Here is a 72,089-nt window from a genome sequence, read left to right as displayed (position 1 = left end):
GCCCAATGGGCTGTTCCTCTCCCTGTACCGTTCGATGTTCTATCCTGACTGACTGTAGATTGAACCAGACTGAACATTGTGGGCCCAATAGCCTGTTCCTCTCCCTGTACCGTTCGATGTTCAATGTTCTATCCTGACTGGCTACAGAGTGAACCAGACTGAACATTGTGGGCCCAATGGCCTGTTCCTCTCCCTGTACCGTTCGATGTTCTATCCTGACTGACTGACTGTAGATTGAACCAGACTGAACATTGTGGGCCCAATGGCCTGTTCCTCTCCCTGTACCGTTCGATGTTCGCTGTTCTATCCTGACTGACTGTAGATTGAAACAGACTGAACATTGTGGTCCCAATGGCCTGTTCCTCTACCTGTACCGTTCGATGTTCGATGTTCTATCCTGACTGACTGTAGATTGAAGCAGACTGAACATTGTGGGCCCAATGGCCTGTTCCTGTCCCTGTAACGTTCGATGTTCGATGTTCTATCCTGACTGACTGTAGATTGAACCAGACTGAACATTGTGGGCCCAATGGCCTGTTCCTCTCCCTGTACCGTTCGATGTTCGATGTTCTATCCTGACTGACTGTAGATTGAACCAGACTGAAAATTGTGGGCCCAATGGCCTGTTCCTCTCCCTGTACCGTTCGATGTTCGATGTTCTATCCTGACTGACTGTAGATTGAACCAGACTGAACATTGTGGGCCCAATGGCCTGTTCCTCTCCCTGTACCGTTCGATGTTCGATGTTCTATCCTGACTGACTACAGAGTGAACCAGACTGAACATTGTGGGCCCAATGGCCTGTTCCTCTCCCTGTACCGTTCGATGTTCGATGTTCTATCCTGACTTACTGTAGATTGAACCAGACTGAACATTGTGGTCCCAATGGACTTTTCCTCTCCCTGTACCGATCGATGTTCAATGTTCTATCCTGACTTGCTACAGTGTGAAGCAGACTGAACATTGTGGGCCCAATGGCCTGTTCCTCTCCCTGTACCGTTCGATGTTCGATGTTCTATCCTGACTGGCTACAGATTGAACGAGACTGAACATTGTGGGCCCAATGGGCTGTTCCTCTCCCTGTACCGTTCGATGTTCTATCCTGACTGACAGTAGATTGAACCAGACTGAACATTGTGGTCCCAATGGCCTGTTCTTCTCCCTGTACCATTCGATGTTTAATGTTCTATCCTGACTGACTACAGAGTGAACCAGACTGAGCATTGTGGGCCCAATGGCCTGTTCCTCTCCCTGTACCGTTCGATTTTCGATGTTCTATCCTGACTGACTGTAGATTGAACCAGACTGAACATTGTGGGCCCAATGGCCTGTTTCTCTCCCTATACCGTTCGATGTTCGATGTTCTATCCTGACTGACTGTAGATTGAACCAGACTGAACATTGTGGGCCCAATGGCCAGTTCCTCTCCCTGTACCGTTCGATGTTCGATGTTCTATCCTGACTGACTACAGAGTGAACCAGACAGAACATTGTGGGCCCAATGGCCTGTTCCTCTCCCTGTACCGTTCGATGTTCTATCCTGACTGACTGTAGATTGAACCAGACTGAACATTGTGGGCCCAATGGCCTGTTCCTCTCCCTGTACCGTTCGATGTTCGATGTTCTATCCTGACTGACTACAGAGTGAACCAGACTGAACATTCTGGGCTCAATGGCCTGTTCCTCTCCCTGTACCGTTCGATGTTCGATGTTCTATCCTGACTGACTGTAGATTGAACCAGACTGAACATTGTGGGCCCAATGGCCTGTTCCTCTCCCTATACCGTTCGATGTTCGATGTTCTATCCTGACTGACTGTAGATTGAACCAGACTGAACATTGTGGGCCCAATGGCCTGTTCCTCTCCCTGTACCGTTTGATGTTCGATGTTCTATCCTGACTGACTACAGAGTGAACAAGACTGAACATTGTGGGCCCAATGGCCTGTTCCTCTCCCTGTACCGTTCGATGTTCGATGTTCTATCCTGACTGACTGTAGATTGAACCAGACTGAACATTGTGGGCCCAATGGCCTGTTCCTCTCCCTGTACCGTTCGATGTTCAATGTTCTATCCTGACTGGCTACAGAGTGAACCAGACTGAACATTGTGGGCCCAATAGCCTGTTCCTCTCCCTGTACCGTTCAATATTCTATCCTGACTGACTGTAGATTGAACCAGACTGAACATTGTGGGCCCAATGGCCTGTTCCTCTCCCTGTACCGTTCGACGTTCGATGTTCTATCGTGACTGACTGTAGATTGAACCAGACTGAACATTGTGGGCCCAATGGCCTGTTCCTCTACCTGTACCGTTCGACGTTCGATGTTCTATCGTGACTGACTGTAGATTGAACCAGACTGAAAATTGTGGGCCCAATGGCCTGTTCCTCTCCCTGTACCGTTCGATGTTCGATGTTCTATCCTGACTGACTGTAGATTGAACCAGACTGAACATTGTGGGCCCAATGGCCTGTTCCTCTCCCTGTACCGTTCGATGTTCGATGTTCTATCCTGACTGACTACAGAGTGAACCAGACTGAACATTGTGGTCCCAATGGCCTGTTCCTCTCCCTGTACCGTCCGATGTTCAATGTTCTATCCTGACTGGCTACAGAGTGAACCAGACTGAACATTGTGGGCCCAATGGCCTGTTCCTCTCCCTGTACCGTTCGATGTTCTATCCTGACTGACTGACTGTAGATTGAACCAGACTGAACATTGTGGGCCCAATGGCCTGTTCCTCTCACTGTACCGTTCGATGTTCGCTGTTCTATCCTGACTGACTGTAGATTGAAACAGACTGAACATTGTGGGCCCAATGGCCTGTTCCTCTACCTGTACCGATCGATGTTCGATGTTCTATCCTGACTGACTGTAGATTGAAGCAGACTGAACATTGTGGGCCCAATGGCCTGTTCCTCTCCCTGTACCGTTCGATGTTCGATGTTCTATCCTGACTGACTACAGAGTGAACCAGACTGAACATTGTGGGCCCAATGGCCTGTTCCTCTCCCTGTACCGTTCGATGTTCTATCCTGACTGACTGTAGATTGAACCAGACTGAACATTGTGGGCCCAATGGCCTGTTCCTCTCCCTGTACCGTTCGATGATCGATGTTCTATCCTGACTGACTACAGAGTGAACCAGACTGAACATTCTGGGCTCAATGGCCTGTTCCTCTCCCTGTACCGTTCGATGTTCGATGTTCTATCCTGACTGACTGTAGATTGAACCAGACTGAACATTGTGGGCCCAATGTCCTGTTCCTCTCCCTGTACCGTTCGATGTTCGATGTTCTATCCTGACTGACTACAGAGTGAACCAGACTGAACATTGTGGGCCCAATGGCCTGTTCCTCTCCCTGTACCGTTCGATGTTCGATGTTCTATCCTGACTGACTGTAGATTGAACCAGACTGAACATTGTGGGCCCAATGGCCTGTTCCTCTCCCTGTACCGTTCGATGTTCAATGTTCTATCCTGACTGGCTACAGAGTGAACCAGACTGAACATTGTGGGCCCAATAGCCTGTTCCTCTCCCTGTACCGTTCAATATTCTATCCTGACTGACTGTAGATTGAACCAGACTGAACATTGTGGGCCCAATGGCCTGTTCCTCTCCCTGTACCGTTCGATGTTCGATGTTCTATCCTGACTGACTGTAGATTGAACCAGACTGAACATTGTGGGCCCAATGGCCTGTTCCTCTCCCTGTACCGTTCGAGGTTCTATCCTGACTGACTGTAGATTGAACCAGACTGAACATTGTGGGCCCAATGGCCTGTTCCTCTCCCTGTACCATTCGATGTTCGATGTTCTATCCTGACTGACTACAGAGTGAACCATACTGAATATTGTGGGCCCAATGGCCTGTTCCTCTCCCTGTACCGTTCGATGTTTGATGTTCTATCCTGACTGACTGTAGATTGAACCAGACTGAACATTGTGCGCCCAATGGCCTGTTCCTCTCCCTGTACCGTTCGATGTTCGATGTTCTATCCTGACTGACTGTAGATTGAACCAGACTGAACATTGTGGGCCCAATGGGCTGTTCCTCTCCCTGTACCGTTCGATGTTCTATCCTGACTGACTGTAGATTGAACCAGACTGAACATTGTGGGCCCAATAGCCTGTTCCTCTCCCTGTACCGTTCGATGTTCAATGTTCTATCCTGACTGGCTACAGAGTGAACCAGACTGAACATTGTGGGCCCAATGGCCTGTTCCTCTCCCTGTACCGTTCGATGTTCTATCCTGACTGACTGACTGTAGATTGAACCAGAATGAACATTGTGGGCCCAATGGCCTGTTCCTCTCCCTGTACCGTTCGATGTTCGCTGTTCTATCCTGACTGACTGTAGATTGAAACAGACTGAACATTGTGGTCCCAATGGCCTGTTCCTCTACCTGTACTGTTCGATGTTCGATGTTCTATCCTGACTGACTGTAGATTGAAGCAGACTGAACATTGTGGGCCCAATGGCCTGTTCCTGTCCCTGTAACGTTCGATGTTCGATGTTCTATCCTGACTGACTACAGAGTGAACCAGACTGAACATTGTGGGCCCAATGGCCTGTTCCTCTCCCTGTACCGTTCGATGTTCGCTGTTCTATCCTGACTGACTGTAGATTGAACCAGACTGAACATTGTGGGCCCAATAGCCTGTTCCTCTCCCTGTACCGTTCGATGTTCTATCCTGACTGACTGACTGTAGATTGAACCAGACTGAACATTGTGGGCCCAATGGCCTGTTCCTCTCCCTGTACCGTTCGATGTTCTATCCTGACTGACTGACTGTAGATTGAACCAGACTGAACATTGTGGGCCCAATGGCCTGTTCCTCTCCCTGTACCGTTCGATGTTTGATGTTCTATCCTGACTGACTGTAGATTGAACCAGACTGAACATTGTGCGCCCAATGGCCTGTTCCTCTCCCTGTACCGTTCGATGTTCGATGTTCTATCCTGACTGGCTACAGAGTGAACCAGACTGAACATTGTGGGCCCAATGGGCTGTTCCTCTCCCTGTACCGTTCGATGTTCTATCCTGACTGACTGTAGATTGAACCAGACTGAACATTGTGGGCCCAATAGCCTGTTCCTCTCCCTGTACCGTTCGATGTTCAATGTTCTATCCTGACTGGCTACAGAGTGAACCAGACTGAACATTGTGGGCCCAATGGCCTGTTCCTCTCCCTGTACCGTTCGATGTTCTATCCTGACTGACTGACTGTAGATTGAACCAGACTGAACATTGTGGGCCCAATGGCCTGTTCCTCTCCCTGTACCGTTCGATGTTCGCTGTTCTATCCTGACTGACTGTAGATTGAAACAGACTGAACATTGTGGTCCCAATGGCCTGTTCCTCTACCTGTACCGTTCGATGTTCGATGTTCTATCCTGACTGACTGTAGATTGAAGCAGACTGAACATTGTGGGCCCAATGGCCTGTTCCTGTCCCTGTAACGTTCGATGTTCGATGTTCTATCCTGACTGACTGTAGATTGAACCAGACTGAACATTGTGGGCCCAATGGCCTGTTCCTCTCCCTGTACCGTTCGATGTTCGATGTTCTATCCTGACTGACTGTAGATTGAACCAGACTGAAAATTGTGGGCCCAATGGCCTGTTCCTCTCCCTGTACCGTTCGATGTTCGATGTTCTATCCTGACTGACTGTAGATTGAACCAGACTGAACATTGTGGGCCCAATAGCCTGTTCCTCTCCCTGTACCGTTCGATGTTCTATCCTGACTGACTGACTGTAGATTGAACCAGACTGAACATTGTGCGCCCAATGGCCTGTTCCTCTCCCTGTACCGTTCGATGTTCGATGTTCTATCCTGACTGGCTACAGAGTGAACCAGACTGAACATTGTGGGCCCAATGGGCTGTTCCTCTCCCTGTACCGTTCGATGTTCTATCCTGACTGACTGTAGATTGAACCAGACTGAACATTGTGGGCCCAATAGCCTGTTCCTCTCCCTGTACCGTTCGATGTTCTATCCTGACTGACTGACTGTAGATTGAACCAGACTGAACATTGTGGGCCCAATAGCCTGTTCCTCTCCCTGTACCGTTCGATGTTCTATCCTGACTGACTGACTGTAGATTGAACCAGACTGAACATTGTGGGCCCAATGGCCTGTTCCTCTCCCTGTACCGTTCGATGTTCGCTGTTCTATCCTGACTGACTGTAGATTGAACCAGACTGAAAATTGTGGGCCCAATGGCCTGTTCCTCTCCCTGTACCGTTCGATGTTCGATGTTCTATCCTGACTGACTGTAGATTGAACCAGACTGAACATTGTGGGCCCAATGGCCTGTTCCTCTCCCTGTACAGTTCGATGTTCGATGTTCTATCCTGACTGACTACAGAGTGAACCAGACTGAACATTGTGGGCCCAATGGCCTGTTCCTCTCCCTGTACCGTTCGATGTTCGATGTTCTATCCTGACTGACTGTAGATTGAACCAGACTGAACATTGTGGGCCCAATGGCCTGTTCCTCTCCCTGTACCGTTCGATGTTCAATGTTCTATCCTGACTGGCTACAGAGTGAACCAGACTGAACATTGTGGGCCCAATAGCCTGTTCCTCTCCCTGTACCGTTCAATATTCTATCCTGACTGACTGTAGATTGAACCAGACTGAACATTGTGGGCCCAATGGCCTGTTCCTCTCCCTGTACCGTTCGACGTTCGATGTTCTATCGTGACTGACTGTAGATTGAACCAGACTGAACATTGTGGGCCCAATGGCCTGTTCCTCTCCCTGTACCGTTCGATGTTCGATGTTCTATCCTGACTGACTGTAGATTGAACCAGACTGAACATTGTGGGCCCAATGGCCTGTTCCTCTCCCTGTACCATTCGATGTTCGATGTTCTATCCTGACTGACTACAGAGTGAACCAGACTGAATATTGTGGGCCCAATGGCCTGTTCCTCTCCCTGTACCGTTCGATGTTTGATGTTCTATCCTGACTGACTGTAGATTGAACAGACTGAACATTGTGCGCCCAATGGCCTGTTCCTCTCCCTGTACCGTTCGATGTTCGATGTTCTATCCTGACTGGCTACAGAGTGAACCAGACTGAACATTGTGGGCCCAATGGGCTGTTCCTCTCCCTGTACCGTTCGATGTTCTATCCTGACTGACTGTAGATTGAACCAGACTGAACATTGTGGGCCCAATAGCCTGTTCCTCTCCCTGTACCGTTCGAAGTTCTATCCTGACTGACTGACTGTAGATTGAACCAGACTGAACATTGTGGGCCCAATGGCCTGTTCCTCTCCCTGTACCGTTCGATGTTCGCTGTTCTATCCTGACTGACTGTAGATTGAAACAGACTGAACATTGTGGTCCCAATGGCCTGTTCCTCTACCTGTACCGTTCGATGTTCGATGTTCTATCCTGACTGACTGTAGATTGAAGCAGACTGAACATTGTGGGCCCAATGGCCTGTTCCTGTCCCTGTAACGTTCGATGTTCGATGTTCTATCCTGACTGACTGTAGATTGAACCAGACTGAACATTGTGGGCCCAATGGCCTGTTCCTCTCCCTGTACCGTTCGATGTTCGATGTTCTATCCTGACTGACTGTAGATTGAACCAGACTGAAAATTGTGGGCCCAATGGCCTGTTCCTCTCCCTGTACCGTTCGATGTTCGATGTTCTATCCTGTCTGACTACAGAGTGAACCAGACTGAACATTGTGGGCCCAATGGCCTGTTCCTCTCCCTGTACCGTTCGATGTTCGATGTTCTATCCTGACTGACTACAGAGTGAACCAGACTGAACATTGTGGGCCCAATGGCCTGTTCCTCTCCCTGTACCGTTCGATGTTCGATGTTCTATCCTGACTTACTGTAGATTGAACCAGACTGAACATTGTGGTCCCAATGGCCTGTTCCTCTCCCTGTACCGATCGATGTTCAATGTTCTATCCTGACTTGCTACAGTGTGAAGCAGACTGAACATTGTGGGCCCAATGGCCTGTTCCTCTCCCTGTACCGTTCGATGTTCGATGTTCTATCCTGACTGGCTACAGAGTGAACGAGACTGAACATTGTGGGCCCAATGGGCTGTTCCTCTCCCTGTACCGTTCGATGTTCTATCCTGACTGACAGTAGATTGAACCAGACTGAACATTGTGGGCCCAATGGCCTGTTCCTCTCCCTGTACCATTCGATGTTTAATGTTCTATCCTGACTGACTACAGAGTGAACCAGACTGAGCATTGTGGGCCCAATGGCCTGTTCCTCTCCCTGTACCGTTCGATTTTCGATGTTCTATCCTGACTGACTGTAGATTGAACCAGACTGAACATTGTGGGCCCAATGGCCTGTTTCTCTCCCTATACCGTTCGATGTTCGATGTTCTATCCAGACTGACTGTAGATTGAACCAGACTGAACATTGTGGGCCCAATGGCCAGTTCCTCTCCCTGTACCGTTCGATGTTCGATGTTCTATCCTGACTGACTACAGAGTGAACCAGACTGAACATTGTGGGCCCAATGGCCTGTTCCTCTCCCTGTACCGTTCGATGTTCTATCCTGACTGACTGTAGATTGAACCAGACTGAACATTGTGGGCCCAATGGCCTGTTCCTCTCCCTGTACCGTTCGATGTTCGATGTTCTATCCTGACTGACTACAGAGTGAACCAGACTGAACATTCTGGGCTCAATGGCCTGTTCCTCTCCCTGTACCGTTCGATGTTCGATGTTCTATCCTGACTGACTGTAGATTGAACCAGACTGAACATTGTGGGCCCAATGGCCTGTTCCTCTCCCTGTACCGTTTGATGTTCGATGTTCTATCCTGACTGACTACAGAGTGAACAAGACTGAACATTGTGGGCCCAATGGCCTGTTCCTCTCCCTGTACCGTTCGATGTTCGATGTTCTATCCTGACTGACTGTAGATTGAACCAGACTGAACATTGTGGGCCCAATGGCCTGTTCCTCTCCCTGTACCGTTCGATGTTCAATGTTCTATCCTGACTGGCTACAGAGTGAACCAGACTGAACATTGTGGGCCCAATAGCCTGTTCCTCTCCCTGTACCGTTCAATATTCTATCCTGACTGACTGTAGATTGAACCAGACTGAACATTGTGGGCCCAATGGCCTGTTCCTCTCCCTGTACCGTTCGACGTTCGATGTTCTATCGTGACTGACTGTAGATTGAACCAGACTGAACATTGTGGGCCCAATGGCCTGTTCCTCTACCTGTACCGTTCGACGTTCGATGTTCTATCGTGACTGACTGTAGATTGAACCAGACTGAACATTGTGGGCCCAATGGCCTGTTCCTCTCCCTGTACCGTTCGGTGTTCGATGTTCTATCCTGACTGACTGTAGATTGAACCAGACTGAACATTGTGGGCCCAATGGCCTGTTCCTCTCCCTGTACCGTTCGAGGTTCTATCCTGACTGACTGTAGATTGAACCAGACTGAACATTGTGGGCCCAATGGCCTGTTCCTCTCCCTGTACCATTCGATGTTCGATGTTCTATCCTGACTGACTACAGAGTGAACCAGACTGAATATTGTGGGCCCAATGGCCTGTTCCTCTCCCTGTACCGTTCGATGTTTGATGTTCTATCCTGACTGACTGTAGATTGAACCAGACTGAACATTGTGCGCCCAATGGCCTGTTCCTCTCCCTGTACCGTTCGATGTTCGATGTTCTATCCTTACTGGCTACAGAGTGAACCAGACTGAACATTGTGGGCCCAATGGGCTGTTCCTCTCCCTGTACCGTTCGATGTTCTATCCTGACTGACTGTAGATTGAACCAGACTGAACATTGTGGGCCCAATAGCCTGTTCCTCTCCCTGTACCGTTCGATGTTCTATCCTGACTGACTGACTGTAGATTGAACCAGACTGAACATTGTGGGCCCAATGGCCTGTTCCTCTACCTGTACCGTTCGATGTTCGCTATTCTATCCTGACTGACTGTAGATTGAAACAGACTGAACATTGTGGTCCCAATGGCCTGTTCCTCTACCTGTACCGTTCGATGTTCGATGTTCTATCCTGACTGACTGTAGATTGAAGCAGACTGAACATTGTGGGCCCAATGGCCTGTTCCTGTCCCTGTAACGTTCGATGTTCGATGTTCTATCCTGACTGACTGTAGATTGAACCAGACTGAACATTGTGGGCCCAATGGCCTGTTCCTCTCCCTGTACCGTTCGATGTTCGATGTTCTATCCTGACTGACTGTAGATTGAACCAGACTGAAAATTGTGGGCCCAATGGCCTGTTCCTCTCCCTGTACCGTTCGATGTTCGATGTTCTATCCTGACTGACTGTAGATTGAACCAGACTGAACATTGTGGGCCCAATGGCCTGTTCCTCTCCCTATACCGTTCGATGTTCGATGTTCTATCCTGACTGACTACAGAGTGAACCAGACTGAACATTGTGGGCCCAATGGCCTGTTCCTCTCCCTGTACCGTTCGATGTTCGATGTTCTATCCTGACTTACTGTAGATTGAACCAGACTGAACATTGTGGTCCCAATGGCCTGTTCCTCTCCCTGTACCGATCGATGTTCAATGTTCTATCCTGACTTGCTACAGTGTGAAGCAGACTGAACATTGTGGGCCCAATGGCCTGTTCCTCTCCCTGTACCGTTCGATGTTCGATGTTCTATCCTGACTGGCTACAGAGTGAACGAGACTGAACATTGTGGGCCCAATGGGCTGTTCCTCTCCCTGTACCGTTCGATGTTCTATCCTGACTGACAGTAGATTGAACCAGACTGAACATTGTGGGCCCAATGGCCTGTTCCTCTCCCTGTACCATTCGATGTTTAATGTTCTATCCTGACTGACTACAGAGTGAACCAGACTGAGCATTGTGGGCCCAATGGCCTGTTCCTCTCCCTGTACCGTTCGATTTTCGATGTTCTATCCTGACTGACTGTAGATTGAACCAGACTGAACATTGTGGGCCCAATGGCCTGTTTCTCTCCCTATACCGTTCGATGTTCGATGTTCTATCCAGACTGACTGTAGATTGAACCAGACTGAACATTGTGGGCCCAATGGCCAGTTCCTCTCCCTGTACCGTTCGATGTTCGATGTTCTATCCTGACTGACTACAGAGTGAACCAGACTGAACATTGTGGGCCCAATGGCCTGTTCCTCTCCCTGTACCGTTCGATGTTCTATCCTGACTGACTGTAGATTGAACCAGACTGAACATTGTGGGCCCAATGGCCTGTTCCTCTCCCTGTACCGTTCGATGTTCGATGTTCTATCCTGACTGACTACAGAGTGATCCAGACTGAACATTCTGGGCTCAATGGCCTGTTCCTCTCCCTGTACCGTTCGATGTTCGATGTTCTATCCTGACTGACTGTAGATTGAACCAGACTGAACATTGTGGGCCCAATGGCCTGTTCCTCTCCCTATACCGTTCGATGTTCGATGTTCTATCCTGACTGACTGTAGATTGAACCAGACTGAACATTGTGGGCCCAATAGCCTGTTCCTCTCCCTGTACCGTTTGATGTTCGATGTTCTATCCTGACTGACTACAGAGTGAACAAGACTGAACATTGTGGGCCCAATGGCCTGTTCCTCTCCCTGTACCGTTCGATGTTCGATGTTCTATCCTGACTGACTGTAGATTGAACCAGTCTGAACATTGTGGGCCCAATGGCCTGTTCCTCTCCCTGTACCGTTCGATGTTCAATGTTCTATCCTGACTGGCTACAGAGTGAACCAGACTGAACATTGTGGGCCCAATAGCCTGTTCCTCTCCCTGTACCGTTCAATATTCTATCCTGACTGACTGTAGATTGAACCAGACTGAACATTGTGGGCCCAATGGCCTGTTCCTCTCCCTGTACCGTTCGACGTTCGATGTTCTATCGTGACTGACTGTAGATTGAACCAGACTGAACATTGTGGGCCCAATGGCCTTTTCCTCTACCTGTACCGTTCGACGTTCGATGTTCTATCGTGACTGACTGTAGATTGAACCAGACTGAACATTGTGGGCCCAATGGCCTGTTCCTCTCCCTGTACCGTTCGGTGTTCGATGTTCTATCCTGACTGACTGTAGATTGAACCAGACTGAACATTGTGGGCCCAATGGCCTGTTCCTCTCCCTGTACCGTACGATGTTCGATGTTCTATCCTGACTGACTGTAGTTTGAACCAGACTGAACATTGTGGGCCCAATGGCCTGTTCCTCTCCCTGTACCGTTCGATGTTCGATGTTCTATCCTGACTGACTACAGAGTGAACCAGTCTGAACAGTGTGGGCCCAATGGCCTGTTCCTCTCCGTGTACCGTTCGATGTTCGATGTTCTATCCTGACTGACTACAGAGTGAACCAGACTGTACATTGTGGGCCCAATGGCCTGTTCCTCTCCCTGTACAGTTCGATGTTCGATCCTGACTGACTGTAGATTGAACCAGACTGAACATTGTGGGCCCAATGGCCTGTTCCTCTCCCTGTACCATTCGATGTTCGATGTTCTATCGTGACTGACTGTAGATTGAACCAGACTGAACATTGTGGGCCCAATGGCCTGTTCCTCTCCCTGTACCGTTCGATGTTCGATGTTCTATCCTGACTGACTACAGAGTGAACCAGTCTGAACAGTGTGAGCCCAATGGCCTGTTCCTCTCCCTGTACCGTTCGATGTTCGATGTTCTATCCTGACTGACTGTAGATTGAACCAGACTGAAAATTGTGGGCCCAATGGCCTGTTCCTCTCCCTGTACCGTTCGATGTTCGATGTTCTATCCTGACTGACTGTAGATTGAACCAGACTGAACATTGTGGGCCCAATGGCCTGTTCCTCTCCCTGTACCGTTCGATGTTCGATGTTCTATCCTGACTGACTACAGAGTGAACCAGACTGAACATTGTGGGCACAATGGCCTGTTCCTCTCCCTGTACCGTTCGATGTTCGATGTTCTATCCTGACTTACTGTAGATTGAACCAGACTGAACATTGTGGTCCCAATGGCCTGTTCCTCTCCCTGTACCGATCGATGTTCAATGTTCTATCCTGACTTGCTACAGTGTGAAGCAGACTGAACATTGTGGGCCCAATGGCCTGTTCCTCTCCCTGTACCGTTCGATGTTCGATGTTCTATCCTGACTGGCTACAGAGTGAACGAGACTGAACATTGTGGGCCCAATGGGCTGTTCCTCTCCCTGTACCGTTCGATGTTCTATCCTGACTGATAGTAGATTGAACCAGACTGAACATTGTGGGCCCAATGGCCTGTTCCTCTCCCTGTACCATTCGATGTTTAATGTTCTATCCTGACTGACTACAGAGTGAACCAGACTGAGCATTGTGGGCCCAATGGCCTGTTCCTCTCCCTGTACCGTTCGATTTTCGATGTTCTATCCTGACTGACTGTAGATTGAACCAGACTGAACATTGTGGGCCCAATGGCCTGTTTCTCTCCCTATACCGTTCGATGTTCGATGTTCTATCCTGACTGACTGTAGATTGAACCAGACTGAACATTGTGGGCCCAATGGCCAGTTCCTCTCCCTGTACCGTTCGATGTTCGATGTTCTATCCTGACTGACTACAGAGTGAACCAGACTGAACATTGTGGGCCCAATGGCCTGTTCCTCTCCCTGTACCGTTCGATGTTCTATCCTGACTGACTGTAGATTGAACCAGACTGAACATTGTGGGCCCAATGGCCTGTTCCTCTCCCTGTACCGTTCGATGTTCGATGTTCTATCCTGACTGACTACAGAGTGAACCAGACTGAACATTCTGGGCTCAATGGCCTGTTCCTCTCCCTGTACCGTTCGATGTTCGATGTTCTATCCTCACTGACTGTAGATTGAACCAGACTGAACATTGTGGGCCAAATGGCCTGTTCCTCTCCCTATACCGTTCGATGTTCGATGTTCTATCCTGACTGACTGTAGATTGAACCAGACTGAACATTGTGGGCCCAATGGCCTGTTCCTCTCCCTGTACCGTTTGATGTTCGATGTTCTATCCTGACTGACTACAGAGTGAACAAGACTGAACATTGTGGGCCCAATGGCCTGTTCCTCTCCCTGTACCGTTCGATGTTCGATGTTCTATCCTGACTGACTGTAGATTGAACCAGACTGAACATTGTTGGCCCAATGGCCTGTTCCTCTCCCTGTACCGTTCGATGTTCAATGTTCTATCCTGACTGGCTACAGAGTGAACCAGACTGAACATTGTGGGCCCAATAGCCTGTTCCTCTCCCTGTACCGTTCAATATTCTATCCTGACTGACTGTAGATTGAACCAGACTGAACATTGTGGGCCCAATGGCCTGTTCCTCTCCCTGTACCGTTCGACGTTCGATGTTCTATCGTGACTGACTGTAGATTGAACCAGACTGAACATTGTGGGCCCAATGGCCTGTTCCTCTACCTGTACCGTTCGACGTTCGATGTTCTATCGTGACTGACTGTAGATTGAACCAGACTGAACATTGTGGGCCCAATGGCCTGTTCCTCTCCCTGTACCGTTCGGTGTTCGATGTTCTATCCTGACTGACTGTAGATTGAACCAGACTGAACATTGTGGGCCCAATGGCCTGTTCCTCTCCCTGTACCGTACGATGTTCGATGTTCTATCCTGACTGACTGTAGTTTGAACCAGACTGAACATTGTGGGCCCAATGGCCTGTTCCTCTCCCTGTACCGTTCGATGTTCGATGTTCTATCCTGACTGACTACAGAGTGAACCAGTCTGAACAGTGTGGGCCCAATGGCCTGTTCCTCTCCGTGTACCGTTCGATGTTCGATGTTCTATCCTGACTGACTACAGAGTGAACCAGACTGTACATTGTGGGCCCAATGGCCTGTTCCTCTCCCTGTACAGTTCGATGTTCGATCCTGACTGACTGTAGATTGAACCAGACTGAACATTGTGGGCCCAATGGCCTGTTCCTCTCCCTGTACCATTCGATGTTCGATGTTCTATCGTGACTGACTGTAGATTGAACCAGACTGAACATTGTGGGCCCAATGGCCTGTTCCTCTCCCTGTACCGTTCGATGTTCGATGTTCTATCCTGACTGACTACAGAGTGAACCAGTCTGAACAGTGTGAGCCCAATGGCCTGTTCCTCTCCGTGTACCGTTCGATGTTCGATGTTCTATCTTGACTGACTACAGAGTGAACCAGATTGAACATTGTGGGCCCAATGGCCTGTTCCTCTCCCTGTACCGTTCGAGGTTCTATCCTGACTGACTGTAGATTGAACCAGACTGAATATTGTGGGCCCAATGGCCTGTTCCTCTCCCTGTACCATTCGATGTTCGATGTTCTATCCTGACTGACTGTAGATTGAACCAGACTGAACATTGTGGGCCCAATGGCCTGTTCCTCTACCTGTACCGTTCGATGTTCTATCCTGACTGACTGACTGTAGATTGAACCAGACTGAACATTGTGGGCCCAATGGCCTGTTCCTCTCCCTGTACCGTTCGATGTTCGCTGTTCTATCCTGACTGACTGTAGATTGAACCAGACTGAACATTGTGGGCCCAATGGCCTGTTCCTCTCCCTGTACCGTTCGATGTTCAATGTTCTATCCTGACTGGCTACAGAGTGAACCAGACTGAACATTGTGGGCCCAATGGCCTGTTCCTCTCCCTGTACCGTTCGATGTTCTATCCTGACTGACTGACTGTAGATTGAACCAGACTGAACATTGTGGGCCCAATGGCCTGTTCCTCTCCCTGTACCGTTCGATGTTCGCTGTTCTATCCTGACTGACTGTAGATTGAAACAGACTGAACATTGTGGGCCCAATGGCCTGTTCCTCTACCTGAACCGTTCGATGTTCGATGTTCTATCCTGACTGACTGTAGATTGAAGCAGACTGAACATTGTGGGCCCAATGGCCTGTTCCTCTCCCTGTACCGTTCGATGTTCGATGTTCTATCCTGACTGACTGTAGATTGAACCAGACTGAACATTGTGGGCCCAATGGCCTGTTCCTCTCCCTGTACCGTTCGATGTTCGATGTTCTATCCTGACTGACTGTAGATTGAACCAGACTGAAAATTGTGGGCCCAATGGCCTGTTCCTCTCCCTGTACAGTTCGATGTTCGATGTTCTATCCTGACTGACTGTAGATTGAACCAGACTGAACATTGTGGGCCCAATGGCCTGTTTCTCTCCCTATACCGTTCGATGTTCGATGTTCTATCCTGACTGACTGTAGATTGAACCAGACTGAACATTGTGGGCCCAATGGCCTGTTCCTCTCCCTGTACCGTTCGATGTTCGATGTTCTATCCTGACTGACTACAGAGTGAACCAGACTGAACATTGTGGGCCCAATGGCCTGTTCCTCTCCCTGTACCGTTCGATGTTCTATCCTGACTGACTGTAGATTGAACCAGACTGAACATTGTGGGCCCAATGGCCTGTTCCTCTCCCTGTACCGTTCGATGTTCGATGTTCTATCCTGACTGACTACAGAGTGAAACAGACTGAAGATTCTGGGCTCAATGGCCTGTTCCTCTCCCTGTACCGTTCGATGTTCGATGTTCTATCCTGACTGACTGTAGATTGAACCAGACTGAACATTGTGGGCCCAATGGCCTGTTCCTCTCCCTATACCGTTCGATGTTCGATGTTCTATCCTGACTGACTGTAGATTGAACCAGACTGAACATTGTGGGCCCAATGGCCTGTTCCTCTCCCTGTACCGTTTGATGTTCGATGTTCTATCCTGACTGACTACAGAGTGAACAAGACTGAACATTGTGGGCCCAATGGCCTGTTCCTCTCCCTGTACCGTTCGATGTTCGATGTTCTATCCTGACTGACTGTAGATTGAACCAGACTGAACATTGTGGGCCCAATGGCCTGTTCCTCTCCCTGTACCGTTCGATGTTCAATGTTCTATCCTGACTGGCTACAGAGTGAACCAGACTGAACATTGTGGGCCCAATAGCCTGTTCCTCTCCCTGTACCGTTCAATATTCTATCGTGACTGACTGTAGATTGAACCAGACTGAACATTGTGGGCCCAATGGCCTGTTCCTCTCCCTGTACCGTTCGACGTTCGATGTTCTATCGTGACTGACTGTAGATTGAACCAGACTGAACATTGTGGGCCCAATGGCCTGTTCCTCTCCCTGTACCGTTCAACGTTCGATGTTCTATCGTGACTGACTGTAGATTGAACCAGACTGAACATTGTGGGCCCAATGGCCTGTTCCTCTCCCTGTACCGTTCGATGTTCGATGTTCTATCCTGACTGACTACAGAGTGAACCCGTCTGAACAGTGTGGGCCCAATGGCCTGTTCCTCTCCGTGTACCGTTCGATGTTCGATGTTCTATCCTGACTGACTACAGAGTGAACCAGACTGTACATTGTGGGCCCAATGGCCTGTTCCTCTCCCTGTACAGTTCGATGTTCGATCCTGACTGACTGTATATTGAACCAGACTGAACATTGTGGGCCCAATGGCCTGTTCCTCTCCCTGTACCATTCGATGTTCGATGTTCTATCGTGACTGACTGTAGATTGAACCAGACTGAACATTGTGGGCCCAATGGCCTGTTCCTCTCCCTGTACCGTTCGATGTTCGATGTTCTATCCTGACTGACTACAGAGTGAACCAGTCTGAACAGTGTGGGCCCAATGGCCTGTTCCTCTCCGTGTACCGTTCGATGTTCGATGTTCTATCTTGACTGACTACAGAGTGAACCAGATTGAACATTGTGGGCCCAATGGCCTGTTCCTCTCCCTGTACCGTTCGAGGTTCTATCCTGACTGACTGTAGATTGAACCAGACTGAATATTGTGGGCCCAATGGCCTGTTCCTCTCCCTGTACCATTCGATGTTCGATGTTCTATCCTGACTGACTGTAGATTGAACCAGACTGAACATTGTGGGCCCAATGGCCTGTTCCTCTCCCTGTACCATTCGATGTTCGATGTTCTATCCTGACTGACTACAGAGTGAACCAGACTGAATATTGTGGGCCCAATAGCCTGTTCCTCTCCCTGTACCGTTCGATGTTCAATGTTCTATCCTGACTGGCTACAGAGTGAACCAGTCTGAACATTGTGGGCCCAATGGCCTGTTCCACTCCCTGTACCGTTCGATGTTCTATCCTGACTGACTGACTGTAGATTGAACCAGACTGAACATTGTGGGCCCAATGGCCTGTTCCTCTACCTGTACCGTTCGATGTTCTATCCTGACTGACTGACTGTAGATTGAACCAGACTGAACATTGTGGGCCCAATGGCCTGTTCCTCTCCCTGTACCGTTCGATGTTCGCTGTTCTATCCTGACTGACTGTAGATTGAACCAGACTGAACATTGTGGGCCCAATGGCCTGTTCCTCTCCCTGTACCGTTCGATGTTCAATGTTCTATCCTGACTGGCTACAGAGTGAACCAGACTGAACATTGTGGGCCCAATGGCCTGTTCCTCTCCCTGTACCGTTCGATGTTCTATCCTGACTGACTGACTGTAGATTGAACCAGACTGAACATTGTGGGCCCAATGGCCTGTTCCTCTCCCTGTACCGTTCGATGTTCGATGTTCTATCCTGACTGACTGTAGATTGAACCAGACTGAACATTGTGGGCCCAATGGCCTGTTCCTCTCCCTGTACCGTTCGATGTTCGATGTTCTATCCTGACTGACTGTAGATTGAACCAGACTGAAAATTGTGGGCCCAATGGCCTGTTCCTCTCCCTGTACCATTCGATGTTCGATGTTCTATCCTGACTGACTGTAGATTGAACCAGACTGAACATTGTGGGCCCAATGGCCTGTTCCTCTACCTGTACCGTTCGATGTTCTATCCTGACTGACTGACTGTAGATTGAACCAGACTGAACATTGTGGGCCCAATGGCCTGTTCCTCTCCCTGTACCGTTCGATGTTCGCTGTTCTATCCTGACTGACTGTAGATTGAACCACACTGAACATTGTGGGCCCAATGGCCTGTTCCTCTCCCTGTACCGTTCGATGTTCAATGTTCTATCCTGACTGGCTACAGAGTGAACCAGACTGAACATTGTGGGCCCAATGGCCTGTTCCTCTCCCTGTACCGTTCGATGTTCTATCCTGACTGACTGACTGTAGATTGAACCAGACTGAACATTGTGGGCCCAATGGCCTGTTCCTCTCCCTGTACCGTTCGATGTTCGCTGTTCTATCCTGACTGACTGTAGATTGAAACAGACTGAACATTGTGGGCCCAATGGCCTGTTCCTCTACCTGTACCGTTCGATGTTCGATGTTCTATCCTGACTGACTGTAGATTGAAGCAGACTGAACATTGTGGGCCCAATGGCCTGTTCCTCTCCCTGTACCGTTCGATGTTCGATGTTCTATCCTGACTGACTGTAGATTGAACCAGACTGAACATTGTGGGCCCAATGGCATGTTCCTCTCCCTGTACCGTTCGATGTTCGATGTTCTATCCTGACTGACTGTAGATTGAACCAGACTGAAAATTGTTGGCCCAATGGCCTGTTCCTCTCCCTGTACCGTTCGATGTTCGATGTTCTATCCTGACTGACTGTAGATTGAACCAGACTGAACATTGTGGGCCCAATGGCCTGTTTCTCTCCCTATACCGTTCGATGTTCGATGTTCTATCCTGACTGACTGTAGATTGAACCAGACTGAACATTGTGGGCCCAATGGCCTGTTCCTCTCCCTGTACCGTTCGATGTTCGATGTTCTATCCTGACTGACTACAGAGTGAACCAGACTGAACATTGTGGGCCCAATGGCCTGTTCCTCTCCCTGTACCGTTCGATGTTCTATCCTGACTGACTGTAGATTGAACCAGACTGAACATTGTGGGCCCAATGGCCTGTTCCTCTCCCTGTACCGTTCGATGTTCGATGTTCTATCCTGACTGACTACAGAGTGAAACAGACTGAACATTCTGGGCTCAATGGCCTGTTCCTCTCCCTGTACCGTTCGATGTTCGATGTTCTATCCTGACTGACTGTAGATTGAACCAGACTGAACATTGTGGGCCCAATGGCCTGTTCCTCTCCCTATACCGTTCGATGTTCGATGTTCTATCCTGACTGACTGTAGATTGAACCAGACTGAACATTGTGGGCCCAATGGCCTGTTCCTCTCCCTGTACCGTTTGATGTTCGATGTTCTATCCTGACTGACTACAGAGTTAACAAGACTGAACATTGTGGGCCCAATGGCCTGTTCCTCTCCCTGTTCCGTTCGATGTTCGATGTTCTATCCTGACTGACTGTAGATTGAACCAGACTGAACATTGTGGGCCCAATGGCCTGTTCCTCTCCCTGTACCGTTCGATGTTCAATGTTCTATCCTGACTGGCTACAGAGTGAACCAGACTGTACATTGTGGGCCCAATGGCCTGTTCCTCTCCCTGTACCGTTCGATGTTCGATGTTCTATCCTGACTGACTGTAGATTGAACCAGACTGAAAATTGTGGGCCCAATGGCCTGTTCCTCTCCCTGTACCGTTCGATGTTCGATGTTCTATCCTGACTGACTACAGAGTGAACCAGTCTGAACAGTGTGGGCCCAATGGCCTGTTCCTCTCCGTGTACCGTTCGATGTTCGATGTTCTATCTTGACTGACTACAGAGTGAACCAGATTGAACATTGTGGGCCCAATGGCCTGTTCCTCTCCCTGTACCGTTCGAGGTTCTATCCTGACTGACTGTAGATTGAACCAGACTGAATATTGTGGGCCCAATGGCCTGTTCCTCTCCCTGTACCATTCGATGTTCGATGTTCTATCCTGACTGACTGTAGATTGAACCAGACTGAACATTGTGGGCCCAATGGCCTGTTCCTCTACCTGTACCGTTCGATGTTCTATCCTGACTGACTGACTGTAGATTGAACCAGACTGAACATTGTGGGCCCAATGGCCTGTTCCTCTCCCTGTACCGTTTGATGTTCGCTGTACTATCCTGACTGACTGTAGATTGAACCAGACTGAACATTGTGGGCCCAATGGCCTGTTCCTCTCCCTGTACCGTTCGATGTTCAATGTTCTATCCTGACTGGCTACAGAGTGAACCAGTCTGAACATTGTGGGCCCAATGGCCTGTTCCACTCCCTGTACCGTTCGATGTTCTATCCTGACTGACTGACTGTAGATTGAACCAGACTGAACATTGTGGGCCCAATGGCCTGTTCCTCTACCTGTACCGTTCGATGTTCTATCCTGACTGACTGACTGTAGATTGAACCAGACTGAACATTGTGGGCCCAATGGCCTGTTCCTCTCCCTGTACCGTTCGATGTTCGCTGTTCTATCCTGACTGACTGTAGATTGAACCAGACTGAACATTGTGGGCCCAATGGCCTGTTCCTCTCCCTGTACCGTTCGATGTTCAATGTTCTATCCTGACTGGCTACAGAGTGAACCAGACTGAACATTGTGGGCCCAATGGCCTGTTCCTCTCCCTGTGCCGTTCGATGTTCTATCCTGACTGACTGACTGTAGATTGAACCAGACTGAACATTGTGGGCCCAATGGCCTGTTCCTCTCCCTGTACCGTTCGATGTTCGATGTTCTATCCTGACTGACTGTAGATTGAACCAGACTGAACATTGTAGGCCCAATGGCCTGTTCCTCTCCCTGTACCGTTCGATGTTCGATGTTCTATCCTGACTGACTGTAGATTGAACCAGACTGAAAATTGTGGGCCCAATGGCCTGTTCCTCTCCCTGTACCGTTCGATGTTCGATGTTCTATCCTGACTGACTACAGAGTGAACCAGTCTGAACAGTGTGGGCCCAATTGCCTGTTCCTCTCCGTGTACCGTTCGATGTTCGATGTTCTATCTTGACTGACTACAGAGTGAACCAGATTGAACATTGTGGGCCCAATGGCCTGTTCCTCTCCCTGTACCGTTCGAGGTTCTATCCTGACTGACTGTAGATTGAACCAGACTGAATATTGTGGGCCCAATGGCCTGTTCCTCTCCCTGTACCATTCGATGTTCGATGTTCTGTCCTGACTGACTGTAGATTGAACCAGACTGAACATTGTGGGCCCAATGGCCTGTTCCTCTACCTGTACCGTTCGATGTTCTATCCTGACTGACTGACTGTTGATTGAACCAGACTGAACATTGTGGGCCCAATGGCCTGTTCCTCTCCCTGTACCGTTCGATGTTCGCTGTTCTATCCTGACTGACTGTAGATTGAACCAGACTGAACATTGTGGGCCCAATGGCCTGTTCCTCTCCCTGTACCGTTCGATGTTCAATGTTCTATCCTGACTGGCTACAGAGTGAACCAGACTGAACATTGTGGGCCCAATGGCCTGTTCCTCTCCCTGTACCGTTCGATGTTCGCTGTTCTATCCTGACTGACTGTAGATTGAAACAGACTGAACATTATGGGCCCAATGGCCTGTTCCTCTACCTGTACCGTTCGATGTTCGATGTTCTATCCTGACTGACTGTAGATTGAAGCAGACTGAACATTGTGGGCCCAATGGCCTGTTCCTCTCCCTGTACCGTTCGATGTTCGATGTTCTATCCTGACTGACTGTAGATTGAACCAGACTGAACATTGTGGGCCCAATGGCCTGTTCCTCTCCCTGTACCGTTCGATGTTCGATGTTCTATCCTGACTGACTGTAGATTGAACCAGACTGAAAATTGTGGGCCCAATGGCCTGTTCCTCTCCCTGTACCGTTCGATGTTCGATGTTCTATCCTGACTGACTGTAGATTGAACCAGACTGAACATTGTGGGCCCAATGGCCTGTTTCTCTCCCTATACCGTTCGATGTTCGATGTTCTATCCTGACTGACTGTAGATTGAACCAGACTGAACATTGTGGGCCCAATGGCCTGTTCCTCTCCCTGTACCGTTCGATGTTCGATGTTCTATCCTGACTGACTACAGAGTGAACCAGACTGAACATTGTGGGCCAAATGGCCTGTTCCTCTCCCTGTACCGTTCGATGTTCTATCCTGACTGACTGTAGATTGAACCAGACTGAACATTGTGGGCCCAATGGCCTGTTCCTCTCCCTGTACCGTTCGATGTTCGATGTTCTATCCTGACTGACTACAGAGTGAAACAGACTGAACATTGTGGGCCCAATGGCCGGTTCCTCTCCCTATACCGTTCGATGTTCGATGTTCTATCCTGACTGACTGTAGATTGAACCAGACTGAACATTGTGGGCCCAATGGCCTGTTCCTCTCCCTGTACCGTTTGATGTTCGATGTTCTATCCTGACTGACTACAGAGTGAACAAGACTGAACATTGTGGGCCCAATGGCCTGTTCCTCTCCCTGTACCGTTCGATGTTCGATGTTCTATCCTGACTGACTGTAGATTGAACCAGACTGAACATTGTGGGCCCAATGGCCTGTTCCTCTCCCTGTACCGTTCGATGTTCAATGTTCTATCCTGACTGGCTACAGAGTGAACCAGACTGTACATTGTGGGCCCAATGGCCTGTTCCTCTCCCTGTACCGTTCGATGTTCGATGTTCTATCCTGACTGACTGTAGATTGAACCAGGCTGAAAATTGTGGGCCCAATGGCCTGTTCCTCTCCCTGTACCGTTCGATGTTCGATGTTCTATCCTGACTGACTACAGAGTGAACCAGTCTGAACAGTGTGGGCCCAATGGCCTGTTCCTCTCCGTGTACCGTTCGATGTTCGATGTTCTATCTTGACTGACTACAGAGTGAACCAGATTGAACATTGTGGGCCCAATGGCCTGTTCCTCTCCCTGTACCGTTCGAGGTTCTATCCTGACTGACTGTAGATTGAACCAGACTGAATATTGTGGGCCCAATGGCCTGTTCCTCTCCCTGTACCATTCGATGTTCGATGTTCTATCCTGACTGACTGTAGATTGAACCAGACTGAACATTGTGGGCCCAATGGCCTGTTCCTCTACCTGTACCGTTCGATGTTCTATCCTGACTGACTGATTGTAGATTGAACCAGACTGAACATTGTGGGCCCAATGGCCTGTTTCTCTCCCTGTACCGTTCGATGTTCGCTGTTCTATCCTGACTGACTGTAGATTGAACCAGACTGAACATTGTGGGCCCAATGGCCTGTTCCTCTCCCTGTACCGTTCGATGTTCAGTGTTCTATCCTGACTGGCTACAGAGTGAACCAGACTGAACATTGTGGGCCCAATGGCCTGTTCCTCTCCCTGTACCGTTCGATGTTCTACCCTGACTGACTGACTGTAGATTGAACCAGACTGAACATTGTGGGCCCAATGGCCTGTTCCTCTCCCTGTACCGTTCGATGTTCAATGTTCTATCCTGACTGGCTACAGAGTGAACCAGACTGAACATTGTGGGCCCAATGGCCTGTTCCTCTCCCTGTACCATTCGATGTTCGATGTTCTATACTGACTGACTACAGAGTGAAACAGACTGAACATTCTGGGCTCAATGGCCTGTTCCTCTCCCTGTACCGTTCGATGTTCGATGTTCTATCCTGACTGACTGTAGATTGAACCAGACTGAACATTGTGGGCCCAATGGCCTGTTCCTCTCCCTATACCGTTCGATGTTCGATGTTCTATCCTGACTGACTGTAGATTGAACCAGACTGAACATTGTGGGCCCAATGGCCTGTTCCTCTCCCTGTACCGTTTGATGTTCGATGTTCTATCCTGACTGACTACAGAGTGAACAAGACTGAACATTGTGGGCCCAATGGCCTGTTCCTCTCCCTGTACCGTTCGATGTTCGATGTTCTATCCTGACTGACTGTAGATTGAACCAGACTGAACATTGTGGGCCCAATGGCCTGTTCCTCTCCCTGTACCGTTCGATGTTCAATGTTCTATCCTGACTGGCTACAGAGTGAACCAGACTGAACATTGTGGGCCCAATAGCCTGTTCCTCTCCCTGTACCGTTCAATATTCTATCCTGACTGACTGTAGATTGAACCAGACTGAACATTGTGGGCCCAATGGCCTGTTCCTCTCCCTGTACCGTTCGACGTTCGATGTTCTATCGTGACTGACTGTAGATTGAACCAGACTGAACATTGTGGGCCCAATGGCCTGTTCCTCTCCCTGTACCGTTCGACGTTCGATGTTCTATCGTGACTGACTGTAGATTGAAACAGACTGAACATTGTGGGCCCAATGGCCTGTTCCTCTCCCTGTACCGTTCGGTGTTCGATGTTCTATCCTGACTGACTGTAGATTGAACCAGACTGAACATTGTGGGCCCAATGGCCTGTTCCTCTCCCTGTACCGTACGATGTTCGATGTTCTATCCTGACTGACAGTAGTTTGAACCAGACTGAACATTGTGGGCCCAATGGCCTGTTCCTCTCCCTGTACCGTTCGATGTTCGATGTTCTATCCTGACTGACTACAGAGTGAACCAGTCTGAACAGTGTGGGCCCAATGGCCTGTTCCTCTCCGTGTACCGTTCGATGTTCGATGTTCTATCCTGACTGACTACAGAGTGAACCAGACTGTACATTGTGGGCCCAATGGCCTGTTCCTCTCCCTGTACAGTTCGATGTTCGATCCTGACTGACTGTATATTGAACCAGACTGAACATTGTGGGCCCAATGGCCTGTTCCTCTCCCTGTACCATTCGATGTTCGATGTTCTATCGTGACTGACTGAAGATTGAACCAGTCTGAACATTGTGGGCCCAATGGCCTGTTCCTCTCCCTGTACCGTTCGATGTTCGATGTTCTATCCTGACTGACTACAGAGTGAACCAGTCTGAACAGTGTGTGCCCAATGGCCTGTTCCTCTCCGTGTACCGTTCGATGTTCGATGTTCTATCTTGACTGACTACAGAGTGAACCAGATTGAACATTGTGGGCCCAATGGCCTGTTCCTCTCCCTGTACCGTTCGAGGTTCTATCCTGACTGACTGTAGATTGAACCAGACTGAATATTGTGGGCCCAATGGCCTGTTCCTCTCCCTGTACCATTCGATGTTCGATGTTCTATCCTGACTGACTGTAGATTGAACCAGACTGAACATTGTGGGCCCAATGGCCTGTTCCTCTCCCTGTACCATTCGATGTTCGATGTTCTATCCTGACTGACTACAGAGTGAACCAGACTGAATATTGTGGGCCCAATGGCCTGTTCCTCTCCCTGTACCGTTCGATGTTCAATGTTCTATCCTGACTGGCTACAGAGTGAACCAGTCTGAACATTGTGGGCCCAATGGCCTGTTCCTCTCCCTGTACCGTTCGATGTTCTATCCTGACTGACTGACTGTAGATTGAACCAGACTGAACATTGTGGGCCCAATGGCCTGTTCCTCTACCTGTACCGTTCGATGTTCTATCCTGACTGACTGACTGTAGATTGAACCAGACTGAACATTGTGGGCCCAATGGCCTGTTCCTCTCCCTGTACCGTTCAATGTTCGCTGTTCTATCCTGACTGACTGTAGATTGAACCAGACTGAACATTGTGGGCCCAATGGCCTGTTCCTCTCCCTGTACCGTTCGATGTTCAATGTTCTATCCTGACTGGCTACAGAGTGAACCAGACTGAACATTGTGGGCCCAATGGCCTGTTCCTCTCCCTGTACCGTTCGATGTTCGATGTTCTATCCTGACTGACTGTAGATTGAACCAGACTGAACATTGTGGGCCCAATGGCCTGTTCCTCTCCCTGTACCGTTCGATGTTCGATGTTCTATCCTGACTGACTGTAGATTGAACCAGACTGAAAATTGTGGGCCCAATGGCCTGTTCCTCTCCCTGTACCGTTCGATGTTCGATGTTCTATCCTGACTGACTGTAGATTGAACCAGACTGAACATTGTGGGCCCAATGGGCTGTTCCTCTCCCTGTACCGTTCGATGTTCTATCCTGACTGACAGTAGATTGAACCAGACTGAACATTGTGGGCCCAATGGCCTGTTCCTCTCCCTGTACCATTCGATGTTCAATGTTCTATCCTGACTGACTACAGAGTGAACCAGACTGAGCATTGTGGGCCCAATGGCCTGTTCCTCTCCCTGTACCGTTCGATGTTCGATGTTCTATCCTGACTGACTGTAGATTGAACCAGACTGAACATTGTGGGCCCAATGGCCTGTTTCTCTCCCTATACCGTTCGATGTTCGATGTTCTATCCTGAATGACTGTAGATTGAACTAGACTGAACATTGTGGGCCCAATGGCCTGTTCCTCTCCCTGTACCGTTCGATGTTCGATGTTCTATCCTGACTGACTACAGAGTGAACCAGACTGAACATTGTGGGCCCAATGGCCTGTTCCTCTCCCTGTACCGTTCGATGTTCTATCCTGACTGACTGTAGATTGAACCAGACTGAACATTGTGGGCCCAATGGCCTGTTCCTCTCCCTGTACCGTTCGATGTTCGATGTTCTATCCTGACTGACTACAGAGTGAACCAGACTGAACATTCTGGGCTCAATGGCCTGTTCCTCTCCCTGTACCGTTCGATGTTCGATGTTCTATCCTGACTGACTGTAGATTGAACCAGAATGAACATTGTGGGCCCAATGGCCTGTTCCTCTCCCTATACCGTTCGATGTTCGATGTTCTATCCTGACTGACTGTAGATTGAACCAGACTGAACATTGTGGGCCCAATGGCCTGTTCCTCTCCCTGTACCGTTTGATGTTCGATGTTCTATCCTGACTGACTACAGAGTGAACAAGACTGAACATTGTGGGCCCAATGGCCTGTTCCTCTCCCTGTACCGTTCGATGTTCGATGTTCTATCCTGACTGACTGTAGATTGAACCAGACTGAACATTGTGGGCCCAATGGCCTGTTCCTCTCCCTGTACCGTTCGATGTTCAATGTTCTATCCTGACTGGCTACAGAGTGAACCAGACTGAACATTGTGGGCCCAATAGCCTGTTCCTCTCCCTGTACCGTTCAATATTCTATCCTGACTGACTGTAGATTGAACCAGACTGAACATTGTGGGCCCAATGGCCTGTTCCTCTCCCTGTACCGTTCGACGTTCGATGTTCTATCGTGACTGACTGTAGATTGAACCAGACTGAACATTGTGGGCCCAATGGCCTGTTCCTCTCCCTGTACCGTTCGACGTTCGATGTTCTATCGTGATTGACTGTAGATTGAACCAGACTGAACATTGTGGACCCAATGGCCTGTTCCTCTCCCTGTACCGTTCGACGTTCGATGTTCTATCGTGACTGACTGTAGATTGAACCAGACTGAACATTGTGGGCCCAATGGCCTGTTCCTCTCCCTGTACCGTTCGGTGTTCGATGTTCTATCCTGACTGACTGTAGATTGAACCAGACTGAACATTGTGGGCCCAATGGCCTGTTCCTCTCCCTGTAGCGTACGATGTTCGATGTTCTATCCTGACTGACTGTAGTTTGAACCAGACTGAACATTGTGGGCCCAATGGCCTGTTCCTCTCCCTGTACCGTTCGATGTTCGATGTTCTATCCTGACTGACTACAGAGTGAACCAGTCTGAACAGTGTGGGCCCAATGGCCTGTTCCTCTCCGTGTACCGTTCGATGTTCGATGTTCTATCCTGACTGACTACAGAGTGAACCAGACTGTACATTGTGGGCCCAATGGCCTGTTCCTCTCCCTGTACAGTTCGATGTTCGATCCTGACTGACTGTAGATTGAACCAGACTGAACATTGTGGGCCCAATGGCCTGTTCCTCTCCCTGTACCATTCGATGTTCGATGTTCTATCGTGACTGACTGTAGATTGAACCAGACTGAACATTGTGGGCCCAATGGCCTGTTCCTCTCCCTGTACCGTTCGATGTTCGATGTTCTATCCTGACTGACTACAGAGTGAACCAGTCTGAACAGTGTGGGCCCAATGGCCTGTTCCTCTCCGTGTACCGTTCGATGTTCGATGTTCTATCTTGACTGACTACAGAGTGAACCAGATTGAACATTGTGGGCCCAATGGCCTGTTCCTCTCCCTGTACCGTTCGAGGTTCTATCCTGACTGACTGTAGATTGAACCAGACTGAATATTGTGGGCCCAATGGCCTGTTCCTCTCCCTGTACCATTCGATGTTCGATGTTCTATCCTGACTGACTGTAGATTGAACCAGACTGAACATTGTGGGCCCAATGGCCTGTTCCTCTCCCTGTACCATTCGATGTTCGATGTTCTATCCTGACTGACTACAGAGTGAACCAGACTGAATATTGTGGGCCCAATGGCCTGTTCCTCTCCCTGTACCGTTCGATGTTTGATGTTCTATCCTGACTGACTGTAGATTGAACCAGACTGAACATTGTGGGCCCAATGGCCTGTTCCTCTCCCTGTACCGTTCGATGTTCAATGTTCTATCCTGACTGGCTACAGAGTGAACCAGACTGAACATTGTGGGCCCAATGGCCTGTTCCTCTACCTGTACCGTTCGATGTTCTATCCTGACTGACTGACTGTAGATTGAACCAGACTGAACATTGTGGGCCCAATGGCCTGTTCCTCTCCCTGTACCGTTCGATGTTCACTGTTCTATCCTGACTGACTGTAGATTGAACCAGACTGAACATTGTGGGCCCAATGGCCTGTTCCTCTCCCTGTACCGTTCGATGTTCAATGTTCTATCCTGACTGGCTACAGAGTGAACCAGACTGAACATTGTGGGCCCAATGGCCTGTTCCTCTCCCTGTACCGTTCGATGTTCTATCCTGACTGACTGACTGTAGATTGAACCAGACTGAACATTGTGGGCCCAATGGCCTGTTCCTCTCCCTGTACCGTTCGATGTTCGCTGTTCTATCCTGACTGACTGTAGATTGAAACAGACTGAACATTGTGGGCCCAATGGCCTGTTCCTCTACCTGTACCGTTCGATGTTCGATGTTCTATCCTGACTGACTGTAGATTGAAGCAGACTGAACATTGTGGGCCCAATGGCCTGTTCCTCTCCCTGTACCGTTCGATGTTCGATGTTCTATCCTGACTGACTGTAGATTGAACCAGACTGAACATTGTGGACCCAATGGCCTGTTCCTCTCCCTGTACCGTTCGATGTTCGATGTTCTATCCTGACTGACTGTAGATTGAACCAGACTGAAAATTGTGGGCCCAATGGCCTGTTCCTCTCCCTGTACCGTTCGATGTTCGATGTTCTATCCTGACTGACTGTAGATTGAACCAGACTGAACATTGTGGGCCCAATGGGCTGTTCCTCTCCCTGTACCGTTCGATGTTCTATCCTGACTGACAGTAGATTGAACCAGACTGAACATTGTGGGCCCAATGGCCTGTTCCTCTCCCTGTACCATTCGATGTTCAATGTTCTATCCTGACTGACTACAGAGTGAACCAGACTGAGCATTGTGGGCCCAATGGCCTGTTCCTGTCCCTGTACCGTTCGATGTTCGATGTTCTATCCTGACTGAATGTAGATTGAACCAGACTGAACATTGTGGGCCCAATGGCCTGTTTCTCTCCCTATACCGTTCGATGTTCGATGTTCTATCCTGACTGACTGTAGATTGAACCAGACTGAACATTGTGGGCCCAATGGCCTGTTCCTCTCCCTGTACCGTTCGATGTTCGATGTTCTATCCTGACTGACTACAGAGTGAACCAGACTGAACATTGTGGGCCCAATGGCCTGTTCCTCTCCCTGTACCGTTCGATGTTCGATGTTCTATCCTGACTGACTGTAGATTGAACCAGACTGAACATTGTGGGCCCAATGGCCTGTTCCTCTCCCTGTACCGTTCGATGTTCGATGTTCTATCCTGACTGACTACAGAGTGAACCAGACTGAACATTCTGGGCTCAATGGCCTGTTCCTCTCCCTGTACCGTTTGATGTTCGATGTTCTATCCTGACTGACTGTAGATTGAACCAGACTGAACATTGTGGGCCCAATGGCCTGTTACTCTCCCTATACCGTTCGATGTTCGATGTTCTATCCTGACTGACTGTAGATTGAACCAGACTGAACATTGTGGGCCCAATGGCCTGTTCCTCTCCCTGTACCGTTTGATGTTCGATGTTCTATCCTGACTGACTACAGAGTAAACAAGACTGAACATTGTGGGCCCAATGGCCTGTTCCTCTCCCTGTACCGTTCGATGTTCGATGTTCTATCCTGACTGACTGTAGATTGAACCAGACTGAAGATTGTGGGCCCAATGGCCTGTTCCTCTCCCTGTACCGTTCGATGTTCAATGTTCTATCCTGACTGGCTACAGAGTGAACCAGACTGAACATTGTGGGCCCAATAGCCTGTTCCTCTCCCTGTACCGTTCAATATTCTATCCTGACTGACTGTAGATTGAACCAGACTGAACATTGTGGGCCCAATGGCCTGTTCCTCTCCCTGTACCGTTCGACGTTCGATGTTCTATCGTGACTGACTGTAGATTGAACCAGACTGAACATTGTGGGCCCAATGGCCTGTTCCTCTCCCTGTACCGTTCGATGTTCGATGTTCTATCCTGACTGACTACAGAGTGAACCAGTCTGAACAGTGTGGGCCCAATGGCCTGTTCCTCTCCGTGTACCGTTCGATGTTCGATGTTCTATCTTGACTGACTACAGAGTGAACCAGATTGAACATTGTGGGCCTAATGGCCTGTTCCTCTCACTGTACCGTTCGAGGTTCTATCCTGACTGACTGTAGATTGAACCAGACTGAATATTGTGGGCCCAATGGCCTGTTCCTCTCCCTGTACCATTCGATGTTCGATGTTCTATCCTGACTGACTGTAGATTGAACCAGACTGAACATTGTGGGCCCAATGGCCTGTTCCTCTCCCTGTACCATTCGATGTTCGATGTTCTATCCTGACTGACTACAGAGTGAACCAGACTGAATATTGTGGGCCCAATGGCCTGTTCCTCTCCCTGTACCGTTCGATGTTTGATGTTCTATCCTGACTGACTGTAGATTGAACCAGACTGAACATTGTGGGCCCAATGGCCTGTTCCTCTCCCTGTACCGTTCGATGTTCAATGTTCTATCCTGACTGGCTACAGAGTGAACCAGACTGAACATTGTGGGCCCAATGGCCTGTTCCTCTACCTGTACCGTTCGATGTTCTATCCTGACTGACTGACTGTAGATTGAACCAGACTGAACATTGTGGGCCCAATGGCCTGTTCCTCTCCCTGTACCGTTCGATGTTCGCTGTTCTATCCTGACTGACTGTAGATTGAACCAGACTGAACATTGTGGGCCCAATGGCCTGTTCCTCTCCGTGTATCGTTCGATGTTCAATGTTCTATCCTGACTGGCTACAGAGTGAACCAGACTGAACATTGTGGGCCCAATGGCCTGTTCCTCTCCCTGTACCGTTCGATGTTCTATCCTGACTGACTGACTGTAGATTGAACCAGACTGAACATTGTGGGCCCAATGGCCTTTTCCTCTCCCTGTACCGTTCGATGTTCGCTGTTCTATCCTGACTGACTGTAGATTGAAACAGACTGAACATTGTGGGCCCAATGGCCTGTTCCTCTACCTGTACCGTTCGATGTTCGATGTTCTATCCTGACTGACTACAGAGTGAACCAGTCTGAACAGTGTGGGCCCAATGGCCTGTTCCTCTCCCTGTACCATTCGATGTTCGATGTTCTATCTTGACTGACTACAGAGTGAACCAGATTGAACATTGTGGGCCCAATGGCCTGTTCCTCTCCCTGTACCGTTCGATGTTTGATGTTCTATCCTGACTGACTGTAGATTGAACCAGACTGAACATTGTGGGCCCAATGGCCTGTTCCTCTCCCTGTACCGTTCGATGTTCAATGTTCTATCCTGACTGGCTACAGAGTGAACCAGACTGAACATTGTGGGCCCAATGGCCTGTTCCTCTACCTGTACCGTTCGATGTTCTATCCTGACTGACTGACTGTAGATTGAACCAGACTGAACATTGTGGGCCCAATGGCCTGTTCCTCTCCCTGTACCGTTCGATGTTCGCTGTTCTATCCTGACTGACTGTAGATTGAACCAGACTGAACATTGTGGGCCCAATGGCCTGTTCCTCTCCCTGTACCGTTCGATGTTCAATGTTCTATCCTGACTGGCTACAGAGTGAACCAGACTGAACATTGTGGGCCCAATGGCCTGTTCCTCTCCCTGTACCGTTCGATGTTCTATCCTGACTGACTGACTGTAGATTGAACCAGACTGAACATTGTGGGCCCAATGGCCTGTTCCTCTCCCTGTACCGTTCGATGTTCGCTGTTCTATCCTGACTGACTGTAGATTGAAACAGACTGAACATTGTGGGCCCAATGGCCTGTTCCTCTACCTGTACCGTTCGATGTTCGATGTTCTATCCTGACTGACTACAGAGTGAACCAGTCTGAACAGTGTGGGCCCAATGGCCTGTTCCTCTCCGTGTACCGTTCGATGTTCGATGTTCTATCTTGACTGACTACAGAGTGAACCAGATTGAACATTGTGGGCCCAATGGCCTGTTCCTCTCCCTGTACCGTTCGAGGTTCTATCCTGACTGACTGTAGATTGAACCAGACTGAATATTGTGGGCCCAATGGCCTGTTCCTCTCCCTGTACCATTCGATGTTCGATGTTCTATCCTGACTGACTGTAGATTGAACCAGACTGAACATTGTGGGCCCAATGGCCTGTTCCTCTCCCTGTACCATTCGATGTTCGATGTTCTATCCTGACTGACTACAGAGTGAACCAGACTGAATATTGTGGGCCCAATGGCCTGTTCCTCTCCCTGTACCGTTCGATGTTTGATGTTCTATCCTGACTGACTGTAGATTGAACCAGACTGAACATTGTGGGCCCAATGGCCTGTTCCTCTCCCTGTACCGTTCGATGTTCAATGTTCTATCCTGACTGGCTACAGAGTGAACCAGACTGAACATTGTGGGCCCAATGGCCTGTTCCTCTACCAGTACCGTTCGATGTTCTATCCTGACTGACTGACTGTAGATTGAACCAGACTGAACATTGTGGGCCCAATGGCCTGTTCCTCTCCCTGTACCGTTCGATGTTCGCTGTTCTATCCTGACTGACTGTAGATTGAACCAGACTGAACATTGTGGGCCCAATGGCCTGTTCCTCTCCCTGTACCGTTCGATGTTCAATGTTCTATCCTGACTGGCTACAGAGTGAACCAGACTGAACATTGTGGGCCCAATGGCCTGTTCCTCTCCCTGTACCGTTCGATGTTCTATCCTGACTGACTGACTGTAGATTGAACCAGACTGAACATTGTGGGCCCAATGGCCTGTTCCTCTCCCTGTACCGTTCGATGTTCGCTGTTCTATCCTGACTGACTGTAGATTGAAACAGACTGAACATTGTGGGCCCAATGGCCTGTTCCTCTACCTGTACCGTTCGATGTTCGATGTTCTATCCTGACTGACTGTAGATTGAAGCAGACTGAACATTGTGGGCCCAATGGCCTGTTCCTCTCCCTGTACCGTTCGATGTTCGATGTTCTATCCTGACTGACTGTAGATTGAACCAGACTGAACATTGTGGACCGAATGGCCTGTTCCTCTCCCTGTACCGTTCGATGTTCGATGTTCTATCCTGACTGACTGTAGATTGAACCAGACTGAAAATTGTGGGCCCAATGGCCTGTTCCTCTCCCTGTACCGTTCGATGTTCGATGTTCTATCCTGACTGACTGTAGATTGAACCAGACTGAACATTGTGGGCCCAATGGGCTGTTCCTCTCCCTGTACCGTTCGATGTTCTATCCTGACTGACAGTAGATTGAACCAGACTGAACATTGTGGGCCCAATGGCCTGTTCCTCTCCCTGTACCATTCGATGTTCAATGTTCTATCCTGACTGACTACAGAGTGAACCAGACTGAGCATTGTGGGCCCAATGGCCTGTTCCTGTCCCTGTACCGTTCGATGTTCGATGTTCTATCCTGACTGACTGTAGATTGAACCAGACTGAACATTGTGGGCCCAATGGCCTGTTTCTCTCCCTATACCGTTCGATGTTCGATGTTCTATCCTGACTGACTGTAGATTGAACCAGACTGAACATTGTGGGCCCAATGGCCTGTTCCTCTCCCTGTACCGTTCGATGTTCGATGTTCTATCCTGACTGACTACAGAGTGAACCAGACTGAACATTGTGGGCCCAATGGCCTGTTCCTCTCCCTGTACCGTTCGATGTTCGATGTTCTATCCTGACTGACTGTAGATTGAACCAGACTGAACATTGTGGGCCCAATGGCCTGTTCCTCTCCCTGTACCGTTCGATGTTCGATGTTCTATCCTGACTGACTACAGAGTGAACCAGACTGAACATTCTGGGCTCAATGGCCTGTTCCTCTCCCTGTACCGTTCGATGTTCGATGTTCTATCCTGACTGACTGTAGATTGAACCAGACTGAACATTGTGGGCCCAATGGCCTGTTCCTCTCCCTATACCGTTCGATGTTCGATGTTCTATCCTGACTGACTGTAGATTGAACCAGACTGAACATTGTGGGCCCAATGGCCTGTTCCTCTCCCTGTACCGTTTGATGTTCGATGTTCTATCCTGACTGACTACAGAGTAAACAAGACTGAACATTGTGGGCCCAATGGCCTGTTCCTCTCCCTGTACCGTTCGATGTTCGATGTTCTATCCTGACTGACTGTAGATTGAACCAGACTGAAGATTGTGGGCCCAATGGCCTGTTCCTCTCCCTGTACCGTTCGATGTTCAATGTTCTATCCTGACTGGCTACAGAGTGAACCAGACTGAACATTGTGGGCCCAATAGCCTGTTCCTCTCCCTGTACCGTTCAATATTCTATCCTGACTGACTGTAGATTGAACCAGACTGAACATTGTGGGCCCAATGGCCTGTTCCTCTCCCTGTACCGTTCGACGTTCGATGTTCTATCGTGACTGACTGTAGATTGAACCAGACTGAACATTGTGGGCCCAATGGCCTGTTCCTCTCCCTGTACCGTTCGATGTTCAATGTTCTATCCTGACTGGCTACAGAGTGAACCAGACTGAACATTGTGGGCCCAATGGCCTGTTCCTCTCCCTGTACCGTTCGATGTTCTATCCTGACTGACTGACTGTAGATTGAACCAGACTGAACATTGTGGGCCCAATGGCCTGTTCCTCTCCCTGTACCGTTCGATGTTCGCTGTTCTATCCTGAATGACTGTAGATTGAAACAGACTGAACATTGTGGGCCCAATGGCCTGTTCCTCTACCTGTACCGTTCGATGTTCGATGTTCTATCCTGACTGACTACAGAGTGAACCAGTCTGAACAGTGTGGGCCCAATGGCCTGTTCCTCTCCGTGTACCGTTCGATGTTCGATGTTCTATCTTGACTGACTACGGAGTGAACCAGATTGAACATTGTGGGCCCAATGGCCTGTTCCTCTCACTGTACCGTTCGAGGTTCGATGTTCTATCCTGACTGACTGTAGATTGAACCAGACTGAACATTGTGGGCCCAATGGCCTGTTCCTCTCCCTGTACCGTTCGATGTTCAATGTTCTATCCTGACTGGCTACAGAGTGAACCAGACTGAACATTGTGGGCCCAATAGCCTGTTCCTCTCCCTGTACCGTTCAATATTCTATCCTGACTGACTGTAGATTGAACCAGACTGAACATTGTGGGCCCAATTGCCTGTTCCTCTCCCTGTACCGTTCGACGTTCGATGTTCTATCGTGACTGACTGTAGATTGAACCAGACTGAACATTGTGGGCCCAATGGCCTGTTCCTCTCCCTGTACCGTTCGACGTTCGATGTTCTATCGTGACTGACTGTAGATTGAACCAGACTGAACATTGTGGGCCCAATGGCCTGTTCCTCTCCCTGTACCGTTCGGTGTTCGATGTTCTATCCTGACTGACTGTAGATTGAACCAGACTGAACATTGTGGGCCCAATGGCCTGTTCCTCTCCCTGTAGCGTACGATGTTCGATGTTCTATCCTGACTGACTGTAGTTTGAACCAGACTGAACATTGTGGGCCCAATGGCCTGTTCCTCTCCCTGTACCGTTCGATGTTCGATGTTCTATCCTGACTGACTACAGAGTGAACCAGTCTGAACAGTGTGGGCCCAATGGCCTGTTCCTCTCCGTGTACCGTTCGATGTTCGATGTTCTATCCTGACTGACTACAGAGTGAACCAGACTGTACATTGTGGGCCCAATGGCCTGTTCCTCTCCCTGTACAGTTCGATGTTCGATCCTGACTGACTGTAGATTGAACCAGACTGAACATTGTGGGCCCAATGGCCTGTTCCTCTCCCTGTACCATTCGAAGTTCGATGTTCTATCGTGACTGACTGTAGATTGAACCAGACTGAACATTGTGGGCCCAATGGCCTGTTCCTCTCCCTGTACCGTTCGATGTTCGATGTTCTATCCTGACTGACTACAGAGTGAACCAGTCTGAACAGTGTGGGTCCAATGGCCTGTTCCTCTCCGTGTACCGTTCGATGTTCGATGTTCTATCTTGACTGACTACAGAGTGAACCAGATTGAACATTGTGGGCCCAATGGCCTGTTCCTCTCACTGTACCGTTCGAGGTTCGATGTTCTATCCTGACTGACTGTAGATTGAACCAGACTGAACATTGTGGGCCCAATGGCCTGTTCCTCTCCCTGTACCGTTCGATGTTCAATGTTCTATCCTGACTGGCTACAGAGTGAACCAGACTGAACATTGTGGGCCCAATAGCCTGTTCCTCTCCCTGTACCGTTCAATATTCTATCCTGACTGACTGTAGATTGAACCAGACTGAACATTGTGGGCCCAATGGCCTGTTCCTCTCCCTGTACCGTTCGACGTTCGATGTTCTATCGTGACTGACTGTAGATTGAACCAGACTGAACATTGTGGGCCCAATGGCCTGTTCCTCTCCCTGTACCGTTCGACGTTCGATGTTCTATCGTGACTGACTGTAGATTGAACCAGACTGAACATTGTGGGCCCAATGGCCTGTTCCTCTCCCTGTACCGTTCGGTGTTCGATGTTCTATCCTGACTGACTGTAGATTGAACCAGACTGAACATTGTGGGCCCAATGGCCTGTTCCTCTCCCTGTAGCGTACGATGTTCGATGTTCTATCCTGACTGACTGTAGTTTGAACCAGACTGAACATTGTGGGCCCAATGGCCTGTTCCTCTCCCTGTACCGTTCGATGTTCGATGTTCTATCCTGACTGACTACAGAGTGAACCAGTCTGAACAGTGTGGGCCCAATGGCCTGTTCCTCTCCGTGTACCGTTCGATGTTCGATGTTCTATCCTGACTGACTACAGAGTGAACCAGACTGTACATTGTGGGCCCAATGGCCTGTTCCTCTCCCTGTACAGTTCGATGTTCGATCCTGACTGACTGTAGATTGAACCAGACTGAACATTGTGGGCCCAATGGCCTGTTCCTCTCCCTGTACCATTCGATGTTCGATGTTCTATCGTGACTGACTGTAGATTGAACCAGACTGAACATTGTGGGCCCAATGGCCTGTTCCTCTCCCTGTACCGTTCGATGTTCGATGTTCTATCCTGACTGACTACAGAGTGAACCAGTCTGAACAGTGTGGGCCCAATGGCCTGTTCCTCTCCGTGTACCGTTCGATGTTCGATGTTCTATCTTGACTGACTACAGAGTGAACCAGATTGAACATTGTGGGCCCAATGGCCTGTTCCTCTCCCTGTACCGTTCGAGGTTCTATCCTGACTGACTGTAGATTGAACCAGACTGAATATTGTGGGCCCAATGGCCTGTTCCTCTCCCTGTACCATTCGATGTTCGATGTTCTATCCTGACTGACTGTAGATTGAACCAGACTGAACATTGTGGGCCCAATGGCCTGTTCCTCTCCCTGTACCATTCGATGTTCGATGTTCTATCCTGACTGACTACAGAGTGAACCAGACTGAATATTGTGGGCCCAATGGCCTGTTCCTCTCCCTGTACCGTTCGATGTTTGATGTTCTATCCTGACTGACTGTAGATTGAACCAGACTGAACATTGTGGGCCCAATGGCCTGTTCCTCTCCCTGTACCGTTCGATGTTCAATGTTCTATCCTGACTGGCTACAGAGTGAACCAGACTGAACATTGTGGGCCCAATGGCCTGTTCCTCTACCTGTACCGTTCGATGTTCTATCCTGACTGACTGACTGTAGATTGAACCAGACTGAACATTGTGGGCCCAATGGCCTGTTCCTCTCCCTGTACCGTTCGATGTTCGCTGTTCTATCCTGACTGACTGTAGATTGAACCAGACTGAACATTGTGGGCCCAATGGCCTGTTCCTCTCCCTGTACCGTTCGATGTTCAATGTTCTATCCTGACTGGCTACAGAGTGAACCAGACTGAACATTGTGGGCCCAATGGCCTGTTCCTCTCCCTGTACCGTTCGATGTTCTATCCTGACTGACTGACTGTAGATTGAACCAGACTGAACATTGTGGGCCCAATGGCCTGTTCCTCTCCCTGTACCGTTCGATGTTCGCTGTTCTATCCTGACTGACTGTAGATTGAAACAGACTGAACATTGTGGGCCCAATGGCCTGTTCCTCTACCTGTACCGTTCGATGTTCGATGTTCTATCCTGACTGACTGTAGATTGAAGCAGACTGAACATTGTGGGCCCAATGGCCTGTTCCTCTCCCTGTACCGTTCGATGTTCGATGTTCTATCCTGACTGACTGTAGATTGAACCAGACTGAACATTGTGGACCCAATGGCCTGTTCCTCTCCCTGTACCGTTCGATGTTCGATGTTCTATCCTGACTGACTGTAGATTGAACCAGATTGAAAATTGTGGGCCCAATGGCCTGTTCCTCTCCCTGTACCGTTCGATGTTCGATGTTCTATCCTGACTGACTGTAGATTGAACCAGACTGAACATTGTGGGCCCAATGGGCTGTTCCTCTCCCGGTACCGTTCGATGTTCTATCCTGACTGACAGTAGATTGAACCAGACTGAACATTGTGGGCCCAATGGCCTGTTCCTCTCCCTGTACCATTCGATGTTCAATGTTCTATCCTGACTGACTACAGAGTGAACCAGACTGAGCATTGTGGGCCCAATGGCCTGTTCCTGTCCCTGTACCGTTCGATGTTCGAAGTTCTATCCTGACTGACTGTAGATTGAACCAGACTGAACATTGTGGGCCCAATGGCCTGTTTCTCTCCCTATACCGTTCTATGTTCGATGTTCTATCCTGACTGACTGTAGATTGAACCAGACTGAACATTGTGGGCCCAATGGCCTGTTCCTCTCCCTGTACCGTTCGATGTTCGATGTTCTATCCTGACTGACTACAGAGTGAACCAGACTGAACATTGTGGGCCCAATGGCCTGTTCCTCTCCCTGTACCGTTCGATGTTCGATGTTCTATCCTGACTGACTGTAGATTGAACCAGACTGAACATTGTGGGCCCAATGGCCTGTTCCTCTCCCTGTACCGTTCGATGTTCGATGTTCTATCCTGACTGACTACAGAGTGAATCAGACTGAACATTCTGGGCTCAATGGCCTGTTCCTCTCCCTGTACCGTTCGATGTTCGATGTTCTATCCTGACTGACTGTAGATTGAACCAGACTGAACATTGTGGGCCCAATGGCCTGTTCCTCTCCCTATACCGTTCGATGTTCGATGTTCTATCCTGACTGACTGTAGATTGAACCAGACTGAAGATTGTGGGCCCAATGGCCTGTTCCTCTCCCTGTACCGTTCGATGTTCAATGTTCTATCCTGACTGGCTACAGAGTGAACCAGACTGAACATTGTGGGCCCAATAGCCTGTTCCTCTCCCTTTACCGTTCAATATTCTATCCTGACTGACTGTAGATTGAACCAGACTGAACATTGTGGGCCCAATGGCCTGTTCCTCTCCCTGTACCGTTCGACGTTCGATGTTCTATCGTGACTGACTGTAGATTGAACCAGACTGAACATTGTGGGCCCAATGGCCTGTTCCTCTCCCTGTACTGTTCGATGTTCGATGTTCTATCCTGACTGACTACAGAGTGAACCAGTCTGAACAGTGTGGGCCCAATGGCCTGTTCCTCTCCGTGTACCGTTCGATGTTCGATGTTCTATCTTGACTGACTACAGAGTGAACCAGATTGAACATTGTGGGCCTAATGGCCTGTTCCTCTCACTGTACCGTTCGATGTTCTATCCTGACTGACTGTAGATTGAACCAGACTGAATATTGTGGGCCCAATGGCCTGTTCCTCTCCCTGTACCATTCGATGTTCGATGTTCTATCCTGACTGACTGTAGATTGAACCAGACTGAACATTGTGGGCCCAATGGCCTGTTCCTCTCCCTGTACCATTCGATGTTCGATGTTCTATCCTGACTGACTACAGAGTGAACCAGACTGAATATTGTGGGCCCAATGGCCTGTTCCTCTCCCTGTACCGTTCGATGTTTGATGTTCTATCCTGACTGACTGTAGATTGAACCAGACTGAACATTGTGGGCCCAATGGCCTGTTCCTCTCCCTGTACCGTTCGATGTTCAATGTTCTATCCTGACTGGCTACAGAGTGAACCAGACTGAACATTGTGGGCCCAATGGCCTGTTCCTCTACCTGTACCGTTCGATGTTCTATCCTGACTGACTGACTGTAGATTGAACCAGACTGAACATTGTGGGCCCAATGGCCTGTTCCTCTCCCTGTACCGTTCGATGTTCGCTGTTCTATCCTGACTGACTGTAGATTGAACCAGACTGAACATTGTGGGCCCAATGGCCTGTTCCTCTCCCTGTACCGTTCGATGTTCAATGTTCTATCCTGACTGGCTACAGAGTGAACCAGACTGAACATTGTGGGCCCAATGGCCTGTTCCTCTCCCTGTACCGTTCGATGTTCTATCCTGACTGACTGACTGTAGATTGAACCAGACTGAACATTGTGGGCCCAATGGCCTGTTCCTCTCCCTGTACCGTTCGATGTTCGCTGTTCTATCCTGACTGACTGTAGATTGAAACAGACTGAACATTGTGGGCCCAATGGCCTGTTCCTCTACCTGTACCGTTCGATGTTCGATGTTCTATCCTGACTGACTGTAGATTGAAGCAGACTGAACATTGTGGGCCCAATGGCCTGTTCCTCTCCCTGTACCGTTCGATGTTCGATGTTCTATCCTGACTGACTGTAGATTGAACCAGACTGAACATTGTGGGCCCAATGGCCTGTTCCTCTCCCTGTACCGTTCGATGTTCGATGTTCTATCCTGACTGACTGTAGATTGAACCAGACTGAAAATTGTGGGCCCAATGGCCTGTTCCTCTCCCTGTACCGTTCGATGTTCGATGTTCTATCCTGACTGACTGTAGATTGAACCAGACTGAACATTGTGGGCCCAATGGCCTGTTCCTCTCCCTGTACCGTTCGATGTTCTATCCTGACTGACTGACTGTAGATTGAACCAGACTGAACATTGTGGGCCCAATGGCCTGTTCCTCTCCCTGTACCGTTCGATGTTCGCTGTTCTATCCTGACTGACTGTAGATTGAAACAGACTGAACATTGTGGGCCCAATGGCCTGTTCCTCTACCTGTACCGTTCGATGTTCGATGTTCTATCCTGACTGACTGTAGATTGAAGCAGACTGAACATTGTGGGCCCAATGGCCTGTTCCTCTCCCTGTACCGTTCGATGTTCGATGTTCTATCCTGACTGACTGTAGATTGAACCAGACTGAACATTGTGGACCCAATGGCCTGTTCCTCTCCCTGTACCGTTCGATGTTCGATGTTCTATCCTGACTGACTGTAGATTGAACCAGACTGAAAATTGTGGGCCCAATGGCCTGTTCCTCTCCCTGTACCGTTCGATGTTCGATGTTCTATCCTGACTGACTGTAGATTGAACCAGACTGAACATTGTGGGCCCAATGGGCTGTTCCTCTCCCTGTACCGTTCGATGTTTTATCCTGACTGACAGTAGATTGAACCAGACTGAACATTGTGGGCCCAATGGCCTGTTCCTCTCCCTGTACCATTCGATGTTCAATGTTCTATCCTGACTGACTACAGAGTGAACCAGACTGAGCATTGTGGGCCCAATGGCCTGTTCCTGTCCCTGTACCGTTCGATGTTCGATGTTCTATCCTGACTGACTGTAGATTGAACCAGACTGAACATTGTGGGCCCAATGGCCTGTTTCTCTCCCTATACCGTTCGATGTTCGATGTTCTATCCTGACTGACTGTAGATTGAACCAGACTGAACATTGTGGGCCCAATGGCCTGTTCCTCTCCCTGTACCGTTCGATGTTCGATGTTCTATCCTGACTGACTACAGAGTGAACCAGACTGAACATTGTGGGCCCAATGGCCTGTTCCTCTCCCTGTACCGTTCGATGTTCGATGTTCTATCCTGACTGACTGTAGATTGAACCAGACTGAACATTGTGGGCCCAATGGCCTGTTCCTCTCCCTGTACCGTTCGATGTTCAATGTTCTATCCTGACTGGCTACAGAGTGAACCAGACTGAACATTGTGGGCCCAATAGCCTGTTCCTCTCCCTGTACCGTTCAATATTCTATCCTGACTGACTGTAGATTGAACCAGACTGAACATTGTGGGCCCAATGGCCTGTTCCTCTCCCTGTACCGTTCGACGTTCGATGTTCTATCGTGACTGACTGTAGATTGAACCAGACTGAACATTGTGGGCCCAATGGCCTGTTCCTCTCCCTGTACCGTTCGATGTTCGATGTTCTATCCTGACTGACTACAGAGTGAACCAGACTGAACATTGTGGGCCCAATGGCCTGTTCCTCTCCCTGTACCATTCGATGTTCGATGTTCTATCCTGACTGACTGTAGATTGAACCAGACTGAACATTGTGGGCCCAATGGGCTGTTCCTCTCCCTGTACCGTTCGATGTTCGATGTTCTATCCTGACTGACTGTAGATTGAACCAGACTGAACATTGTGGGCCCAATGGCCTGTTCCTCTCCCTGTACCGTTCGATGTTCGATGTTCTATCCTGACTGACTACAGAGTGAACCAGACTGAAAATTGTGGGCCCAATAGCCTGTTCCTCTCCCTGTACCGTTCGATGTTCGATGTTCTATCCTGACTAACTGTAGGTTGAAACAGACTGAACATTGTGGGCCCAATGGCATGTTCCTCTCCCTGTACCGTTCGATGTTCGATGTTCTATCCTGACTGACTACAGAGTGAACCAGACTGAAAATTGTGGGCCCAATAGCCTGTTCCTCTCCCTGTACCGTTCGATGTTCGATGTTCTATCCTGACTGACTACAGAGTGAACCAGACTGAAAATTGTGGGCCCAATAGCCTGTTCCTCTCCCTGTACCGTTCGACGTTCTATCCTGACTGACTGTAGATTGAACCAGACTGAACATTTTGGGCCCAATGGCCTGTTCCTCTCCCTGTACCGTTCGATGTTCGATGTTCTATCCTGACTGACTACAGAGTGAACCAGACTGAACATTGTGGGCCCAATGGCCTGTTCCTCTCCCTGTACCATTCGATGTTCGATGTTCTATCCTGACTGACTGTAGATTGAACCAGACTGAACATTGTGGGCCCAATGGGCTGTTCCTCTCCCTGTACCGTTCGATGTTCGATGTTCTATCCTGACTGACTGTAGATTGAACCAGACTGAACATTGTGGGCCCAATGGGCTGTTCCTCTCCCTGTACCGTTCGATGTTCGATGTTCTATCCTGACTGACTGTAGATTGAACCAGACTGAACATTGTGGGCCCAATGGCCTGTTCCTCTCCCTGTACCGTTCGATGTTCGATGTTCTATCCTGACTGACTACAGAGTGAACCAGACTGAACATTGTGGGCCCAATAGCCTGTTCCTCTCCCTGTACCGTTCAATATTCTATCCTGACTGACTGTAGATTGAACCAGACTGAACATTGTGGGCCCAATGGGCTGTTCCTCTCCCTGTACCGTTCGATGTTCGATGTTCTATCCTGACTGACTGTAGATTGAACCAGACTGAACATTGTGGGCCCAATGGGCTGTTCCTCTCCCTGTACCGTTCGATGTTCGATGTTCTATCCTGACTGACTGTAGATTGAACCAGACTGAACATTGTGGGCCCAATGGCCTGTTCCTCTCCCTGTACCGTTCGATGTTCGATGTTCTATCCTGACTGGCTACAGAGTGAACCAGACTGAACATTGTGGGCCCAATAGCCTGTTCCTCTCCCTGTACCGTTCAATATTCTATCCTGACTGACTGTAGATTGAACCAGACTGAACATTGTGGGCCCAATGGCCTGTTCCTCTCCCTGTACCGTTCGACGTTCGATGTTCTATCGTGACTGACTGTAGATTGAACCAGACTGAACATTGTGGGCCCAATGGCCTGTTCCTCTCCCTGTACCATTCGATGTTCGATGTTCTATCCTGACTGACTACAGAGTGAACCAGACTGAATATTGTGGGCCCAATGGCCTGTTCCTCTCCCTGTACCGTTCGATGTTTGATGTTCTATCCTGACTGACTGTAGATTGAACCAGACTGAACATTGTGGGCCCAATGGCCTGTTCCTCTCCCTGTACCGTTCGATGTTCAATGTTCTATCCTGACTGGCTACAGAGTGAACCAGACTGAACATTGTGGGCCCAATGGCCTGTTCCTCTACCTGTACCGTTCGATTTTCTATCCTGACTGACTGACTGTAGATTGAACCAGACTGAACATTGTGGGCCCAATGGCCTGTTCCTCTCCCTGTACCGTTCGATGTTCGCTGTTCTATCCTGACTGACTGTAGATTGAACCAGACTGAACATTGTGGGCCCAATGGCCTGTTCCTCTCCCTGTACCGTTCGATGTTCAATGTTCTATCCTGACTGGCTACAGAGTGAACCAGACTGAACATTGTGGGCCCAATGGCCTGTTCCTCTCCCTGTACCGTTCGATGTTCTATCCTGACTGACTGACTGTAGATTGAACCAGACTGAACATTGTGGGCCCAATGGCCTGTTCCTCTCCCTGTACCGTTCGATGTTCGCTGTTCTATCCTGACTGACTGTAGATTGAAACAGACTGAACATTGTGGGCCCAATGGCCTGTTCCTCTACCTGTACCGTTCGATGTTCGATGTTCTATCCTGACTGACTGTAGATTGAAGCAGACTGAACATTGTGGGCCCAATGGCCTGTTCCTCTCCCTGTACCGTTCGATGTTCGATGTTCTATCCTGACTGACTGTAGATTGAACCAGACTGAACATTGTGGGCCCAATGGCCTGTTCCTCTCCCTGTACCGTTCGATGTTCGATGTTCTATCCTGACTGACTGTAGATTGAACCAGACTGAAAATTGTGGGCCCAATGGCCTGTTCCTCTCCCTGTACCGTTCGATGTTCGATGTTCTATCCTGACTGACTGTAGATTGAACCAGACTGAACATTGTGGGCCCAATGGCCTGTTCCTCTCCCTGTACCGTTCGATGTTCAATGTTCTATCCTGACTGACTACAGAGTGAACCAGACTGAACATTGTGGGCCCAATGGCCTGTTCCTCTCCCTGTACCGTTCGATGTTCAATGTTCTATCCTGACTGGCTACAGAGTGAACCAGACTGAATATTGTGGGCCCAATTGCCTGTTCCTCTCCCTGTACCGTTCGATGTTTGATGTTCTATCCTGACTGACTGTAGATTGAACCAGACTGAACATTGTGGGCCCAATGGCCTGTTCCTCTCCCTGTACCGTTCGATGTTCAATGTTCTATCCTGACTGGCTACAGAGTGAACCAGATTGAACATTGTGGGCCCAATGGCCTGTTCCTCTCACTGTACCGTTCGAGGTTCGATGTTCTATCCTGACTGACTGTAGATTGAACCAGACTGAACATTGTGGGCCCAATGGCCTGTTCCTCTCCCTGTACCGTTCGATGTTCAATGTTCTATCCTGACTGGCTACAGAGTGAACCAGACTGAACATTGTGGGCCCAATAGCCTGTTCCTCTCCCTGTACCGTTCAATATTCTATCCTGACTGACTGTAGATTGAACCAGACTGAACATTGTGGGCCCAATGGCCTGTTCCTCTCCCTGTACCGTTCGACGTTCAATGTTCTATCGTGACTGACTGTAGATTGAACCAGACTGAACATTGTGGGCCCAATGGCCTGTTCCACTCCCTGTACCGTTCGACGTTCGATGTTCTATCGTGACTGACTGTAGATTGAACCAAACTGAACATTGTGGGCCCAATGGCCTGTTCCTCTCACTTTACCGTTCAATATTCTATCCTGACTGACTGTAGATTGAACCAGACTGAACATTGTGGGCCCAATGGCCTGTTCCTCTCCCTGTACCGTTCGACGTTCGATGTTCTATCGTGACTGACTGTAGATTGAACCAGACTGAACATTGTGGGCCCAATGGCCTGTTCCTCTCCCTGTACCGTTCGATGTTCGATGTTCTATCCTGACTGACTACAGAGTGAACCAGTCTGAACAGTGTGGGCCCAATGGCCTGTTCCTCTCCGTGTACCGTTCGATGTTCGATGTTCTATCTTGACTGACTACAGAGTGAACCAGATTGAACATTGTGGGCCTAATGGCCTGTTCCTCTCACTGTACCGTTCGATGTTCTATCCTGACTGACTGTAGATTGAACCAGACTGAATATTGTGGGCCCAATGGCCTGTTCCTCTCCCTGTACCATTCGATGTTCGATGTTCTATCCTGACTGACTGTAGATTGAACCAGACTGAACAATGTGGGCCCAATGGCCTGTTCCTCTCCCTGTACCATTCGATGTTCGATGTTCTATCCTGACTGACTACAGAGTGAACCAGACTGAATATTGTGGGCCCAATGGCCTGTTCCTCTCCCTGTACCGTTCGATGTTTGATGTTCTATCCTGACTGACTGTAGATTGAACCAGACTGAACATTGTGGGCCCAATGGCCTGTTCCTCTCCCTGTACCGTTCGATGTTCAATGTTCTATCCTGACTGGCTACAGAGTGAACCAGACTGAACATTGTGGGCCCAATGGGCTGTTCCTCTCCCTGTACCGTTCGATGTTCGATGTTCTATCCTGACTGACTGTAGATTGAACCAGACTGAACATTGTGGGCCCAATGGGCTGTTCCTCTCCCTGTACCGTTCGATGTTCGATGTTCTATCCTGACTGACTGTAGATTGAACCAGACTGAACATTGTGGGCCCAATGGCCTGTTCCTCTCCCTGTACCGTTCGATGTTCGATGTTCTATCCTGACTGGCTACAGAGTGAACCAGACTGAACATTGTGGGCCCAATAGCCTGTTCCTCTCCCTGTACCGTTCAATATTCTATCCTGACTGACTGTAGATTGAACCAGACTGAACATTGTGGGCCCAATGGCCTGTTCCTCTCCCTGTACCGTTCGACGTTCGATGTTCTATCGTGACTGACTGTAGATTGAACCAGACTGAACATTGTGGGCCCAATGGCCTGTTCCTCTCCCTGTACCATTCGATGTTCGATGTTCTATCCTGACTGACTACAGAGTGAACCAGACTGAATATTGTGGGCCCAATGGCCTGTTCCTCTCCCTGTACCGTTCGATGTTTGATGTTCTATCCTGACTGACTGTAGATTGAACCAGACTGAACATTGTGGGCCCAATGGCCTGTTCCTCTCCCTGTACCGTTCGATGTTCAATGTTCTATCCTGACTGGCTACAGAGTGAACCAGACTGAACATTGTGGGCCCAATGGCCTGTTCCTCTACCTGTACCGTTCGATTTTCTATCCTGACTGACTGACTGTAGATTGAACCAGACTGAACATTGTGGGCCCAATGGCCTGTTCCTCTCCCTGTACCGTTCGATGTTCGCTGTTCTATCCTGACTGACTGTAGATTGAACCAGACTGAACATTGTGGGCCCAATGGCCTGTTCCTCTCCCTGTACCGTTCGATGTTCAATGTTCTATCCTGACTGGCTACAGAGTGAACCAGACTGAACATTGTGGGCCCAATGGCCTGTTCCTCTCCCTGTACCGTTCGATGTTCTATCCTGACTGACTGACTGTAGATTGAACCAGACTGAACATTGTGGGCCCAATGGCCTGTTCCTCTCCCTGTACCGTTCGATGTTCGCTGTTCTATCCTGACTGACTGTAGATTGAAACAGACTGAACATTGTGGGCCCAATGGCCTGTTCCTCTACCTGTACCGTTCGATGTTCGATGTTCTATCCTGACTGACTGTAGATTGAAGCAGACTGAACATTGTGGGCCCAATGGCCTGTTCCTCTCCCTGTACCGTTCGATGTTCGATGTTCTATCCTGACTGACTGTAGATTGAACCAGACTGAACATTGTGGGCCCAATGGCCTGTTCCTCTCCCTGTACCGTTCGATGTTCGATGTTCTATCCTGACTGACTGTAGATTGAACCAGACTGAAAATTGTGGGCCCAATGGCCTGTTCCTCTCCCTGTACCGTTCGATGTTCGATGTTCTATCCTGACTGACTGTAGATTGAACCAGACTGAACATTGTGGGCCCAATGGCCTGTTCCTCTCCCTGTACCGTTCGATGTTCAATGTTCTATCCTGACTGACTACAGAGTGAACCAGACTGAACATTGTGGGCCCAATGGCCTGTTCCTCTCCCTGTACCGTTCGATGTTCAATGTTCTATCCTGACTGGCTACAGAGTGAACCAGACTGAATATTGTGGGCCCAATTGCCTGTTCCTCTCCCTGTACCGTTCGATGTTTGATGTTCTATCCTGACTGACTGTAGATTGAACCAGACTGAACATTGTGGGCCCAATGGCCTGTTCCTCTCCCTGTACCGTTCGATGTTCAATGTTCTATCCTGACTGGCTACAGAGTGAACCAGATTGAACATTGTGGGCCCAATGGCCTGTTCCTCTCACTGTACCGTTCGAGGTTCGATGTTCTATCCTGACTGACTGTAGATTGAACCAGACTGAACATTGTGGGCCCAATGGCCTGTTCCTCTCCCTGTACCGTTCGATGTTCAATGTTCTATCCTGACTGGCTACAGAGTGAACCAGACTGAACATTGTGGGCCCAATAGCCTGTTCCTCTCCCTGTACCGTTCAATATTCTATCCTGACTGACTGTAGATTGAACCAGACTGAACATTGTGGGCCCAATGGCCTGTTCCTCTCCCTGTACCGTTCGACGTTCAATGTTCTATCGTGACTGACTGTAGATTGAACCAGACTGAACATTGTGGGCCCAATGGCCTGTTCCACTCCCTGTACCGTTCGACGTTCGATGTTCTATCGTGACTGACTGTAGATTGAACCAAACTGAACATTGTGGGCCCAATGGCCTGTTCCTCTCACTTTACCGTTCAATATTCTATCCTGACTGACTGTAGATTGAACCAGACTGAACATTGTGGGCCCAATGGCCTGTTCCTCTCCCTGTACCGTTCGACGTTCGATGTTCTATCGTGACTGACTGTAGATTGAACCAGACTGAACATTGTGGGCCCAATGGCCTGTTCCTCTCCCTGTACCGTTCGATGTTCGATGTTCTATCCTGACTGACTACAGAGTGAACCAGTCTGAACAGTGTGGGCCCAATGGCCTGTTCCTCTCCGTGTACCGTTCGATGTTCGATGTTCTATCTTGACTGACTACAGAGTGAACCAGATTGAACATTGTGGGCCTAATGGCCTGTTCCTCTCACTGTACCGTTCGATGTTCTATCCTGACTGACTGTAGATTGAACCAGACTGAATATTGTGGGCCCAATGGCCTGTTCCTCTCCCTGTACCATTCGATGTTCGATGTTCTATCCTGACTGACTGTAGATTGAACCAGACTGAACAATGTGGGCCCAATGGCCTGTTCCTCTCCCTGTACCATTCGATGTTCGATGTTCTATCCTGACTGACTACAGAGTGAACCAGACTGAATATTGTGGGCCCAATGGCCTGTTCCTCTCCCTGTACCGTTCGATGTTTGATGTTCTATCCTGACTGACTGTAGATTGAACCAGACTGAACATTGTGGGCCCAATGGCCTGTTCCTCTCCCTGTACCGTTCGATGTTCAATGTTCTATCCTGACTGGCTACAGAGTGAACCAGACTGAACATTGTGGGCCCAATGGCCTGTTCCTCTACCTGTACCGTTCGATGTTCTATCCTGACTGACTGACTGTAGATTGAACCAGACTGAACATTGTGGGCCCAATGGCCTGTTCCTCTCCCTGTACCGTTCGATGTTCGCTGTTCTATCCTGACTGACTGTAGATTGAACCAGACTGAACATTGTGGGCCCAATGGCCTGTTCCTCTCCCTGTACCGTTCGATGTTCAATGTTCTATCCTGACTGGCTACAGAGTGAACCAGACTGAACATTGTGGGCCCAATGGCCTGTTCCTCTCCCTGTACCGTTCGATGTTCTATCCTGACTGACTGACTGTAGATTGAACCAGACTGAACATTGTGGGCCCAATGGCCTGTTCCTCTCCCTGTACCGTTCGATGTTCGCTGTTCTATCCTGACTGACTGTAGATTGAAACAGACTGAACATTGTGGGCCCAATGGCCTGTTCCTCTACCTGTACCGTTCGATGTTCGATGTTCTATCCTGACTGACTGTAGATTGAAGCAGACTGAACATTGTGGGCCCAATGGCCTGTTCCTCTCCCTGTACCGTTCGATGTTCGATGTTCTATCCTGACTGACTGTAGATTGAACCAGACTGAACATTGTGGGCCCAATGGCCTGTTCCTCTCCCTGTACCGTTCGATGTTCGATGTTCTATCCTGACTGACTGTAGATTGAACCAGACTGAAAATTGTGGGCCCAATGGCCTGTTCCTCTCCCTGTACCGTTCGATGTTCGATGTTCTATCCTGACTGACTGTAGATTGAACCAGACTGAACATTGTGGGCCCAATGGCCTGTTCCTCTCCCTGTACCGTTCGATGTTCTATCCTGACTGACTGACTGTAGATTGAACCAGACTGAACATTGTGGGCCCAATGGCCTGTTCCTCTCCCTGTACCGTTCGATGTTCGCTGTTCTATCCTGACTGACTGTAGATTGAAACAGACTGAACATTGTGGGCCCAATGGCCTGTTCCTCTACCTGTACCGTTCGATGTTCGATGTTCTATCCTGACTGACTGTAGATTGAAGCAGACTGAACATTGTGGGCCCAATGGCCTGTTCCTCTCCCTGTACCGTTCGATGTTCGATGTTCTATCCTGACTGACTGTAGATTGAACCAGACTGAACATTGTGGACCCAATGGCCTGTTCCTCTCCCTGTACCGTTCGATGTTCGATGTTCTATCCTGACTGACTGTAGATTGAACCAGACTGAAAATTGTGGGCCCAATGGCCTGTTCCTCTCCCTGTACCGTTCGATGTTCGATGTTCTATCCTGACTGACTGTAGATTGAACCAGACTGAACATTGTGGGCCCAATGGGCTGTTCCTCTCCCTGTACCGTTCGATGTTTTATCCTGACTGACAGTAGATTGAACCAGACTGAACATTGTGGGCCCAATGGCCTGTTCCTCTCCCTGTACCATTCGATGTTCAATGTTCTATCCTGACTGACTACAGAGTGAACCAGACTGAGCATTGTGGGCCCAATGGCCTGTTCCTTTCCCTGTACCGTTCGATGTTCGATGTTCTATCCTGACTGACTGTAGATTGAACCAGACTGAACATTGTGGGCCCAATGGCCTGTTTCTCTCCCTATACCGTTCGATGTTCGATGTTCTATCCTGACTGACTGTAGATTGAACCAGACTGAACATTGTGGGCCCAATGGCCTGTTCCTCTCCCTGTACCGTTCGATGTTCGATGTTCTATCCTGACTGACTACAGAGTGAACCAGACTGAACATTGTGGGCCCAATGGCCTGTTCCTCTCCCTGTACCGTTCGATGTTCGATGTTCTATCCTGACTGACTGTAGATTGAACCAGACTGAACATTGTGGGCCCAATGGCCTGTTCCTCTCCCTGTACCGTTCGATGTTCGATGTTCTATCCTGACTGACTGTAGATTGAACCAGACTGAAGATTGTGGGCCCAATGGCCTGTTCCTCTCCCTGTACCGTTCGATGTTCAATGTTCTATCCTGACTGGCTACAGAGTGAACCAGACTGAACATTGTGGGCCCAATAGCCTGTTCCTCTCCCTGTACCGTTCAATATTCTATCCTGACTGACTGTAGATTGAACCAGACTGAACATTGTGGGCCCAATGGCCTGTTCCTCTCCCTGTACCGTTCGACGTTCGATGTTCTATCGTGACTGACTGTAGATTGAACCAGACTGAACATTGTGGGCCCAATGGCCTGTTCCTCTCCCTGTACCGTTCGATGTTCGATGTTCTATCCTGACTGACTACAGAGTGAACCAGTCTGAACAGTGTGGGCCCAATGGCCTGTTCCTCTCCGTGTACCGTTCGATGTTCGATGTTCTATCTTGACTGACTACAGAGTGAACCAGATTGAACATTGTGGGCCTAATGGCCTGTTCCTCTCACTGTACCGTTCGATGTTCTATCCTGACTGACTGTAGATTGAACCAGACTGAATATTGTGGGCCCAATGGCCTGTTCCTCTCCCTGTACCATTCGATGTTCGATGTTCTATCCTGACTGACTGTAGATTGAACCAGACTGAACATTGTGGGCCCAATGGCCTGTTCCTCTCCCTGTACCATTCGATGTTCGATGTTCTATCCTGACTGACTACAGAGTGAACCAGACTGAATATTGTGGGCCCAATGGCCTGTTCCTCTCCCTGTACCGTTCGATGTTTGATGTTCTATCCTGACTGACTGTAGATTGAACCAGACTGAACATTGTGGGCCCAATGGCCTGTTCCTCTCCCTGTACCGTTCGATGTTCAATGTTCTATCCTGACTGGCTACAGAGTGAACCAGACTGAACATTGTGGGCCCAATGGCCTGTTCCTCTACCTGTACCGTTCGATGTTCTATCCTGACTGACTGACTGTAGATTGAACCAGACTGAACATTGTGGGCCCAATGGCCTGTTCCTCTCCCTGTACCGTTCGATGTTCGCTGTTCTATCCTGACTGACTGTAGATTGAACCAGACTGAACATTGTGGGCCCAATGGCCTGTTCCTCTCCCTGTACCGTTCGATGTTCAATGTTCTATCCTGACTGGCTACAGAGTGAACCAGACTGAACATTGTGGGCCCAATGGCCTGTTCCTCTCCCTGTACCGTTCGATGTTCTATCCTGACTGACTGACTGTAGATTGAACCAGACTGAACATTGTGGGCCCAATGGCCTGTTCCTCTCCCTGTACCGTTCGAATTTCGCTGTTCTATCCTGACTGACTGTAGATTGAAACAGACTGAACATTGTGGGCCCAATGGCCTGTTCCTCTACCTGTACCGTTCGATGTTCGATGTTCTATCCTGACTGACTGTAGATTGAAGCAGACTGAACATTGTGGGCCCAATGGCCTGTTCCTCTCCCTGTACCGTTCGATGTTCGATGTTCTATCCTGACTGACTGTAGATTGAACCAGACTGAACATTGTGGGCCCAATGGCCTGTTCCTCTCCCTGTACCGTTCGATGTTCAATGTTCTATCCTGACTGGCTACAGAGTGAACCAGACTGAACATTGTGGGCCCAATGGCCTGTTCCTCTCCCTGTACCGTTCGATGTTCTATCCTGACTGACTGACTGTAGATTGAACCAGACTGAACATTGTGGGCCCAATGGCCTGTTCCTCTCCCTGTACCGTTCGATGTTCGCTGTTCTATCCTGACTGACTGTAGATTGAAACAGACTGAACATTGTGGGCCCAATGGCCTGTTCCTCTACCTGTACCGTTCGATGTTCGATGTTCTATCCTGACTGACTGTAGATTGAAGCAGACTGAACATTGTGGGCCCAATGGCCTGTTCCTCTCCCTGTACCGTTCGATGTTCGATGTTCTATCCTGACTGACTGTAGATTGAACCAGACTGAACATTGTGGGCCCAATGGCCTGTTCCTCTCCCTGTACCGTTCGATGTTCGATGTTCTATCCTGACTGACTGTAGATTGAACCAGACTGAAAATTGTGGGCCCAATGGCCTGTTCCTCTCCCTGTACCGTTCGATGTTCGATGTTCTATCCTGACTGACTGTAGATTGAACCAGACTGAACATTGTGGGCCCAATGGCCTGTTCCTCTCCCTGTACCGTTCGATGTTCTATCCTGACTGACTGACTGTAGATTGAACCAGACTGAACATTGTGGGCCCAATGGCCTGTTCCTCTCCCTGTACCGTTCGATGTTCGCTGTTCTATCCTGACTGACTGTAGATTGAAACAGACTGAACATTGTGGGCCCAATGGCCTGTTCCTCTACCTGTACCGTTCGATGTTCGATGTTCTATCCTGACTGACTGTAGATTGAAGCAGACTGAACATTGTGGGCCCAATGGCCTGTTCCTCTCCCTGTACCGTTCGATGTTCGATGTTCTATCCTGACTGACTGTAGATTGAACCAGACTGAACATTGTGGACCCAATGGCCTGTTCCTCTCCCTGTACCGTTCGATGTTCGATGTTCTATCCTGACTGACTGTAGATTGAACCAGACTGAAAATTGTGGGCCCAATGGCCTGTTCCTCTCCCTGTACCGTTCGATGTTCGATGTTCTATCCTGACTGACTGTAGATTGAACCAGACTGAACATTGTGGGCCCAATGGGCTGTTCCTCTCCCTGTACCGTTCGATGTTTTATCCTGACTGACAGTAGATTGAACCAGACTGAACATTGTGGGCCCAATGGCCTGTTCCTCTCCCTGTACCATTCGATGTTCAATGTTCTATCCTGACTGACTACAGAGTGAACCAGACTGAGCATTGTGGGCCCAATGGCCTGTTCCTGTCCCTGTACCGTTCGATGTTCGATGTTCTATCCTGACTGACTGTAGATTGAACCAGACTGAACATTGTGGGCCCAATGGCCTGTTTCTCTCCCTATACCGTTCGATGTTCGATGTTCTATCCTGACTGACTGTAGATTGAACCAGACTGAACATTGTGGGCCCAATGGCCTGTTCCTCTCCCTGTACCGTTCGATGTTCGATGTTCTATCCTGACTGACTACAGAGTGAACCAGACTGAACATTGTGGGCCCAATGGCCTGTTCCTCTCCCTGTACCGTTCGATGTTCGATGTTCTATCCTGACTGACTGTAGATTGAACCAGACTGAACATTGTGGGCCCAATGGCCTGTTCCTCTCCCTGTACCGTTCGATGTTCGATGTTCTATCCTGACTGACTGTAGATTGAACCAGACTGAAGATTGTGGGCCCAATGGCCTGTTCCTCTCCCTGTACCGTTCGATGTTCAATGTTCTATCCTGACTGGCTACAGAGTGAACCAGACTGAACATTGTGGGCCCAATAGCCTGTTCCTCTCCCTGTACCGTTCAATATTCTATCCTGACTGACTGTAGATTGAACCAGACTGAACATTGTGGGCCCAATGGCCTGTTCCTCTCCCTGTACCGTTCGACGTTCGATGTTCTATCGTGACTGACTGTAGATTGAACCAGACTGAACATTGTGGGCCCAATGGCCTGTTCCTCTCCCTGTACCGTTCGATGTTCGATGTTCTATCCTGACTGACTACAGAGTGAACCAGTCTGAACAGTGTGGGCCCAATGGCCTGTTCCTCTCCGTGTACCGTTCGATGATCGATGTTCTATCTTGACTGACTACAGAGTGAACCAGATTGAACATTGTGGGCCTAATGGCCTGTTCCTCTCACTGTACCGTTCGATGTTCTATCCTGACTGACTGTAGATTGAACCAGACTGAATATTGTGGGCCCAATGGCCTGTTCCTCTCCCTGTACCATTCGATGTTCGATGTTCTATCCTGACTGACTGTAGATTGAACCAGACTGAACATTGTGGGCCCAATGGCCTGTTCCTCTCCCTGTACCATTCGATGTTCGATGTTCTATCCTGACTGACTACAGAGTGAACCAGACTGAATATTGTGGGCCCAATGGCCTGTTCCTCTCCCTGTACCGTTCGATGTTTGATGTTCTATCCTGACTGACTGTAGATTGAACCAGACTGAACATTGTGGGCCCAATGGCCTGTTCCTCTCCCTGTACCGTTCGATGTTCAATGTTCTATCCTGACTGGCTACAGAGTGAACCAGACTGAACATTGTGGGCCCAATGGCCTGTTCCTCTACCTGTACCGTTCGATGTTCTATCCTGACTGACTGACTGTAGATTGAACCAGACTGAACATTGTGGGCCCAATGGCCTGTTCCTCTCCCTGTACCGTTCGATGTTCGCTGTTCTATCCTGACTGACTGTAGATTGAACCAGACTGAACATTGTGGGCCCAATGGCCTGTTCCTCTCCCTGTACCGTTCGATGTTCAATGTTCTATCCTGACTGGCTACAGAGTGAACCAGACTGAACATTGTGGGCCCAATGGCCTGTTCCTCTCCCTGTACCGTTCGATGTTCTATCCTGACTGACTGACTGTAGATTGAACCAGACTGAACATTGTGGGCCCAATGGCCTGTTCCTCTCCCTGTACCGTTCGATGTTCGCTGTTCTATCCTGACTGACTGTAGATTGAAACAGACTGAACATTGTGGGCCCAATGGCCTGTTCCTCTACCTGTACCGTTCGATGTTCGATGTTCTATCCTGACTGACTGTAGATTGAAGCAGACTGAACATTGTGGGCCCAATGGCCTGTTCCTCTCCCTGTACCGTTCGATGTTCGATGTTCTATCCTGACTGACTGTAGATTGAACCAGACTGAACATTGTGGGCCCAATGGCCTGTTCCTCTCCCTGTACCGTTCGATGTTCGATGTTCTATCCTGACTGACTGTAGATTGAACCAGACTGAAAATTGTGGGCCCAATGGCCTGTTCCTCTCCCTGTACCGTTCGATGTTCGATGTTCTATCCTGACTGACTGTAGATTGAACCAGACTGAACATTGTGGGCCCAATGGCCTGTTCCTCTCCCTGTACCGTTCGATGTTCAATGTTCTATCCTGACTGACTACAGAGTGAACCAGACTGAACATTGTGGGCCCAATGGCCTGTTCCTCTCCCTGTACCGTTCGATGTTCAATGTTCTATCCTGACTGGCTACAGAGTGAACCAGACTGAATATTGTGGGCCCAATTGCCTGTTCCTCTCCCTGTACCGTTCGATGTTTGATGTTCTATCCTGACTGACTGTAGATTGAACCAGACTGAACATTGTGGGCCCAATGGCCTGTTCCTCTCCCTGTACCGTTCGATGTTCAATGTTCTATCCTGACTGGCTACAGAGTGAACCAGATTGAACATTGTGGGCCCAATGGCCTGTTCCTCTCACTGTACCGTTCGAGGTTCGATGTTCTATCCTGACTGACTGTAGATTGAACCAGACTGAACATTGTGGGCCCAATGGCCTGTTCCTCTCCCTGTACCGTTCGATGTTCAATGTTCTATCCTGACTGGCTACAGAGTGAACCAGACTGAACATTGTGGGCCCAATAGCCTGTTCCTCTCCCTGTACCGTTCAATATTCTATCCTGACTGACTGTAGATTGAACCAGACTGAACATTGTGGGCCCAATGGCCTGTTCCTCTCCCTGTACCGTTCGACGTTCGATGTTCTATCGTGACTGACTGTAGATTGAACCAGACTGAACATTGTGGGCCCAATGGCCTGTTCCTCTCCCTGTACCGTTCGACGTTCGATGTTCTATCGTGACTGACTGTAGATTGAACCAAACTGAACATTGTGGGCCCAATGGCCTGTTCCTCTCCCTGTACCGTTCGGTGTTCGATGTTCTATCCTGACTGACTGTAGATTGAACCAGACTGAACATTGTGGGCCCAATGGCCTGTTCCTCTCCCTGTAGCGTACGATGTTCGATGTTCTATCCTGACTGACTGTAGTTTGAACCAGACTGAACATTGTGGGCCCAATGGCCTGTTCCTCTCCCTGTACCGTTCGATGTTCGATGTTCTATCCTGACTGACTACAGAGTGAACCAGTCTGAACAGTGTGGGCCCAATGGCCTGTTCCTCTCCGTGTACCGTTCGATGTTCGATGTTCTATCCTGACTGACTACAGAGTGAACCAGACTGTACATTGTGGGCCCAATGGCCTGTTCCTCTCCCTGTACAGTTCGATGTTCGATCCTGACTGACTGTAGATTGAACCAGACTGAACATTGTGGGCCCAATGGCCTGTTCCTCTCCCTGTACCATTCGATGTTCGATGTTCTATCGTGACTGACTGTAGATTGAACCAGACTGAACATTGTGGGCCCAATGGCCTGTTCCTCTCCCTGTACCGTTCGATGTTCGATGTTCTATCCTGACTGACTACAGAGTGAACCAGTCTGAACAGTGTGGGCCCAATGGCCTGTTCCTCTCCGTGTACCGTTCGATGTTCGATGTTCTATCTTGACTGACTACAGAGTGAACCAGATTGAACATTGTGGGCCCAATGGCCTGTTCCTCTCCCTGTACCGTTCGAGGTTCTATCCTGACTGACTGTAGATTGAACCAGACTGAATATTGTGGGCCCAATGGCCTGTTCCTCTCCCTGTTCCATTCGATGTTCGATGTTCTATCCTGACTGACTGTAGATTGAACCAGACTGAACATTGTGGGCCCAATGGCCTGTTCCTCTCCCTGTACCATTCGATGTTCGATGTTCTATCCTGACTGACTACAGAGTGAACCAGACTGAATATTGTGGGCCCAATGGCCTGTTCCTCTCCCTGTACCGTTCGATGTTTGATGTTCTATCCTGACTGACTGTAGATTGAACCAGACTGAACATTGTGAGCCCAATGGCCTGTTCCTCTCCCTGTACCGTTCGATGTTCAATGTTCTATCCTGACTGGCTACAGAGTGAACCAGACTGAACATTGTGGGCCCAATGGCCTGTTCCTCTACCTGTACCGTTCGATGTTCTATCCTGACTGACTGACTGTAGATTGAACCAGACTGAACATTGTGGGCCCAATGGCCTGTTCCTCTCCCTGTACCGTTCGATGTTCGCTGTTCTATCCTGACTGACTGTAGATTGAACCAGACTGAACATTGTGGGCCCAATGGCCTGTTCCTCTCCCTGTACCGTTCGATGTTCAATGTTCTATCCTGACTGGCTACAGAGTGAACCAGACTGAACATTGTGGGCCCAATGGCCTGTTCCTCTCCCTGTACCGTTCGATGTTCTATCCTGACTGACTGACTGTAGATTGAACCAGACTGAACATTGTGGGCCCAATGGCCTGTTCCTCTCCCTGTACCGTTCGATGTTCGCTGTTCTATCCTGACTGACTGTAGATTGAAACAGACTGAACATTGTGGGCCCAATGGCCTGTTCCTCTACCTGTACCGTTCGATGTTCGATGTTCTATCCTGACTGACTGTAGATTGAAGCAGACTGAACATTGTGGGCCCAATGGCCTGTTCCTCTCCCTGTACCGTTCGATGTTCGATGTTCTATCCTGACTGACTGTAGATTGAACCAGACTGAACATTGTGGACCCAATGGCCTGTTCCTCTCCCTGTACCGTTCGATGTTCGATGTTCTATCCTGACTGACTGTAGATTGAACCAGACTGAAAATTGTGGGCCCAATGGCCTGTTCCTCTCCCTGTACCGTTCGATGTTCGATGTTCTATCCTGACTGACTGTAGATTGAACCAGACTGAACATTGTGGGCCCAATGGGCTGTTCCTCTCCCTGTACCGTTCGATGTTCTATCCTGACTGACAGTAGATTGAACCAGACTGAACATTGTGGGCCCAATGGCCTGTTCCTCTCCCTGTACCATTCGATGTTCAATGTTCTATCCTGACTGACTACAGAGTGAACCAGACTGAGCATTGTGGGCCCAATGGCCTGTTCCTGTCCCTGTACCGTTCGATGTTCGATGTTCTATCCTGACTGACTGTAGATTGAACCAGACTGAACATTGTGGGCCCAATGGCCTGTTTCTCTCCCTATACCGTTCGATGTTCGATGTTCTATCCTGACTGACTGTAGATTGAACCAGACTGAACATTGTGGGCCCAATGGCCTGTTCCTCTCCCTGTACCGTTCGATGTTCGATGTTCTATCCTGACTGACTACAGAGTGAACCAGACTGAACATTGTGGGCCCAATGGCCTGTTCCTCTCCCTGTACCGTTCGATGTTCGATGTTCTATCCTGACTGACTGTAGATTGAACCAGACTGAACATTGTGGGCCCAATGGCCTGTTCCTCTCCCTGTACCGTTCGATGTTCGATGTTCTATCCTGACTGACTACAGAGTGAACCAGACTGAACATTCTGGGCTCAATGGCCTGTTCCTCTCCCTGTACCGTTCGATGTTCGATGTTCTATCCTGACTGACTGTAGATTGAACCAGACTGAACATTGTGGGCCCAATGGCCTGTTCCTCTCCCTATACCGTTCGATGTTCGATGTTCTATCCTGACTGACTGTAGATTGAACCAGACTGAAGATTGTGGGCCCAATGGCCTGTTCCTCTCCCTGTACCGTTCGATGTTCAATGTTCTATCCTGACTGGCTACAGAGTGAACCAGACTGAACATTGTGGGCCCAATAGCCTGTTCCTCTCCCTGTACCGTTCAATATTCTATCCTGACTGACTGTAGATTGAACCAGACTGAACATTGTGGGCCCAATGGCCTGTTCCTCTCCCTGTACCGTTCGACGTTCGATGTTCTATCGTGACTGACTGTAGATTGAACCAGACTGAACATTGTGGGCCCAATGGCCTGTTCCTCTCCCTGTACCGTTCGATGTTCGATGTTCTATCCTGACTGACTACAGAGTGAACCAGTCTGAACAGTGTGGGCCCAATGGCCTGTTCCTCTCCGTGTACCGTTCGATGTTCGATGTTCTATCTTGACTGACTACAGAGTGAACCAGATTGAACATTGTGGGCCTAATGGCCTGTTCCTCTCACTGTACCGTTCGAGGTTCTATCCTGACTGACTGTAGATTGAACCAGACTGAATATTGTGGGCCCAATGGCCTGTTCCTCTCCCTGTACCATTCGATGTTCGATGTTCTATCCTGACTGACTGTAGATTGAACCAGACTGAACATTGTGGGCCCAATGGCCTGTTCCTCTCCCTGTACCATTCGATGTTCGATGTTCTATCCTGACTGACTACAGAGTGAACCAGACTGAATATTGTGGGCCCAATGGCCTGTTCCTCTCCCTGTACCGTTCGATGTTTGATGTTCTATCCTGACTGACTGTAGATTGAACCAGACTGAACATTGTGGGCCCAATGGCCTGTTCCTCTCCCTGTACCGTTCGATGTTCAATGTTCTATCCTGACTGGCTACAGAGTGAACCAGACTGAACATTGTGGGCCCAATGGCCTGTTCCTCTACCTGTACCGTTCGATGTTCTATCCTGACTGACTGACTGTAGATTGAACCAGACTGAACATTGTGGGCCCAATGGCCTGTTCCTCTCCCTGTACCGTTCGATGTTCGCTGTTCTATCCTGACTGACTGTAGATTGAACCAGACTGAACATTGTGGGCCCAATGGCCTGTTCCTCTCCCTGTACCGTTCGATGTTCAATGTTCTATCCTGACTGGCTACAGAGTGAACCAGACTGAACATTGTGGGCCCAATGGCCTGTTCCTCTCCCTGTACCGTTCGATGTTCTATCCTGACTGACTGACTGTAGATTGAAACAGACTGAACATTGTGGGCCCAATGGCCTGTTCCTCTCCCTGTACCGTTCGATGTTCGCTGTTCTATCCTGACTGACTGTAGATTGAAACAGACTGAACATTGTGGGCCCAATGGCCTGTTCCTCTACCTGTACCGTTCGATGTTCTATCCTGACTGACTGACTGTAGATTGAACCAGACTGAACATTGTGGGCCCAATGGCCTGTTCCTCTCCCTGTACCGTTCGATGTTCGCTGTTCTATCCTGACTGACTGTAGATTGAACCAGACTGAACATTGTGGGCCCAATGGCCTGTTCCTCTCCCTGTACCGTTCGATGTTCAATGTTCTATCCTGACTGGCTACAGAGTGAACCAGACTGAACATTGTGGGCCCAATGGCCTGTTCCTCTCCCTGTACCGTTCGATGTTCTATCCTGACTGACTGACTGTAGATTGAACCAGACTGAACATTGTGGGCCCAATGGCCTGTTCCTCTCCCTGTACCGTTCGATGTTCGCTGTTCTATCCTGACTGACTGTAGATTGAAACAGACTGAACATTGTGGGCCCAATGGCCTGTTCCTCTACCTGTACCGTTCGATGTTCGATGTTCTATCCTGACTGACTGTAGATTGATGCAGACTGAACATTGTGGGCCCAATGGCCTGTTCCTCTCCCTGTACCGTTCGATGTTCGATGTTCTATCCTGACTGACTGTAGATTGAACCAGACTGAACATTGTGGGCCCAATGGCCTGTTCCTCTCCCTGTACCGTTCGATGTTCGATGTTCTATCCTGACTGACTGTAGATTGAACCAGACTGAAAATTGTGGGCCCAATGGCCTGTTCCTCTCCCTGTACCGTTCGATGTTCGATGTTCTATCCTGACTGACTGTAGATTGAACCAGACTGAACATTGTGGGCCCAATGGCCTGTTCCTCTCCCTGTACCGTTCGATGTTCAATGTTCTATCCTGACTGACTACAGAGTGAACCAGACTGAACATTGTGGGCCCAATGGCCTGTTCCTCTCCCTGTACCGTTCGATATTCTATCCTGACTGACTGTAGATTGAACCAGACTGAACATTGTGGGCCCAATGGCCTGTTCCTCTCCCTGTACCGTTCGATGTTCGATGTTCTATCCTGACTGACTACAGAGTGAAGCAGACTGAACATTGTGGGCCCAATGGCCTGTTCCTCTCCCTGTACCGTTCGATGTTCGATGTTCTATCCTGACTTACTGTAGATTGAACCAGACTGAACATTGTGGTCCCAATGGCCTGTTCCTCTCCCTGTACCGATCGATGTTCAATGTTCTATCCTGACTTGCTACAGTGTGAAGCAGACTGAACATTGTGGGCCCAATGGCCTGTTCCTCTCCCTGTACCGTTCGATGTTCGATGTTCTATCCTGACTGACTGTAGATTGAACCAGACTGAACATTGTGGGCCCAATGGCCTGTTCCTCTCCCTGTACCGTTCGATGTTCGATGTTCTATCCTGACTGACTACAGAGTGAACCAGACTGAACATAGTGGGCCCAATGGCCTGTTCCTCTCCCTGTACCGTTCGATGTTCAATGTTCTATCCTGACTGGCTACAGAGTGAACCAGACTGAACATTGTGGGCCCAATAGCCTGTTCCTCTCCCTGTACCGTTCAATATTCTATCCTGACTGACTGTAGATTGAACCAGACTGAACATTGTGGGCCCAATGGCCTGTTCCTCTCCCTGTACCGTACGATGTTCGATGTTCTATCCTGACTGACTGTAGTTTGAACCAGACTGAACATTGTGGGCCCAATGGCCTGTTCCTCTCCCTGTACCGTTCGATGTTCGATGTTCTATCCTGACTGACTACAGAGTGAACCAGTCTGAACAGTGTGGGCCCAATGGCCTGTTCCTCTCCGTGTACCGTTCGATGTTCGATGTTCTATCTTGACTGACTACAGAGTGAACCAGATTGACCATTGTGGGCCCAATGGCCTGTTCCTCGCCCTGTACCGTTCGAGGTTCTATCCTGACTGACTGTAGATTGAACCAGACTGAATATTGTGGGCCCAATGGCCTGTTCCTCTCCCTGTACCATTCGATGTTCGATGTTCTATCCTGACTGACTGTAGATTGAACCAGACTGAACATTGTGGGCCCAATGGCCTGTTCCTCTCCCTGTACCATTCGATGTTCGATGTTCTATCCTGACTGACTACAGAGTGAACCAGACTGAATATTGTGGGCCCAATGGCCTGTTCCTCTCCCTGTACCGTTCGATGTTCTATCCTGACTGACTGTAGATTGAACCAGACTGAACATTGTGGGCCCAATGGCCTGTTCCTCTCCCTGTACCGTTCGATGTTCGCTGTTCTATCCTGACTGACTGTAGATTGAAACAGACTGAACATTGTGGGCCCAATGGCCTGTTCCTCTACCTGTACCGTTCGATGTTCGATGTTCTATCCTGACTGACTGTAGATTGAAGCAGACTGAACATTGTGGGCCCAATGGCCTGTTCCTCTCCCTGTACCGTTCGATGTTCGATGTTCTATCCTGACTGACTGTAGATTGAACCAGACTGAACATTGTGGGCCCAATGGCCTGTTCCTCTCCCTGTACCGTTCGATGTTCGATGTTCTATCCTGACTGACTGTAGATTGAACCAGACTGAAAATTGTGGGCCCAATGGCCTGTTCCTCTCCCTGTACCGTTCGATGTTCGATGTTCTATCCTGACTGACTGTAGATTGAACCAGACTGAACATTGTGGGCCCAATGGCCTGTTACTCTCCCTGTACCGTTCGATGTTCGATGTTCTATCCTGACTGACTACAGAGTGAACCAGACTGAACATTGTGGGCCCAATGGCCTGTTCCTCTCCCTGTACCGTTCGATGTTCGAGGTTCTATCCTGACTTACTGTAGATTGAACCAGACTGAACATTGTGGTCCCAATGGCCTGTTCCTCTCCCTGTACCGATCGATGTACAATGTTCTATCCTGACTTGCTACAGTGTGAAGCAGACTGAACATTGTGGGCCCAATGGCCTGTTCCTCTCCCTGTACCGTTCGATGTTCTATCCTGACTGACTGTAGATTGAACCAGACTGAACATTGTGGGCCCAATGGCCTGTTCCTCTCCCTGTACCATTCGATGTTCAATGTTCTATCCTGACTGACTACAGAGTGAACCAGACTGAGCATTGTGGGCCCAATGGCCTGTTCCTCTCCCTGTACCGTTCGATGTTCGATGTTCTATCCTGACTGACTGTAGATTGAACCAGACTGAACATTGTGGGCCCAATGGCCTGTTCCTCTCCCTATACCGTTCGATGTTCGATGTTCTATCCTGACTGACTACAGAGTGAACCAGACTGAACATTGTGGGCCCAATGGCCTGTTCCTCTCCCTGTACCGTTCGATGTTCGATGTTCTATCCTGACTGACTCTAGATTGAACCAGACTGAACATTGTGGGCCCAATGGCCTGTTCCTCTCCCTGTACCGATCGATGTTCAATGTTCTATCCTGACTTGCTACAGTGTGAAGCAGACTGAACATTGTGGGCCCAATGGCCTGTTCCTCTCCCTGTACCGATCGATGTTCAATGTTCTATCCTGACTTGCTACAGTGTGAAGCAGACTGAACATTGTGGGCCCAATGGCCTGTTCCTCTCCCTGTACCGTTCGATGTTCGATGTTCTATCCTGACTTACTGTAGATTGAACCAGTCTGAACATTGTGGTCCCAATGGCCTGTTCCTCTCCCTGTACCGATCGATGTTCAATGTTCTATCCTGACTTGCTACAGTGTGAAGCAGACTGAACATTGTGGGCCCAATGGCCTGTTCCTCTCCCTGTACCGTTCGATGTTCGATGTTCTATCCTGACTGACTGTAGATTGAACCAGACTGAACATTGTGGGCCCAATGGACTGTTCCTCTCCCTGTACCGTTCGATGTTCGATGTTCTATCCTGACTGACTACAGAGTGAACCAGACTGAACATTGTGGGCCCAATGGCCTGTTCCTCTCCCTGTACCGTTCGATGTTCGATGTTCTATCCTGACTGACTGTAGATTGAACCAGACTGAACATTGTGGGCCCAATGGCCTGTTCCTCTCCCTGTACCGTTCGATGTTCAATGTTCTATCCTGACTGGCTACAGAGTGAACCAGACTGAACATTGTGGGCCCAATAGCCTGTTCCTCTCCCTGTACCGTTCAATATTCTATCCTGACTGACTGTAGATTGAAACAGACTGAACATTGTGGGCCCAATGGCCTGTTCCTCTCCCTGTACCGTTCGACGTTCGATGTTCTATCCTGACTGACTGTAGATTGAACCAGACTGAACATTGTGGGCCCAATGGCCTGTTCCTCTCCCTGTACCGTTTGATGTTCGATGCTCTATCCTGACTGACTGTAGATTGAACCAGACTGAACATTGTGGGCCCAATGGCCTGTTCCTCTCCCTGTACCGTACGATGTTCGATGTTCTATCCTGACTGACTGTAGTTTGAACCAGACTGAACATTGTGGGCCCAATGGCCTGTTCCTCTCCCTGTACCGTTCGATGTTCGATGTTCTATCCTGACTGACTACAGAGTGAACCAGTCTGAACAGTGTGGGCCCAATGGCCTGTTCCTCTCCGTGTACCGTTCGATGTTCGATGTTCTATCTTGACTGACTACAGAGTGAACCAGATTGACCATTGTGGGCCCAATGGCCTGTTCCTCGCCCTGTACCGTTCGATGTTCTATCCTGACTGACTGTAGATTGAACCAGACTGAATATTGTGGGCCCAATGGCCTGTTCCTCTCCCTGTACCATTCGATGTTCAATGTTCTATCCTGACTGACTGTAGATTGAACCAGACTGAACATTGTGGGCCCAATGGCCTGTTCCTCTCCCTGTACCATTCGATGTTCGATGTTCTATCCTGACTGACTACAGAGTGAACCAGACTGAATATTGTGGGCCCAATGGCCTGTTCCTCTCCCTGTACCGTTCGATGTTCAATGTTCTATCCTGACTGGCTACAGAGTGAACCAGTCTGAACATTGTGGGCCCAATGGCCTGTTCCTCTCCCTGTACCGTTCGATGTTCTATCCTGACTGACTGACTGTAGATTGAACCAGACTGAACATTGTGGGCCCAATGGCCTGTTCCTCTCCCTGTACCGTTCGATGTTCGCTGTTCTATCCTGACTGACTGTAGATTGAAACAGACTGAACATTGTGGGCCCAATGGCCTGTTCCTCTACCTGTACCGTTCTATGTTCGATGTTCTATCCTGACTGACTGTAGATTGAGGCAGACTGAACATTGTGGGCCCAATGGCCTGTTCCTCTCCCTGTACCGTTCGATGTTCGATGTTCTATCCTGACTGACTGTAGATTGAAGCAGACTGAACATTGTGGGCCCAATGGCCTGTTCCTCTCCCTGTACCGTTCGATGTTCGATGTTCTATCCTGACTGACTGTAGATTGAACCAGACTGAAAATTGTGGGCCCAATTGCCTGTTCCTCTCCCTGTACCGTTCGATGTTCGATGTTCTATCCTGACTGACTGTAGATTGAACCAGACTGAACATTGTGGGCCCAATGGCCTGTTCCTCTCCCTGTACCGTTCGATGTTCGATGTTCTATCCTGACTGACTACAGAGTGAACCCGACTGAACATTGTGGGCCCAATGGCCTGTTCCTCTCCCTGTACCGTTCGATGTTCGATGTTCTATCCTGACTTACTGTAGATTGAACCAGACTGAACATTGTGGTCCCAATGGCCTGTTCCTCTCCCTGTACCGATCGATGTTCAATGTTCTATCCTGACTTGCTACAGTGTGAAGCAGACTGAACATTGTAGGCCCAATGGCCTGTTCCTCTCCCTGTACCGTTCGATGTTCGATGTTCTATCCTGACTGGCTACAGAGTGAACCAGACTGAACATTGTGGGCCCAATGGGCTGTTCCTCTCCCTGTACCGTTCGATGTTCTATCCTGACTGACTGTAGATTGAACCAGACTGAACATTGTGGGCCCAATGGCCTGTTCCTCTCCCTGTACCATTCGTTGTTCAATGTTCTATCCTGACTGACTACAGAGTGAACCAGACTGAGCATTGTGGGCCCAATGGCCTGTTCCTCTCCCTGTACCGTTCGATGTTCGATGTTCTATCCTGACTGACTGTAGATTGAACCAGACTGAACATTGTGGGCCCAATGGCCTGTTCCTCCCCCTGTACAGTTCGATATTCGATCCTGACTGACTGTAGATTGAACCAGACTGAACATTGTGGGCCCAATGGCCTATTCCTCTCCCTGTACCGTTCGATGTTCAATGTATAATCCTGACTGACTACAGAGTGAACCAGACTGAAAATTGTGGGCCCAATAGCCTGTTCCTATCCCTGTACCATTCGATGTTCGATGTTCTATCCTGACTGACTACAGAGTGAACCAGACTGAACATTGTGGGCCCAATAGCCAGTTCCTCTCCCTGTACCGTTCGATGTTCGATGTTCTATCCTGACTGACTGTAGATTGAACCAGACTGAACATTGTGGGCCCAATGGCCTGTTCCTCTCCCTGTACCGTTCGATGTTTGATGTTCTATCCTGACTGACTACAGAGTGAACCAGACTGAAAATTGTGGGCCCAATAGCCTGTTCCTCTCCCTGTACCGTTCGATGTTCGATGTTCTATCCTGACTGACTGTAGGTTGAACCAGACTGAACATTGTGGGCCCAATGGCCTGTTCCTCTCCCTGTACCGTTCGATGTTCGATGTTCTATCCTGACTGACTACAGAGTGAACCAGACTGAAATTGTGGGCCCAATAGCCTGTTCCTCTCCCTGTACCGTTCGATGTTCGATGTAATATCCTGACTGACTGTAGATTGAACCAGACTGAACATTGTAGGCCCAATGGCCTGTTCCTCTCCCTGTACCGTTCGATGTTCTATCCTGACTGACTGTAGATTGAACCAGACTGAACATTGTGGGCCCAATGGCCTGTTCCTCTCCCTGTACCGTTTGATGTTCTATCCTGACTGACTGTAGATTGAACCAGACTGAACATTGTGGGCCCAATGGCCTGTTCCTCTCCCTGTACAGTTCGATGTTCGATGTTCTATCCTGACTGACTACAGAGTGAACCATTCTGAACAGTGTGGCCCAATGGCCTGTTCCTCTCCCTGTACCATTCGATGTTCGATGTTCTATCCTGACTGACTGTAGATTGAACCAGACTGAACATTGTGGGCCCAATGGCCTGTTCCTCTCCCTGTACCATTCGATGTTCGATGTTCTATCCTGACTGACTACAGAGTGAACCAGACTGAATATTGTGGGCCCAATGGCCTGTTCCTCTCCCTGTACCGTTCGATGTTCAATGTTCTATCCTGACTGGCTACAGAGTGAACCAGTCTGAACATTGTGGGCCCAATGGCCTGTTCCTCTCCCTGTACCGTTCGATGTTCTATCCTGACTGACTGACTGTAGATTGAACCAGACTGAACATTGTGGGCCCAATGGCCTGTTCCTCTCCCTGTACCGTTCGATGTTCGCTGTTCTATCCTGACTGACTGTAGATTGAAACAGACTGAACATTGTGGGCCCAATGGCCTGTTCCTCTACCTGTACCGTTCTATGTTCGATGTTCTATCCTGACTGACTGTAGATTGAAGCAGACTGAACATTGTGGGCCCAATGGCCTGTTCCTCTCCCTGTACCGTTCGATGTTCGATGTTCTATCCTGACTGACTGTAGATTGAAGCAGACTGAACATTGTGGGCCCAATGGCCTGTTCCTCTCCCTGTACCGTTCGATGTTCGATGTTCTATCCTGACTGACTGTAGATTGAACCAGACTGAAAATTGTGGGCCCAATTGCCTGTTCCTCTCCCTGTACCGTTCGATGTTCGATGTTCTATCCTGACTGACTGTAGATTGAACCAGACTGAACATTGTGGGCCCAATGGCCTGTTCCTCTCCCTGTACCGTTCGATGTTCGATGTTCTATCCTGACTGACTACAGAGTGAACCAGACTGAACATTGTGGGCCCAATGGCCTGTTCCTCTCCCTGTACCGTTCGATGTTCGATGTTCTATCCTGACTTACTGTAGATTGAACCAGACTGAACATTGTGGTCCCAATGGCCTGTTCCTCTCCCTGTACCGATCGATGTTCAATGTTCTATCCTGACTTGCTACAGTGTGAAGCAGACTGAACATTGTAGGCCAAATGGCCTGTTCCTCTCCCTGTACCGTTCGATGTTCGATGTTCTATCCTGACTGGCTACAGAGTGAACCAGACTGAACATTGTGGGCCCAATGGGCTGTTCCTCTCCCTGTACCGTTCGATGTTCTATCCTGACTGACTGTAGATTGAACCAGACTGAACATTGTCGGCCCAATGGCCTGTTCCTCTCCCTGTACCATTCGATGTTCAATGTTCTATCCTGACTGACTACAGAGTGAACCAGACTGAGCATTGTGGGCCCAATGGCCTGTTCCTCTCCCTGTACCGTTCGATGTTCGATGTTCTATCCTGACTGACTGTAGATTGAACCAGACTGAACATTGTGGGCCCAATGGCCTGTTCCTCTCCCTGTACAGTTCGATATTCGATCCTGACTGACTGTAGATTGAACCAGACTGAACATTGTGGGCCCAATGGCCTATTCCTCTCCCTGTACCGTTCGATGTTCAATGTATAATCCTGATTGACTACAGAGTGAACCAGACTGAAAATTGTGGGCCCAATAGCCTGTTCCTATCCCTGTACCATTCGATGTTCGATGTTCTATCCTGACTGACTACAGAGTGAACCAGACTGAACATTGTGGGCCCAATAGCCTGTTCCTCTCCCTGTACCGTTCGATGTTCGATGTTCTATCCTGACTGACTGTAGATTGAACCAGACTGAACATTGTGGGCCCAATGGCCTGTTCCTCTCCCTGTACCGTTCGATGTTTGATGTTCTATCCTGACTGACTACAGAGTGAACCAGACTGAAAATTGTGGGCCCAATAGCCTGTTCCTCTCCCTGTACCGTTCGATGTTCGATGTTCTATCCTGACTGACTGTAGGTTGAACCAGACTGAACATTGTGGGCCCAATGGCCTGTTCCTCTCCCTGTACCGTTCGATGTTCGATGTTCTATCCTGACTGACTACAGAGTGAACCAGACTGAAATTGTGGGCCCAATAGCCTGTTCCTCTCCCTGTACCGTTCGATGTTCGATGTAATATCCTGACTGACTGTAGATTGAACCAGACTGAACATTGTGGGCCCAATGGCCTGTTCCTCTCCCTGTACCGTTTGATGTTCTATCCTGACTGACTGTAGATTGAACCAGACTGAACATTGTGGGCCCAATGGCCTGTTCCTCTCCCTGTACAGTTCGATGTTCGATGTTCTATCCTGACTGACTACAGAGTGAACCATTCTGAACAGTGTGGCCCAATGGCCTGTTCCTCTCCCTGTACCGTTCGATGTTCGATGTTCTATCCTG

The sequence above is a fragment of the Hemitrygon akajei genome, chromosome 26, assembly GCF_048418815.1.
Source record: "Hemitrygon akajei chromosome 26, sHemAka1.3, whole genome shotgun sequence".
NCBI classification, from domain to species: Eukaryota; Metazoa; Chordata; class Chondrichthyes; order Myliobatiformes; family Dasyatidae; genus Hemitrygon; species Hemitrygon akajei.
This window is presented reverse-complemented; position numbering follows the sequence as displayed.